Raw genomic sequence first — 72,089 nt, forward strand, 5'->3', positions numbered from 1 at the left:
AACCTATTTTTTAGTAGGTTGTGTTCAAAGTCTGATTTTTCAAAGGCAAAAACAGGAACACTTTCATCGGTCTATTTATATAATTAATTTCTGAATGACAAGTGAAAACTTTGAAAGCCTGTATTCTCTCCAGGGATACTTTCCTCCAATAGAATTACAATTTGACTAAAATATCATTACTGATAATCTTTCTCCAGAGGAAGGTCTCATTTCAACATGAATAGGTTACACTACCCTCAGCAACCCAAGCTTACTCATGCTTAAAATACAGAAGCGGAAAGCTAACCAACACCCAGGTGGCAATTCAGACTAATATCATCTTTGAGGAAACCTCGTCACAGGTAGCATTATGTTGTGATACCACTGTCACTTATCAAAAGAACACTCACTGCACCACACCCCCACCCCCGCCTCCTTGAACTAAGAGGGCTATCACTAAAACATTAAACACCTTCACGTGTACTGCTCACACATTTCAGAAAATTCTGCTCACTTCAGCCTATCATACATGTTTTCTTGAAACTTAGAATTGCATCCATGAATTATTTTCCACGTTCTCAGGCTTTCTAGACAAATTCAAAGTTAACCGGTAGCACGTGACTTATGAGCCAAGAACCAGGGGGGGAAAAAAATTCTCCCAACAAACCAGAGCTATTTTAAAGATAGAAACCTAAGAATCTGCAAGCATATCACAGGTAATATGAGAACAGGAAGACTTGTAAAATTGGTATGACTCAGCTCTATGTTCAACTCCTCTTTGGAAGTTTTCAATTTACCACCCCCATGAAATCTGATTTATAAATGCTAGAAAAACACTTCACACAAAAAATACATAATTTAAGATTATTGTATTTCCTTAGAAGAGGAACGTTTTAACAAATTTTACAGGTGTCAATCAACCCTTGTTCAAAATTGGGCACACATCAAATCTAGCATTATGGGAGTTTTATTTGGAAGTGAACTTTAACTATTAATACAAATGCCAAGAGATACTACACAAAACATCCACAGGAATTTTTTTCATCTTTTTTTTTGAATTGTTCACAAACATTTCCTACATAATCCAACATACAACAGAGAAATGGTACATCTTTTTCTTTCAATTTGCATACAATGGAAAAACAAGAATATATATATATTTTACAAAGTTTAACTAATAGACACTACCAAGCTGACAGTTTAAGTCTATATGTGAGAAATTATCTAATAAAAAATACTCAGAATTTATTTAGCATCAGTCACTTCCATAACCAAGTATTATTCTGATTGATAAAACTTGTCATTAAGCTTCTGGTATAAACTTATACCACTATTCCATCAGTTGTGTTGCTCCCCACCTTGGTTCTTCAGAATTACGAACAGAAAATCGTTGCAAAGTAGGGGCAAGCATTTGCAAAAACAAACAAAAATCCCCAGCTTATTATAAGCATGAATGTGTGGTGGAATTTCCTCCCAAGCAATGGACTTCGAATCATTAAGAATCACCAGAACTGAGTATTGTCAAGATATTTTGCCTAAGTCCAAGAAGAGATGCCATTTATTTATATCCAACAGAGGACTGAAAATTAAACTTAGTGTTCCGTTTGGGGGTAGGTTGGAGGGAATTCAGCCATTTGAAAAATGACCATCTTAAAAAAAATGACCACCAAAAATAGGTTCACTAAATTTATTTTAAAAATCATAAAACGTTTCTTACAAAAGAGCATTACATTCTGCACACTGCTCTGAATAGATGCCAGGGACATATGGACTACTGTTACTTTTCCTCCCTGTCCCACCACCCCAAATGTTACAGTGACCACAAAGCAAAGTGTTCACAATAATTACATGGGGGGACTTCTTTAAACCACCAACAATGAACAAAAATTAAAATTCACTCACTCTGCTGCTGTTTCAAAATTTCAATGTTAGTTTTTGCACACCCTCCCCCACCCCCACCCTGTTTGTAAGGAACTAAAACATTACATCTGGTGAACAGCAAAGATTTCACTACACCTCAAATGCAGAACACCTATGAAGCAGAGGAATGTTGGCTTTTTAAACAGAAGCAGATAAAAAAAAAAAGATGCAGGACTCCTTCAGTTCTTCACTAGTCTTAGAAAAACTTTCCAGAATACTGCTTCACACTATAAAAAAGAAAAAATATCTTGCATTAGAATCCTTCAACATCTGCATACTGCTTCACACTATAAAAGAAAAGAAAAAAAAGTACGAATTAGAATTTTTGTTCGTAACATCTTAATCAATCTTAATCAACATTAAGACAATTTCAATGCTAAATTAAAATGATAAACATGTCCATTACACAATTAGAGATAAGAACTAAAACATTAGTAATTACAAATTAGAGCAATGTAAAGTCCAAGAAAAAAGATTAATAGTAAATCAGACATTAGTAGAGCAGAATTGTTAATATATGGTAGAAAAGACAAAGAAATGCCAGTTAAGGTGTGAATTGCTGCATTTTACAGCACCAATCATTTGTCCTGTAGAGGCATGGCCTGTGCCATATGGCAGACTGTGATTTGTTGTCGATTCAGTTATCTAAAAACAACAAAATCACTAGTCTTCCACACAGAACTAGACCAACATCCACTGAATCTTCTACATTTTCTACAGGCTCTGTATAATTTGTAACAAGTGGTTTTGGCAGCAGTTTTCACCAGAAAAATGAGAAGTTTGCTTGGTTAAGGCTTCTTCCAGTAAGATTAGTATCGAATGTCTTCGTGTTTTAGCAAGAAGGCAGAAGAAAATTAAAGCAAAGCTATTAGAATGTTTAGAAGTTAGGTCCCCAAAAGCTTGAGACACCATGGCTTCTAAAAGAAAAATCAGCTGAGAAAGAGAAGCTTTTTAAGGTTTTAGTATGTGTAGGCTAATAACATAAAGCTAAACAAACTGACCTGTTCTGCAGCAAATACTGTGCATTCTGTATCTGGTCCTGTGTTCCCGTAATGGTAATGATCCGATCTTCGGATCCTTCTAAAGGCTCATCAATTTTGATCGAAGCTCCTGACTCATGACGGATTTGTTTAATCCGCTGACCACCTTTGCCAATAATAGATCCAGCCAACTGCAAAGATTTTTAAAAGCAAGTGTTTATGATATACTTAAAACAAAAACAAAAACCCTACCCTGTATGTTCAGTGACCATCAAGAACACTCTTGTACAACTTATTGACTATACTGTTAATTTAATGCCCTCCAACCAGTCAGTTTGAATTACAACCTATTTATACTACCAACTGACATTTGCTTTAATAAATGAACCAGGGGCTCAAACCCCTGATAATTGCTTTTAATAGCACTGAACACTGTTTGACAAGGCTTAAACTGGAGAACACTTCACTGAAGTCCTTGAAACACAATTTTAATCCTTAAAGGGAATACTTTTGTTAAAACCTTTGTTAAGTCAGAAAACTCATAAAAATGACTCAGAAAATGTCTTTTATAATATTAAAAATACTTACATCTTTGGGAATAGTTACTTGTGTAGTAATAATAGGTCCACCAAGATCACCATATGAGCCACGACCCCCTGCATAGGAATAATCTGATTTAAATAATGAGTATTAAGTTCATATACAAAGCATGAAATAATGTTTGATTTCAGAAAGAAGAAAACTTACCATATCCAGAGCCACCCTAAAAACAGAACAGACAAAAACAGAAAATTACTTTGCCTTCCAAACTTTAGGTAATTAAACACATTTCTAAAAAACCCCCAGTTATTATAAGTAACCAAAGCCCTCCCATATATTCCCTAGTAAGCCAATTTCAGAAAACAATCTTCAGGGGAAGAAACCATTCAGGTACACAGCGTTCCAAGAAACAAAAATGTTGATGGGGGAAATAAAATATTTAATTGGTGAGTAAATAAGCACTTTAAGATTATTAACATAAACACCCGTGATACTCAACCTGTGGTTCATAAGCCATCTGCCACTCTGATGGGCTCCATGTATCTATTGCAGAGTCCCAGGTTTCATCAGCACTGAAACCAACCTGTGTTGAGAGAGAGAAAACTATTAACATAAACTTGCATGGTATTTGTCAGAGCCACCATTTTTATACATCAATTTCTACTTCATGACTCTACATAAAAGTTTGCAGTAATCATGTATTTTAGGGGCAAACAAAGAGTGGAACAAGTCATAGTATCCCAGCAGACAAACAGAAACAATGATTTAAGTGACTAACAGAGTATATTTGTAAGACAAGTTCTTCAGTTAACACGTTCAATAAAATGTTAGCTAACTTTTAAACCCTTTAGCTCTCATAAATACATTAATGAAGTAGTATCAAAGTTCTTACCATGCCATCATAACGGTCTCCAGGTCTTCCTCTTCTGTCATAGGCCATTAGATCTCTGCAAGCATAGTAATTGTAATCTCAGCTGGTCACGTGTTTGAAGTATTTGAAATGAAAACCTACCCCCTTCTATCTGTGAAGTGCTGCTTCTTGTATGTTAATGTGTGGATGAAAGAAACTTACCCTCCTCTAGGTGGTGGTGGTGGTGGAAGAGGAAGATTCCGAGCTCTACTACCTCCCCGGCCACCTCGTCCGGGAGGGGGTGGAGGAGGTCCTCGACGAGGGCTCATATCATCATAATCTCTTCTGGAGGGAGGCATGGGACGCCCACCCCGACCAGGCGGCATTCTGTCAAAACCACCTCTTCCCCGCATGGGAAATCCCACAGGACGTCCACGGCGGTCATCAAACATCATTGTAAAACCACCATAATCATAGGTTTCATCATAAAAATTGGGATCATAAGGCTGAGCACGTCCTTTGATGGGAGACTGAAAGAAAAACACAGCAACTTTATAGATTGAGGAAAAAAACCTTAGTTCACAGTAGTAATTCTTTTAACAGAAAACTTCAGGCACTTTGTATTTCTCTTGGGAGATACTTGTGGTTAAGGATAGGGACAGGAGTTTGAAATTAAAAAAATTGGGAGTTTTACTGCTCGTGAGGCAACAGTTTAATTTTACCCTTGGCGTTAACAGACCACAAATTCCTTTCAATTTCACAATGGGGATTGGGGATCACCATCTAGTACTATAGAGGAACCATAAAAACTTCATTTGAATGATCAAAAGTTATTTAAAAAAACCTCACCAACAATCAAAGACAACAGTACAGATTCTCCCAAAGTATTTCTAAATTAAATTGATGGGAAAGCAGAGTGACAGAAATTGTTAGGGAAAGGTACTTTGTCTTTGCCTTCTGAAATTACTTTTGAATAAGAAATCTGTTTTGTGAAATTAAATGTAAATAAAAGTGTTCTGAAGGTACCTCTGATATAAGATCAAGGATGATCTTTATGCACTCTACAACCCTATCAGGTTTTCCTCCGATAAGAACGACTCTGTCAGTAGATTGAGGACAACATTCCTGGAAAAGCTTGATTGTTGTCTGAGTGTTCTGCAATAGGTTTACAAAATAAGCAGCATTAATCAATCAGAAAAAAAAGGAAATGCACTAAAGAAAAAAAAAGTTCTAGGCTTAGACAGATTTAATGTATATTTTAGTAAAATTTCCCCCCAATGTAAAACCTTGTTAGTAAGGGTTGGGCTTTGCAATACACTTTTGGCAAATAACTTGTCTAGTATGGCCAAGCCATTCTACTATATCTTAATTAGCAAACTACGTAATCTTAGGGGGAGGAAACTCAAAAGAGGGAATGAGAAAAGCCTACCAAATCCTTATAAACAACTATTTTCCAATAATTCAGCAGAAGAAAAAAAAACACTGGCTTTACCTCTCGAAGTTCTTTGATTTTAGCACCTTTGACTCCAATAATTCCTCCTGCCAGACTCTGATGAATCAACAGTCTCAACTCGCAGTCAAAGTCGCTTCCTTTATAGTGTTGGTACTGTGGAGGGAGTTACAGAATTTCAGTTCCAAATCATAGATTCCCGAATACACACTTATCTGCTATAAGCATACCAATATACTGTTGCAGTGAGCAACCTGAATTTATATTTCAATAACTTTACCAGTTATGTGCTATTATCCTCAATAGCCAGGCCCAAAAAGGACATTCTGCACCACCTTAAAAAACTATTTTATTTTCAGGTCCTGCAACACCATACCCACACTGCAGCCATTTAGCATGTCGCTGTTACCACAAAATTATTATTAACATTCAAATAACACCATAATAAAAATGACTGCAAAGCACTTTGCAAATGTAGTTAATTCCCACTGCAGCATGGAGCAGGGTCAACAGTGAGTTGTAAGACCATTCATTTATCATCTTTTTAAGCCTTTTTCTATAGAGACGGGAAAAGTACACTATGTTGAAAATAAAATCGATCCTATGGGCCAGGCTCCATACTTCAGTGGGGTTCAATGGCACTATGACATACATTTAAGCATTCCACAGCATCAGATTCGAGCGGGAGCTGGCTGGTTGCAGTGGGTGATGGCAACTGCAGGCCCTGAAAGTAGAAAAATAAGAGTAATAGGTTAAGTGTCTAGTGTGATCAGGCTATTGTCGCATATATTGGTAAAGCTACTACAACATATTTCACAACTATCATTAAATAACAAGAAATTGCTTATCTACACTAACAATCAACATACAATGCTTTTCTCTGTATATCTAGCAAACAAGATTACACAGAATTTAAAAATACTCAAACTAGATCAAACATAGTCCTTTCCAACATAGTCTCACAGTCAGTAGTCTAACTCAAAACCTCTTCTAAAAATTAAAGCCCATAATATACATGCTAAACTCCATGAATGTGCACAACCACAGGTACTTCCTATCTACTCCAGAATGGCTAGACTACATTTTTAAACAAGTAATGTGGGATGTAAAAGAATCCTGCACTTAAAGCAGCAGAGTGTAACACATTGCTGCTAAAAAACTATTATGTCCAGTGTCTTTCCACCTCCCCCATTTTGCCCCATTAAATATATTAAGCACCCCCTCCATTGCGAAATACATTTAAAAAATGAGCCTACCTCTTCCAAGGTAGGGATGATTTTCTTCAGAATTTCTCCAATCGTTTCAATATCAGCACTGATACTCAATATGCTGTCAAACACCACAAATACCAGATAGTACAAAAAAAGGTGGAAAAGAAAAATGAGTTTTGTGGTCATCACCAGTAGTCAAATTTTTACAGAGATGAACATACAATTATTTAATAGTCCCCATTTAAAGTAGCCTATTTATACATTTTTCACATGCATTTTGTTTTATGCCCAATACAAACATGGTAACAATATTAGGAGACTTGCAGAGAGACAGAGAGAATGGGCTCTTGGAAGGGCTCAGATTAAGTGGGCAATAAATTGACCAGAACTGAAGCAGAGTTGAATATTTATGTTCCCCGCCACCACTAAGTTAATTAAGGATACCCTCGCTGTTACATTGGAAAAACTGGCACACCTTCTCTCAGGCAAAGTAGGGGAATATGCAAGTGGTAAACACTGTATTTGGAGTAAGGTTATGGATACCAGTTAGAAATTAGATCACTAATGGGCTCTGCAAGAAAACAAATACAAATGCGAGACAAAAACAAAGACAACACAAATGAGAAGTGAAGGAAAGTGAACCAGAGTTAGCATTTCATCAGAAAAAATTATGAACAGGCAATGTTGGGAAGCAAGGTGGGCCACAAAGACAGAGCGAGAGACTGTTTCGGTAACAATTTGATTTACAATGCAGCAAATATGCAACACTTGAAGCTGTGCTCCTTCCATTGAAATAAAATTAGTGGATCGTTTGGGTGGGCAACTCACGGTAAAAGTTCAGTGACAAAAAGACTTAATGGGGAAAATAAGACAGAAACTTGAAAAACAATACACCGTCTAAAGGGGATACTATTTAATTATATAAAAGGCAGGTAATAAAATACATTTCTCTCTTTCTAATCAGGCAGTGAGGCATAAACTGTTGGGACATACCGCTCGGGGCCACTGCTGTCTGGGACTGAAACACTGGCATTGTACTGCATTGGTCATTGGCGTTCGTGGATGTTGGCATTGGGCATGGGCATTCAATCAGAAGTTGTCAAGTATGGTACCCGTTTGGCAACGAGCACATTTTTGGGCATAGCCAACCAGGGTTTTCACATGGGCGTTCAGGGGCGGATGGGCCAACGTCATGGTGGGCAACGCAGGGGTAAGTCGATCCAGTACATGGGCAACGGAGATATATGGCCAAAAAAACAAGGAGAGGGAAAAGGGGGAAAAGCAATAAATTTTAATTTAATACAAACTATACTCATACTCTCAATTAATGAAACAAGCTTAAGTTGTTCTGAAGACTAACACAATAATGGACTTCTCTATATCTGACTGTGGCTTAACATTTAAGGACCTTTAATGATGGTACTTTTAAAAAACAAACGATGTTTCAGTAGCAGGCTGGCTCATGAGGGTAGACACAAAACCTGTCATGACTTGAATTCTCGAGGAAATGGGGAAATTATTAACCCAGATAATTATATATAACATCTGGATTAAGAGGAAAGAGGTTTATAAAAGACAAAAATTCCCACACCACCAAAAATCCTAACTTCAATGACTGATTTGGTTTCCTGGAGGTTTAAAATGCATTCCTAGATCCTAACAGGCAAGTTTGTAAAATTTAAATTTTTAAGTTCAGTTTACAGTAATCAAGAGGAACATACAAAGATCTGCGACCAAGAGAGAAATGAAATACTATCAAATAAGTTTTCAACACAAAGTTCTTATTTGCCTCAACTTCAGCAAGGAAACATCAAAAGAGTGTGTAACATGAGAAAAAAAATTAAGAAATTTGGTGTAGCCAAGTCCTATAAATATGCTCACTTCTGGTGATACCAACATTTAATGTGTCTAATCACAAGAGTCAACCCACTATAAAATATGAAGACACAAATTATCAGCATTGACAGACGGTCACCCAGTTATAAAATTAAGTGCCTACTCTATTCTTTACCCATATCTAAATCATGCAACCTCAACTTCTTTGTGCTCCATGTGCAAACTATTCAAGAACAGATGGGCAAACTGGGGGGGGGGGGGGGGGGATAAAAATATGGAGTTTAATCAGCCACCTGCAACGGTTTTCAGTACTACTGTACTTGATTCACACATGGGAAATGGTGCAATTAAGGGGTTTTATACTGTTATTTCTAATTAAGATGTTATCTTGCTTGAAGTGAATAATTTGGTGTAAAGTTATTAGAAAGTGAGGAGGTTTAATATAGACCCCCCAACTCAATCTGGGCTTTGTTAGGAATGGCAAATCTTTAGAATTATCTATGTATTCAATTATTATAAAAGGCTTGTATCTAGGCTATTAAATGATTTCTATGATGCAAATCTTTAAATTTCTAAAAACACATAAAACTGAAGCTGCCTGTGTAGTAGGTTTAAACTCTTTAATACTTACGTCTGTACGGAGAGCCTTAATATTCTTGCCTCCTTTTCCAATCACTGCCCCAGCATTCTGGAGAAGATAAAAAGAAACTTAGTGTGTCTTCTTAACCTTTTAGTTAAAAGACAAACACCACACAAGTCTACCATATCTAACCTCTTGTTTGGTTATAGCGATGGAAATCTATTTGGGGATATTAAAACCACAAGGTTTAAACAAAAACCAAGAGTCTATGTGACATGTTCTGGGGACTAAATACCTAGACAGAGCTTTGAAATATTCAGAATGCCAGAAATATACTGAGTATAAATCTTAAGCACTGGCACCAAATTTACAATACCCTTTTGCAAGTCAATTAACTTGAATTCTAGTAGATACTTTCACATTTTTTAGCTATATTATCAGTTAAGTAAGCTGCCAATCAGGATGTTATCTAATGAACCCACAATGAAATAAAAAATACTATCTTTAAGGCATTAATGCTGTAAGGACCATCCATACCCATCTCCTAATTAGGCTTGTAGTAGTTCACCATGTTAAGGGCTTTCATTTTAATCATTAGCAAAATAATTACCATGGCCTAAAAAGTCTAAGTCTGTTTAGAAAGAGCCACACAATTATTTTACATTCTGCAGCCTTCTGAAGGCTTCCCAGAAGGCTCAAACATTTTCTTAATTTCTACTTTGAGTAAGAAACAATTTCAAGAATAAAATCTATACCTTGCTCTGAAGCAGAATGCGTAATTCAACCATCTCATCAGTGTTTCTAGATCTTTTAAAAGCTTGTTCCTCTTCCATATCTTCAGCAGGGCGTTTACCTAAAAATTAACAGTTTAGGTTTCAGAGAGCACCAGGATCTTCAAGAAAGGGTACCTTTAATCACATTTTAGTTTTAACCTACAGATTTAACATTTAACTCCACTCCCTTTGAAGGAATTGTTAAAGCTTGTTAAAAAAAAAAAAAAAGGCATTCAATCTTCAACTTTTAAGTCAAAATACACTCCCTTAATTTTCTAAACACGAGATTTATTGTGACAGCACATCAAAGGATTAGAAATTTCTAAATGCAAGAAAAAAACTTGTATTTACTGGCTTTCTTTTAATCGGTTTCCTCACCTACGCAAATGACAGTTACTTCTAGTTCAAAAAAGTAACTAACAAGGATCTCAGAGAAAATAATGAAATTAACAAAGCAAAAAAATTGTTAAAATGTTTTCTCACCAAATTCGCCATTGGTTTCAGTGTTGGGAAAGGTTTCCTCTGGCTGTTCAGTTTCCATTTTCTTGTATTCAAGGGACACACGAATCTGTTAAAAAATAAAGAGGCTAGTACACTTGGTTTCTTGCAAAGTAGGCTGTGCAGCGTACTAAATATTAAAGACAAGGGAAAGAAATGACTATTTCCAGAACGTACCAGTTATTAAATATATCCTTCCAGGGCAGAACTGAAGTGTTCTGGGCGGGACCAACTGACACCCTAGTGCTGTAGTAGCCTACGAAAACCAACACAAATCAGTTTTGCTTTTTTGGTTATTACCGAATACTAATGACTACAGATTTGAACACAACAAAAAGAGCCATTTCTAAAACTTGTTTTAGGATCTTAAATTTCCAAAGGACCGCCCTGTAACACAATCCAAAAGACCTATCTAATCTTTCTGTAAAAGCAAAAGTACCGTAATTTTGGATCAAGTTCCACCACAACAACGTTTTACATAAATACATAGAAACCAGACGCATAAGGCATTTAAGCCCCCGAGTAATGAGTCTCGAGTAATGCTCCCGAAAGTACACATTTATAAATAGACGCAGAAATTATTTTTACATCTGGATTCTAAACTTCTGGGTTTCTTTCCACCGGTGACTTGAAAAGTCTACTTGAAATATAAAGGCAAATTCAAGCCATACCCAACCGCCTGGCCAATCTACTGGAGCGATAAACAGGCAAACCTGAAACAGGAGTACACCCAAACTGCCTGTAGTACTCGACTAACAACCCTTGAACACCAATAACATCACTAGCGGGATATTTCAAATTACGTTAAAAGCGGTATAACCTGACAATTTCAGCACTACCAGACTGGCAATAGGACTGTGAACAGCCTTTTAGCTCCCCTCTCCTGACTGGCAGGAGGCGACAAGCGGCTCCCGTTATGAGAGAAATAGCTAAACAGCTCACAGTCATGGCAGTATTTACGCCTTCCACTCTTCCCAGGAACTGAAACGCCAACCTGGCCCCAAACTCAAATACTGAGGTGCTACGGAAGATTTAGATAAAGGGGTTTGACGACAAATAGCAGGCTGTTTGTAACGATAAACCCAATATCCTCCAAGTGCTTTAGTCGCCAGACCCAAAAAATCGCTAAGTATATGCGCGACCAGCCAAGGGCAAACATGCCCTCCTCCCCGCAACGCCCGAAACCGGGATCGGCAACCGCCAAGCAACAGGAGTTGAGAAAGCTCCCGAGGCGAGAGCACCAGCGCCGCACCTCTCCTCGGCCCGATCCGACAGGAAATGGCGGCCCGCGTAATGGCGACTACGTGCTACTAGGCGGAGCCGAGCGCGGACCCCCTCCCCCACCCACCACGCGGTCCCGAGACCTCGTCCCCCGCGCCCTCCCCCCACCGCGGGAGACAAAGCAACCAAGGCAGCCCCGACCCTTCCAGCTCGCCCGTTCCAGACCCAGGCCCGCAGCGCCCAAGTGCGGCGGGCCCCGCACAAAGAGAGCGGCGGCATTCTCTACCGCCCTCCGGCTCCCTCTCCTTCCCACACAAGGCCTAGTTCCCAACAGAACAAAACTCATCCCACCGGCACAAGCCTCGCGACTCTCCGAAGCCTCTAGTACCACAACGCAGACTGCAGATATACGCTCAGGGAAATGGCGGAGGTGGGGGGAGGGGAAACCCGGCAACGTTCCCTCCCAGAACCCGCCAACCACCACCAAGCCCCCAAACGCCTTCCCTCAAATGGAGAAAGTACTCTCCTGCCCTCACCCCCACGCGCCGTTCGCCCAGCCCCATTCCTCACCCGGCAAGGGTACCGTCCCTATGCCGCCGCGCCTCCTCAGCCGGTCACAGCTAGACAGAGAACAAGCGTAGGCCCCCACTGCCCTCCCCCGCCTCCACGCACTCTCCTACCCCGCCGCCGGGCCCGATTGGCTGCACCGGCTACAGCGGTGGCGCGAGAGCGAAGCGATTGGCCCAAGGCCGCGTCAATCAAGGCGCCGGAGGAGGCGACAACCCCGCCCCCCGCCGGCGCCTCCCTTCAGACTGTAAGGCCGCTAAGGGCCTGAGAAAAATCAGACTTCGAAAAAGTCAACGCAGCCTTTAGGGAGGCCAAACCCCTGCCCGAACCCGCAGTGCCCAAGCCCCAATAACTCTAAATTACCTATAGGCCGCAAATAGGCGGGAAGTAGACAAGACGTCGAGGTTGGTGCAGCAGAGAAACAGAGGATAATGGCGTCTGCAGTGCTTTCGCCTGAAGCGCCCTCCTCCTTTCTCGTTCGCGCACTCACTGGCTGGGGGGGGAGGGGGGAGGCTCTCGCGAGAACTAAAGGCTGTCCCGTTCTCGCGCTCAGGGAGGGGCGGGTGTAGGGGGTGCTTCTGGACCTGAAGGAGGCTTTCAGGGGTGGGAGGAGGGGCGTGAGCGCGCGGCAAATCGGGCGGGAAGCAGCGAAAAAGGGTTAGGGCGCGCGCTGTGGCGGTTCCTAGTCTCACGGTCGCGGGCCCGGGAACTGCTGTTGCGCGAGGGGAAGGCGGGACGCCCAGGTCGGTGTAGGGCCAGATGAATGCCCCCGTTTCCACAGCCCACATTCGCGTCTTCTTCCCTCCCCGGTACTCCCCTCCGGCCCATGCTGCAGGGCGAGCTGCGCGTTGGTAAGTGCAGCCAGCTTGCCGGCCCGGCCCTCGCCGCGCTAACCCGCTGTCTGTAACGGGCCGCAGCGCCCTTCAGGCGTGGCCCGGGCAGGGGGCGCAGCCGGCAGGTTGCGGTCCGCGGTCGGCTGGAGGATCGGGCGGGATTCCGAGAAACGGTGGCAGTCTCGCCGGGCTGTGGCGGTCGAGCCTTGGAGTCCTGTACTGTTCGCCCCCTTTGCTTCCGGCCGGGAGCCTGCGCTCCCAGGGTCTTTACCGGGCTCTGCGTTCTGATGAAACTTTTTTTGCCCTTTTCTTTTCTTTATTAATGGGGCCTGTGATACGAGTATTTTATAGTGTCGTTGCTGTAGTTACGTGTGAAAAATTTCTGAAAGTACTGCTTTCATATCCTACAATGAATGCAAATAGCAAAATGAGCTGTAGACATCCGCTTTCCGTTCACTCGCCTTAAATCACCCACGGTGTGTCGGCAGTGACTTAGACTAAACCTCTCGCCCTCATATAGATATGTTATCGTCCTAGAGTGTTCGGGTTATACTTAGTGTTCGGCTACTTCTAAGGCCTTTGTGTCAGGCTTTGATGGGTTTTTTTTTGTTAAGGCCCTTAGGTCCAGAATCGGTGACAAACCTCGGAAATTACCAGTAGTAGTACCCAGTCTCCGCATCCCGACTCAACCCTCCAGCTCTCAACCACAACCCCAAACTTGTGTTGAAAAGTGAAAATGTTATACGTTACACATGAAGCTAAATCTACCGTTAGAATACACATTTTTTTGGGTAATGATGAATTTGTGCTGATTCATTCCATTGTAATTTGATTTCCCTCTTGAATACTTTGCAAATTAGATGTACCAGCATCTTAAAAAGTGTGTGATTTTGACCATCTATTTTACTTGCTTAATATGGAAGGAAACTCTTTTTAGGGGAAACTGAGGACTTCATGAAGCACCAAATATTTACTGGCGGGAATGGTAGTTAAGTACTGTTGGAGCATAATGTCTGGGATTGTGGGGTTTATAAAAGGCTCTCTGAGTTGTTTTTTAATGGCCCCCATCGTAAAGAATATTATAGTCTTGTTGGGAAGTAAAACTCAATGTGCGTTTGGTTTTATGATACATAGTTCAAATTCTTATTTAATGTTCAAGAAAAGTTGATTGAATGTATGAAGGGGCTGGGGATATTTGGATTATAGAGATTTAATCTGCCAGTCAGGATTTGCAACATTTAATTGAATCTGTCTTTCAAAACCAGGGACACTTCACTAACACAAATAGGCACATATAGGATAATGTACTAAGGGTGGTTTCTTTCAAACTAGTATTTCTGTTGAAACCATCATTTTCTGCCTTGGTAAACAGTGATGACTGGTGAGCAGGAACGCAAAGTAAAAAGCTCTTAAGAACTTCCCAGTTTCACTGTCTTCTGATTGGACCCTCAAACCTGAAAACTCTTATTCCCCTTTTCTAGATTTTTTTTTTAATCTAATTGTTTTCTTCCTTTACCTTTTAAAATTTGCTGTTTAGGTTTACTTTTTAAATAACAAGAAAGTCTGTTTTTTACAAACAATTTTATACCTGCTTCATTCAGAGACTTGCCAGTTTGAGGAAGGTCTGTCTTTTCGCCAACCTTTCTTTCATCCTCTGTTATTTTCAGCCAAGCTGTGTTATATCTGCTTATTCAAGGACTTAGCAACTTGATTGACATATTGTGCTCTTGTGTAATTAATTGTGTGATTATTTGGACTCCTGATGAATTTAAGTCTGGTATTACTTAGCTGTGGAATTTACATAAGGTAAACTAATATAATTGAGATTGTACTCTAGTCAGCTGGATGATTATTTAGAATTTTGTAACTATTATTTTTTGAGTTTGTGCCAGACTTTGTGCTGGCCGTTTAATGCTTATTACAGTCCTGTGAGTAAATTGTGGATAAGACAAAGAGAAGTTAAGGAACAAGTCTAAGGTCACAAAGCGTAGATGGGAATCAGACTCCTATACGTGTTTTCCGTCTTTCTCTTGTATTAGGTTATGGAGGATCCACAAGCAGCTCCACTAATTACTTCTTTCTGATTTCAGCCATTAAATATAAAATTTTCCCCATAATTTTCAGAAAGTGTCTTCTCAAAATTCTTGGGTTACCTTAATGTTATCCCCAAGAGTTAAAAACAGACTTACGTGTATTTTTTAAAGTAAAGGCAGTGGAAACATGAAACGGTTATAACTTAAATATTTGTTAGTGCTTTTAAGTCTTAACTATTGATTGAATGCCACATACCATGTCTAAAAGGATGGTACTTGTGCCTCTTCTTCTATTTGTTAAAAAATTGGAATATGTGAGGCTGACTGAAAATTAACTTATAGATGAAATTTGTATAAATCTTAGTATTGATGACTGATATTATAGAATTTTCCTACTCTGTTCTCTTCTGCTCAGTTCCTGCAGTCAATATCTAGAATGTAGATTGCTGTGTCAGCCAAGTTAAGCAGGAGCAAGATGTAACTCAGTTTTTAAAAAAATAATGTTTTCATGATTATAAAATTAATGGAGATTAATGTAATTTTACATATGGTCTTTTTTCCTAACAAAATAAAATAACATATTTTCATGTCATTAAATAGTCCTTAAAATATTTCTTTAAAAAACTATTTCCTGGATCCAGTGTGATTATGTATGTATTTATTTTACTGTTGTTGAACATTTAGTTTTTTTTTTCCACACTGTAAAAGCTTCGTGATAAGCACTCTGGCACATAAATCTTTGTCCTTATTTCTGAGTGTTTTCGTAAGATTAAGTTTTGAAAATAAAAGAAGTAGATCATATGGTGTGAACATTTCTTACTGTACAATTTCAACAACATATACTTTTTTTATATTCTTTTCATGGACAGTGATGTTTTTGAGGATCAAGGGCTGGGAAATTGTGGTGCTCTAGCTGACACCTGGAGAAGGCAATGGCAACCCACTCCAGTACTCTTGCCTGGAAAATCCCATGGATGGAGGAGCCTGGTGGGCTGTAGTCCATGGGGTGGCGAAGAGTCCGACATGACTGAGCGACTTCACTTTCACTTTTCACTTTCATACATTGGAGAAGGAAATGGCAATCTACTCCAGTGTTCTTGCCTGGAGAATCCCAGGGACGGAGGAGCCTGGTGGGCTGCTGCCTATGGAGTCGCACAGTCAGACACGACTGAAGTGACTTAGCAGCAGCAGCTGACACTTCCCTTGTGAGTTGCTTACCTGCAGTGACCATGGTTACTCAATTTCTCAAGAAAAGGAGGAACAAAAACCTTAGAAGTTCTCTTGAAGGAATAGATGCAAGTAATACAATTTACTAATTAAATACAATTAGTAAATAAACTCCTTAATAATTTAATTAACACAATTAAATTATTAAGGAGCTCAGTTATTGAAACCCAGTCTAAACTTTATAATTTCACATGATAATACTTTTTCCATTTAGCAATTTAATAAGCTTTTCTTTTAATAATTAATAAGCTTTTTTTTTTTACCTGTAGGAAAAAAATTTATATGTTAGAAACATCTTTTTATAAAATTGTTTTAACATGCATTTGTAGGCACTAAATTATGTTTTATATCAATATGCCCTCTACCTGTCTTTGCTGTTAAATGAAGAATTCTATGCATATTCTATGCAAATGTGCATTTAGTTATGGTAACGTTGTTATAAAATTATAGTACATCTCTGGAAGTGGAGATCCAAATCCTGAGGGTAGTATTTTAAGAAAATTATTTATTAGGAATTTGTCCAGACTACTGTCTGAAAGGATTTTTGTCACTTTCTGTGTTCAACAACACAAACAAGGAAATGCATGTTTGAAATAAGTACAAAATTTAAAAATGAATACATAAGTCTTAAAATATCAGTTTGTGATATTTAAAAAAATTTAAAACTGCTTTATATGGTACTTTAGTAGAGTTATAGCAAAAGGAAAAGTAATAGTGATAACACTGCTTTGAAGCTATTACAAAGATAGATGCAGTAGGTGATGTGTTTCTTTCATTTGACTTTGTAAATGAAATAATTTAGAATGTACTAGGTGAGCTTGTCATTTATATGAGATCAGAGCAAAGTCTGTTGATTGTTAATACTGTAGTGCTATTACAAACTAGCCATTTATGAATATGTTTTGTATGCAAGTGGGTATATGTAAATGAGAGACTGACTTTACTTTCTCTTTTCACTTAAGTCAAACAGCATCTAGAAAATGGTATACGAATGGAGATTAGCAGAATCTAGTTCAGAGCCTGATACTATGTATGATCTTTATGTCTTTAATCTTCATGCCTGTTTCATTCTCACCCAAATAGAAGACAGTACCTACCCTTTCTATCATAAATGACTATTTTGAGGTTTAGGTAATATTACAGATGTAAAATAATATATTTTGAAAAAGTTTAAAATCTTAAGAGGTTTTAATTTTTACTCACCCTTTTCTTCACTTCTCTGTTTATACAGCTATACTGCTGCTATATAGAATTGACACCACTGAAATTCATTTCTTTAATTTCATTTTCTATCCAGCCTTGACCTTTTCAATTCACAATCAGTCTTCCTTTTTTTTTGGTTTCTTCCTCCTCCTAGAAGTATTAACAGTATTAACTCCTACTATTTAACAGGTTCATGTAGAAAATGGCATTTGTGTTAAGTGTCTGCATGTAATAACTTAGGGGTGTATATGGTTATATACTATACTGTACATCCTGAATGATTCATAGTACAAAACATTCTGCAAACAATTTAATTGATGCGGCATTTATACTTGCTAATTCATTTAAATAATTCTAACTACCAAAAGTATACTTTCTTGATTTCAGTTTACTTAATGACTATCATCTCATTACAACACCCCTGCCAATTATACCAGGCCCATTTGCCAGTGTTGTGGTGGTTAAATTTTAGTGAAGAAAATAAAGTAACTTACTGAATGAGTACACCTGAGAGCCTTGGATATAGCTTAATTTTTGATGTTAATAATGTCAACAGATAAAAATAGATCTATAAAGTACAGATCTGTGTCTTGAAGATAAGATATCTCTCAACTATGGCATCATAAAATCATGCTTGGAGATTTTAACATGCCTTATTTTAATTAATTTCATGTGTTGATGGTATTTTGTTCTAGGTCCATCTTTTAAGCATACAGCTGAATTTGGTTTATTCAATTTGAGAGTATCTTTTAAGAGGTGAGTTAATCTATATTCATTATGATTGCTGATATATTTAGACTAATTTTTACCATCTTGTTAATTTCTGTTTATCAGTTCAGTTCAGTCGCTCAGTTGTATCCAGCTCTTTCCGACTCCATGGACTGCAGCGCGTCAGGCCTCCGTGCTCATCACCAGCTCCCAGAGCTTACTCAAACTCGTGTCCATTGAGTTGATTATGCCATCCAACCATCTCATCCTCTGTCATTCCCTTCTCCTGCCATCAGTCTTTCCAGCATCAGAGTATTTTCAGATGAGTCAGTTCTTTGTATCAGGTGTCCAAAGTATTGGAGTTTCAGCTTCAGCATCAGTCCTTCCAATGAATATTCAAGACTGATTTCCTTTAGGATGGACTGGTTGAATCTCCTTACAGTCCAAGGGACTCTCAAGAGTCTTCTCCAACACCACAGTTCAAAAGCATCAATTCTTTGGTGCTCAGCTTTCTTTATCGTTCAGCTCTCACATCCATACATGACTACTGGAAAAATCATAGCTTTGACTAGACAGACCTTTGTTGACAAAGTAAAGTCTCTGCTTTTTAATATGCTGTCTAGGTTGGTGATAGCTTTTCTTCCAAGGAGCAAGCGTCTTTTAACTTCATGGCTGCAGTCACCATCTGCAGCGGTTTTGGAGGCCCCAAAATAAAGTCTGTCACTGTTTTCACTGTTTCCCCATCTATTTGCCATGATGTGATGGGATGAGAGTCCATGATCTTAGTTTTCTTAATGTTGAGTTTTAAGCCTGCTCTTCCACTGTCCTCTTTCACTTTCATCAAGAGGTTCTTTAATTCCTCTTCGCTTTTTGCCATAAGGGTGGTATCATCTGCATATCTGAGGTTATTGATATTTCTCCCGGCAATCTTGATTCCAGCTTGTGCTTCATCCAGTCCAGCATTTCTCGTGATGTACTCTGTATATAAGTTAAACAAACAGGGTGACAATATATAGCCTTGGCATACTCCTTTCCCAATTTGTAACCAGTCTGTTTTTCCATGTCCAGTTCTAACTGTTGCTTCCTGACCTGCATACAGGTTTCTCAAGAGGCAGGTCAGGTGGTCTGGTGTTCGGATCTCCTTCAGAATTTTCCACAGTTTATTGTGGTTCACACAGTCAAAGGCTTTGGCATAGTCAATAAAGCAGAAATAGATGTTTTTCTGGAACTCTCTTGCTGTTTTGATGATCCAACGGATGTTGGCAATTTGATCTCTGGTTCCTCTGCCTTTTCTAAATCCAGCTTGAACATCCGGAAGTTCACGGTTCACGTACTGTTGAAGCCTGGCTTGGAGAATTTTGAGCATTTCTTTGCTAGCATTGAGATGAGTGCAATTGTGTGGTAGTTTGAGTATTCTTTGGCATTGCCTTTCTTTGGGATTGGAATGAAAACTGATCTTTTCCAGTCCTGTGGCCACTACTGAGTTTTCCAAATTTGCTGGCATATTGAGTGCAGCACTTTCACGGCCCCGTTCCCTTTGTGCCTTCTTTTGGATTGTTTTCTTTATTCTGTGTTTTTCTCAGCAAATTTGAAAATCAGTTGTTATATTTCTATCATTTTGGTGTTTGTCTTCAGTATTTTTATTAAGTATATAATTTACATTCAGTAAAATTTATGTTCTTTTTGATGTATAGTTCTGTGAGCTTTGACAAACATTAGTCGCATGACCATTGCTGTCACCTGTTACTATGGTGCTGCCTTTTCCATTGTTGTTATTCAGTTGCTAAGTTGTGTCTGATTCTTTGCAACCCCATGGACTGCAGCATGCAAGGCCTTCCTGTCCTCCACTCTCTCCTGGAGTTTGCTCAAGTTCATGTCCGTGAAGTTGGTGATACCTTTCCATAATGCCCTGTAACTGGAATTATACAGTCTTTGTCTAACTTTTACCTAGCATGCTGCATTTGCTATTTGTTTCAGTCTATTCGGGCTACTATGACAAAATAGCATAAACTGAGTGGTTCATAAATGACAGAAATTTATTTGAAAACTGAAAAGTCCATGGTCAAGGTGATGGCAGATTTTGTGGGTGTCTGATAAGGACATGCTTCCTGGTTCTTGGATGACAGCCTTTTTATAGCAACCTCTTGTGGCAGACGGAGAAGGCGATGGCACCCCACTCCAGTACTCTTGCCTAGAAAATCCCATGGATGGAGGAGCCTGGTAGGCTACAGTCCATGGGGTTGTGAAGAGTCGGACACGACTGAGGGACTTCATTTTCACTTTAATGCATTGGAGAAGGAAATGGCAACCCACTCCAATGTTCTTGCCTGGAGAATCCCAGAGACCGGGGAGCCTGGTGGGCTGCCGTCTATGGGGTCTCACAGAGTCGAACACGACTGAAGTGACTTAGCAGCAGCAGTGGAAGTGGGGAGTCTGAGCCACTGGGCCACCAGGGAATTTCTATGAGGGCTTCATTCTCATAATCTAAGCACTTCACAGAGGCCCCACCTCCCGATACCATCACATTGGGTATTAGGATTTCAACATACGAATTTTCTGAAGGAGAATATCTGTAGCAGTATTCATCTTTGTTATTGCATTTATTAGAAGTGTATTCTTTTTTAACACTGAATGATATTTCATTGTAATGATGTACTATTATTTGTCCATGAAGGACATGTGGGTTGTTTCTGATTTTTGGTGAAACAAGCTGCTGTAATTGTTCACATACAGATTTTTAATGAATGTAAGTTTTCATTTCTCTTGAGTAAATACCTAGTAATGCTGGGTTGCATGATGAGTGTATATTTAACTTTGTAAGAAAATACTGAACTGTTTTTCTTCCTAATAAACTGCTAAACTGTTTTTCTTCCTAAAAATCTGCTAAACTGTTTTTTAAAGTGATTGTGCTATTTTGCTTTCCAACCAGCAGTGTATGAGAATTCCAGTACTTGGAATTATCAGTTGTCTTTTTTATTTTAGCTATATTTTAATTTTAGATTTCCGTAATGTCTTGTCATTTTGCATATCTTTTGGTGAAATGTCTATTCAGCTCTTTTGCTCCTTTTAAAATTAGTTTGTTTTCCTATTGAATTTTTTAAAAGATTTTTTTCTTTTTTTTGGTGTGGACAATTTTTAGTTCATTTTTATTGAATATGTTGCATATTGCTTTTTGTTTTATGTTTTGTTTTTTCGGCTGTGAGTCATGTGAGATTTTAGCTCCCCCACCAGGGGTTGAAGCCACACCCTCTGCATTGGAAGGTGATGTATTAACCACTGGACTGCCAGGGAAGTCCTCCTATTGAATTTTAAAATTATTTTTGTAATCTAAATATGTCTTTTGTCAGTTACCTATTTCTCCCAGTCTGTGGCTTGTCTTTTTTGTTTGTTTGGCTTGTTTTTATACTTTAAGCAGTGTCTTTCATAGAGCAGAATTTTAAAATTTTGGTGAAGCTCAATTCATTAGTTTCTTTCTTTTATGAATTATGTATGCTTCTAGTGTTGTATCTGAGGAAACTTTTAAGAAACTAAGATCACAAAGATTATTCTCCTAACTTTCCTTCCCCTTAAAAAAATATAATTGACATATAACATTTTAGGTTCAGTTGTACAACATCATAATTTGTATTATTGCAGAAAGTGAAGTCGCTCAGTCATGTCTGACTCTTTGCAACCCCATGGACTGTAGCCCACCAGGCTCCTCCATCCATGGGATTTTTCCAGGCAAGAGTACTGGAGTGAGTTGCCATTTCCTTCTCCAGGGGATCTTCCCGACCCAGGAATCAAACCTGTGTCTGCTGCATTGCGGGCAGACTCTTTACCAACTGAGCCACCAGGGGATCCCTATTATTGCAGAACTCACCACAGTTAAGCCCAGATGACATCCATCACCACACTTAGTTACAGAATTTTATATTTCTTGTGATGAGAACTTTTAAGATCTACTCTCTTAACTTTTAAATATGCAATATAGTATTTTAACTACAGTGACCATACTGTACATTACATTTCTATGACTTAACTGATTTTATAACTGGAAGTTTGTACCTTGTGACCCCTTTCGTCTGTTTCGCCCACCCCTGATCTCTGGCAGCTGTCAATCTGTTTTCTGTTATATGTGAGCTTTTTTTTTTCTCCTAGCTTTTTTAGTTTTCACATTTATATCTGTGCTTCATTTAGAGTTAATTTTTGTATGTGGTATGAGGTACTGGTTGCGGTTTAAGTTTTTGTGTGTGGAGATATCCCTACCTCTTTGAGAATATTAATAATAGTTTTTTTTGAAGTTTTTTGTATTCTTTCATAGTCACTTTATTCTTATTTTTTAAACATTTAAGATTCTGCATTTAAAAACAAACTTCTCCAGGTATAAATTCTTCTCTTGGTTGTGTGTCCTGATGTGGCTCATCATGGTAATTTTCCTCAAATATAGTTTTGGCTTGAGAGCTCATGTTGGATAGAGGTTTTTCCCTTTGGTGTGTTTTTGGAGTTGCTTCAACCTGCCCTCTGACTGGCATAGGTCTAGATCAGCTGTGTCCTTAGAGATTTGGGTATTTAGTGAATAGCCTGGTTCTGGACCATGTTGTATTCTATACAAGTGGTATACTCTATGTATCTATTCTTAGATTATCTCTGTTCTCTCCATAGGCCATAGGTAGGTGCTGAATAGAACATTTTTGGGCACAATTCTAGCAAGTAGTCTGTTGTGCCCTATAGTTGGCATACTGGGCCCTTAGAGCCTTGTAGCTTTCGCCTGCAAGTCCCCTTTTCCTGGTGTCTTTAGTGCCCACTTAAAACTCTAAAGTAAAAGTTTCTCAGTCGTGTCCAACTCTTTGTAACCCCATGGACTGTACCGTCCATTGAATTCTCCAGGCTAGAATGCTGGAGTGGGTAGCTCTTCCCTTCTCCAGGGGATCTTCTTAACCCAGGGATCGAACCCAGGTTTCCCGCATTGCAGGTGGATTCTTTACCAGCTGAGCCACCAGAGAAGCCCAAGAATACTGGAGTGGGTAGCCTATCCCTTCTTCAGGGCATCTTCCTGAGTTCCTGGCCCAGAAGTTTTTACTCTTTGTTATTGAGTGTAGCTATGTATTTAAAGTTTTATCTTGTTTCTTGTATATCCTTCTAGATAGAGGTCCTGTATGTACAAAATCAAGAAGAATATGCTTATTGTCCTTTCTTTTGTACACAAAAGTTAGCATGCTGTGTTTTGTTTTTCTTAGCAACAAGTTAGAGAATATTTCCATTTGATAAACCAGAGGGCTCGTGTAGAGATTGTTGGTTTCTTTGTTAAAGAGACATGCTGATTTGACTCTACATGGTTTATTTTTATCAGAATGGGCATGGACCTCTCCTACCTCTCCTATCTGTTTTCACATTGTTTTTCATACATGATTTAAAATGTATCTGTACTCTTAATTATTTTCTTCAAAGTAAAGATTCATCAGTTTGGTAGTTATGACCTTCTTAATTCTTCCTCCTAAAATGTTATTCTTGTATTTCTCATAATAACTGTAACTCTTCCTTTAAATTTTAACCATTTGTTGAATTAGTAATGTGACTACTTATTTAGGGTCACAGAGCTTGTAAGTAAAAGAAATTTGGCACCAGACTTGTACACTGAACCTCTGGATTATATGTTAGTCTCCTTTTTTATTTCATTTTTTTAACACAATAAAGGGTTTTTACTTTTAAATGACTATCAGTATATCAAATAATAACATGTTAACAAATTCTTGAATTCTGTTATCTAGTAATTTTGATTAAAAAATGCTAAAAGTAGCCCAAACAATTTTACTAGCATTCATTGTTTTTTTAGCCAGAAAGGACTGTTTTAAGGCTAGATGCTGCTTAGTACAGGTTACAAATAACTACTTACTATTTTTTTCATAGATAAAGCCCCTGACCTTCAGAAAGCTTTAGGGGAAAAAAAATTAATCCCCCTTTTTAAGTTAAAAATTAAAAAAAAAACTATACCTACAAAAAAAGTCAGTGTGTGTGTATATGTATATGTATAGACACATATTTGTCGCTTGAGCTAAAAGATGTAGGAAACCAGACAATATATGCCTATTAAATTTCTAAGAAATGCAAGGTTAAAAAAAGAAATATTTGTATAAACTCTAAGTTTTTACAAGGATGCTAGATTTACTATTTTCTAAAAATGAGAGGACCTACTATATAATATACAGAAATAATTTAATGCCTTTTCACAAGAATATGTCTTGAACTAGTCCATGGGACAGGACTTCTTCCCTGGTCCATTTATGCAGTAGTTTTTATGGATCTGCCAGATGGTGCAGACAAAGGCTGAGAGGTTATCTAGGACTTCATCCCTGTTTTGCCAGAAGTAAACCTGAAGGATAGTCATCCCTGGGTCTCCTTTTCCACATCACTGCTGCAGCTGCCATGGCATCCAGAGCTCTGGCTTCTTTAACTTTGAGCCCTTCTCCCTCTGTAGGCGGTCAGTTTCAATTTCAGCTGCTTTGGCCTCCTTTCACCTTAGGTTGCTTGTGAACCTCCGACATCTTCTCCTATCCTTTAATTTTCACGGTAGCCCTCTGCAGTAAGGAAGGCAAGGAAGCAACCTAAGATAGAGTGTCTAAGTTTCTTGTGGTCCCTTGCTTTTGTTTATTTCATTCCAAACCTCATGTTTTTAGTGTGTACTACCTCCACTCTACCCTGATTGATAATAGGAACCTTCAAAACCATACCATCAAACTCTTGCACTTACAAAAATAGGCCAGTGATTGTTTCTGCAGCTTCCTCTTATAACCCTTACTGTTTTTTGTCTTAGCTCTCAGGCCATTGCTGAGCAATAGAGGTTACAAGTACTCCACTGAACAACCAGTTCTAAATCCTGTCATCAAATCCTGTGCTCCTGTTCCAAATGGTAAGTTTTCTTATGGGCATATTAAAACTTTATAAATTTAGAGTCTTCCTCTGTTGAAGGAAAAAATTTAATTTGTGAGAAAAGCTTAGTCTTTTTAGTGTTTTGCTACTTTTTTTAATCATACTGAGAAAATCAGAAGTATATTTACGTGATACGACTGTTGAGAATCATTTAGATAAATAAGATGCTTTACATCAGCTAAGAATCTGTTACTTGTTATAATTTTACCTGATTATTATATTAATATAATAACTACTAACATTGTATGTATTGCGTAGGTCTGACATTGTGCTTTACAAATGTTAATCATGTAATCCTCACAACAGCCCCATTAGGTAGGAGGTGGTATTGACATTTTATAGATGAAAAAACTAGGTTAGAAGAAGTTAAGAAATTTATGCTAGGCTGTAGAGCTTATAATTTGACAGAGCTAGCCTTCAAACCTTTATATATCTGTCTCACATTTTTTGCTTTTCTCATTGTACCATCTGATTACTTGTGGCATTTGAATTTTTGCTATGTAGAAAGTCAAAGAATTACATGCTAGAGAGAAAGTCTAAAGGTTTGGCTACTCCTGTTTGTGCATTGTAGAGAATTATAGAAACTCTATTTAGATATACTGAATTACAATAATTTTTTTGTTTGTTTTCAGGTAATAGATGCCTAATATTTCCTTTATGTGAAAGAAATGAGTGTAACTAGTATTGCATTAAGAGTTGAAACCTGGCTTTCAGCTACATGGCATGTTAAAGTGCCTGTAACGTGGCTAGAAGCTTGTATTAACTGGATCCAAGAAGAAAATGATCATGTTAATTTGAGTCAGGCACAAATGAATAAACAAGTGTTTGAGCAGTGGCTCCTTACCGACCTGAGAGATTTGGAGCATCGTCTTTTACCTAGCGGCATTTTAGAAACTCCGAAAGGAGAACTGAATGGATTTTTTGCTCTGCAGATTAATTCATTGGTTGATGTAAGTCAGCCTGCATATGCCCAGATACAAAAGTTGAGAGGAAAGAATACAACCAATGACCTAATTACAGCTGAAACACAAGTAACCCCCAAACCTTGGGAAGCAAAGCCTTCACGAATGTTGATGCTACAGCTAACTGATGGAATTGTACAAATACAAGGAATGGAATATCAGTCTATTCCAGCTCTGCATAGTGATCTTCCTCCAGGTACAAAAATTTTGATTTATGGAAATATTTCTTTCCGTCTTGGTGTTCTCTTATTGAAACCAGAAAATGTGAAAATGTTGGGAGGAGAAGTCGATGCTCTTTTAGAGGAATATGCCCAAGAAAAAGTTCTTGCAAGATTAATTGGGGAACCTGATCCTATAGTTTCAGTCATACCAAATAATTCTAACCAAATCATCCCCAGAATTACGGATGTTCTAGATCCTGCGTTGGGACCTTCTGATGAAGAACTCTTGGCAAGTCTTGATGAAAATGATGAGCTTGCAGCAAATAATAATACCTCTTTGGAAAGAAGTTGTTTCATAGGTAATTCCTCAAATACTGTTCCCATCAGACAGTCAGATTTTGAAACAGAACTTGTTATTTCTCCAAGGCCAAGGGAGAAACCACGAAACCAATCTATGCTTTTTACTGATGAGGAATTAGATGACTTTTCATTGGAGGAGGCCTTACTTTTAGAAGAAGCTGTCCAGAAAGAACAGATGGAGACCAAAGAATTACAGCTATTGACTTTGAACAGAACTACAGATGAAAGTATAGAGAAGTTTTCACATAGATCTAATACTCTAAATAATTTTTCTTTTATTTGCAAAAATGGAAACAATAATTGGAGTGAAAAAAATTTATCTGAGCAAATGACTAGTGAAGACAAATCTCTTAGTTGTCCATCTACTAGAGACCAAAACAGTAGTAGTCTTTCAGTTAATCATAATGTACCTCTACCCCATGATTTTACAAATAAAGGTAAGAGCTCAGAGACATATAAAATAAAACAAATTAGCAGTTCAGATGGACATTCCTTAAATAATAAAATGTTCAATGGAGAGCTAGTCAGTAATGTACCAAAAAGGAGTTCAGATGTTCCTAATGAAAATGAGCACCATTTACAGACTTGTTCTTTACAATTGTCAGAGAATAGCACTGGACTTCCTATCACCATGGATTTGTATTCTCCACCCTTTATCTATTTGTCTGTTCTAATGGCCAGCAAACCAAAGGAGGTTACAACAGTGAAAGTCAAAGCATTTATTGTAACTTTAACCGGAAATCTCTCAAGTTCTGGTGGCATTTGGAGTGTAAGAGCAAAAATTTCTGATGGTACTGCATATCTAGATGTAGACTTTGTAGATGAAATACTTACTAGTCTGATAGGGTTTTCAGTATCAGAAATGAAACGGTTGAAAAAGGATCCTTGTAAATACCAAAAGTTCCTGGAAGGTTTGCAGAAATGTCAGAGAGAGCTAATAGATTTGTGCTGTCTGATGACTATTTCATTTAATCCCTCCTTGTCTAAGGCAATGGTACTGGCATTACAAGATGTTAATACGGACCACCTTGAGAACCTAAAGAGGAGATTAAAGAAATAATTTATTGAAATAGTATTAGAAAACAATTCAAATAAGCAAGGAAATATTTAGAATTAAATTTGTCCTTTTACTTTCACAACTTTTTGAAAAGGAAGTTTCATAACTGATTTCAGTTTAATTTTAAAATGCTTGATCATGATTGTGTGTTTAAGTTTTTTTAATAAAGTTTTTTGTAGTAAGTTTGCTGAATGAATTTAATGACCCATTGTTGTTGAGAAATTTTGTTTTCCACTTGTTATTTCACATAAGGTGACTGGTAAAGTATTGGTGTTTACCAATGAGTCATACTGTTGAAAGAAGGTTAACAATTATAAGTAGGTAGTTGAGTACTTCTAATTTGTACCCCAAAAGATTTGTTTATAATGTTTTTCTTAGGAAAAAATGTAAATCCAGTGGAATAGAATGTTAGACTTTCAGATGTTAATTGTTTTGCTGGTTTTTATTTTGCTGATTGTAAATATTTTGTCTGGTATATTTAAGGCAATTATTATCTTAACTAGATACCATTTCAAAGATTATATTGAATAGTTAAAAACTTGATTTTCAAGGATAATCTATTAAGAAGATCCAGTTAACTTTTGGGGGGATTAAAATAAGATGTATATCTATGTCTTTAGTTGTTATCTCCTTTCTGAATTAGTTTTACATGTAAGTCTTCCTTTAGTTTTGTTGGAAGTGCTGATTTCTTTTTCAAGGGAGGCTGTTTCCCACTTTCCCATTTTGCTGTTAAAAAATCACATTTGAAAGGTTAAGTTATTTTTATTATTCTTTTTTTAAAATGTAAATTAAAGTATCTTTAAAACATTAAATAATAAACACATGGCATTTTTAAAGAAATGTAATAGGAAATATCTGGAAGTAAGATAAATACATATATAAAAATATGATATGGATATAGCAGAAAAATATTCTAAAAATCTTTTGTTATTATTGGTTGAAGGATAATTATCAGAGTTCAAGGCACAATCCAGATTTTGCTGCTGTATCCTTTGATAATAACCACTTCTATGTCCTTGCATAGCTTATTTACTACAAGAGGCCTAAATGGATGGTATTATCTTTCATTATCTTTATTCTAAGTGTTCTCCTGTACTCTGTCTCTGTGAGTAGTGCTTGAAAGCTGTTATTAAATTTTATTTTCTCTTCATATTCAGTTACTGAAGACTGGGTATAATACTTAACAGTCTTCCCAGGTGATGCTAGTGGTTAAAGAGCCCACCTGCCAATGCAGGAGACATAAAAGGTGTGGGTTTGATCTGTGGGTCAGGAAGATCTCCTGGAGGAGGGTATGGCAACCCACTCCAGTATTCTTGCTGGAGAATCCCATGAACAGAGGAGCCTGGTGGGCTACAGTCCATATGGTTGCTAAGAGTCAAAGTTGCAAAGACACTACTGAAGCTTCTTAACAGGCACACACACAGTACTTTACCACATCAATCCTTTCTTCTGTATTGGACCTTTGTTTCTGACTCTAGTCTTCACTGGCCTGGAGTATTCCAGTAGGATTACTAATTGGCCTGTGCTTTGTTTTGTCCTTAAGCCTTTAACCATAATTCTGCCTGAATGATCTTTCTGACCATTCTTGTTTATTAATAAACTTCTTATTTACTACTCTTTGTTGCCCTCTGATACCAACCTTTTCCAAACTCTTCATCTAGTATGTATGACCTTTTGCAGTCTGGTCCTTGCCTTCCTTTTCAGCCTTGCCTTGCCTCCTTATTCTTCACCTACTTCGTCTGCCGGTAAATTTTAGTCGAACTTGTTCCACAAATGTGGGGAATATACTTCATACTTATATTCTAGCTCACAGTAATAACCCTACCTCCCAGATTTCCACTCAACTTAAGCTTTAGATGCCCATTGAAGTGTTTCATAAATTTCCCTATCCACTTTCATGCCCTTTGTATATTGTATAGACTATTATTTATGTTTTATTATACTTTTTTGCTTCCTGTATTCTACTGCTACATTTTGGGCAGAATAATTCTTTTGTAGAGAGCTGTCATGGGGACTCTTTAGCAACATCCTGGCCTCTACATGTGATGTAGAATCCTTCCAGTTATAGATGAATGGATAAAGAAGTTGTGGTACATAAATACAATGAAATATTACTTAGCCATAAAAAGGAATGAATTTGAGTCAGCTGAACTGAGATGGATCAACCTAGAGCCTGTTATACAGAGTAAAGTAAGTCAGAAAGAAAAATATCATAAATTAAAACATACATAGAAAAGACAGAGAGACCAGAGACCAAATTGCCAACATCTGCTAGATCACTGAAAAAGCAAGAGAATTCAGGAAAACATCTACTTTTCCTTTATTGACTATGCCAAAGCCTTTGACTATGTGGATTGCAACAAACTGTGGAAAATTCTTAAAGAGATGGGAATACCAGACCACCTGACCTGCCTCTTGAGAAATCTGTATGTAGGACAAGAAGCAACAATTGGAACTGCACATGGAACAACAGACTGGTTCCAAAATTGGGAAAGGAGTACGTCAAGGCTTTATATTGTCACCCTGTTTGTTTAACTTACATGCAGAGTACATCATGCAGAATGCTGGGCTGGATGAAGTACAAGCTGGAATCAAGATTGCCGGGAGAAATATCAATAACCTCAGATATGCAGATGACACTACCTTTATGGCAGAAAGCGAGGAACTAAAGACCCTCTTGAAAGTGGAGAGTGAAAAAGTTGGCTTAAAACTCAACATTCAGAAAACTAAGATCATAGCATCTGGTCCTATCACTTCATGGCAATTAGATGGGGAAACAATGGAAACAGAGACTATTTTTTTGGGTTCCAAAGTCACTGCAAATGGTGACTGCAGCCATGAAGTTAAAAGATGCTTGCCCCTTGGAAGAAAATCTATGACCAACCTAGACAGCATATTAAAAGGCAGAGATATTACTTTACCAACAAAGATCCATCTAGGCAGAACTGTTTTTTCCAGTAGTCATGTATAGATGTGAGGGTTGGACTATAAAGGAAGCTGAGCACCAAAGAATTGATGCTTTTGAACTGTGGTGTTGGAGAAGACTCTTGAGAGTCCCTTGGACAGCAAGGAGATCCAACCAGGCAGGCCTAAAGGAAATCAGTCCTGAATATTTATTGGAAGGACTGATGCTGAAGCTGAAACTCCAATACTTTGGCCACCTGATACAAAGAACTGACTCATTGGAAAAGACCCTTTAGCTGGGAAAGATTGAAGGCGAGAGGAGAAGGGGGGGTGGCAGCAGGATGAGGTGGTTGGATGGCATCACCGATGTGATGGACATAAGTTTGAGTAGGCTCCAGGCGTTGGTGATGGACAGAGAAGCCTGGTGTGCTGCAGTCCATGGGGTCGCAAAGTCAGACACGAGTGAGTGACTGAGCTGAACTGAAAACATACACATGGAATTTAGAAAAATGGTATTGATGAACCTATTTGCAGGGCAGGAATAGAAACACAGACAGAGAACAGACTTGTAGACACAGTGGGGGAAAGAGAGGGTGGGATGAATTGAGAGAGTAGCATTGAAACATCCCTTATCTTATGTAAAATATTAATCCCACCAGGCTCCCCGGTCCCTGGGATTGTCCAGGCAAGAACACTGGAGTGGGGTGCCATTTCCTTCTGCAATGCATGGAAGTGAAAGTGAAGTCGCTCAGTCGTGTCCGACTCTTAGTGACCCATGGACTGCAGCCTACCAGGCTCCTCCGTCCATGGGATTTTCCAGGCAAGAGTACTGGAGTGGGGGTGCCATCGCCTTCTCCTGGCACTTAAATTACCTGTGTGATAATCTCCAATTGGGAATTTAACATAAAAAAGAATGACCCTGTGGGAACCTGGCAGAAGCAAATGTAAAGTGGAAAAATGGGTATAAGCAGATCATCTTTAACTTCTTAGGAGTGAATCTGCTTTCAGAGATTATATGTTCTTTGCTCCTGCATTCTGTATATCTTATATGTATTGATCGCTACTCTAAGCCACCACTGCTTGCGACTGGTGGGTATATCTGCTCAATTCTGGAGTTAGCAGGCAATAAAAGAAATGCTCAGAGAGCCATGGACTTAATATGTGCAAGAGGGAAACAAAAGAGAAAAGATGAAAATATCAACAGGGGATTGGGTATTTTAAAAAACTAAAAGACTGTAACAGCTGAAATTTTGAAAAGTCAATGAATGAGCTTAACACCAGATGAAACACAGCTGAAGACAGTGAAATTTGGTCAGAAGAAAAAATTCAGAGTATATAGAGACAAGAGGATGGAAAAGAACCAAAAAGTGATAAAACACCAAGAAGGGCTAACACTACTGTAACTGTAGTCCCCCCAAAAGAGAGGAAATAGAGGATACTTAGAGTTAATGCTTAAGAAATTTTACAATTTAGGGAAATTAAGCTGCAAATTCTGGAAGTCACACAAAACCTGAGCAAAATATATTCAGAGTAATCATACCTGTGCAAATATCAATACCATTGAAAGCTAAAAAAAAAAAAAAAAATCCAGAATCCAGAGCAGTGAAAGAAGGCATATTTCAAAGCACCAGAATATACCCAGTGTGAATCATGATGTTGTGCACCTGTAACATAATGCCAATTTTACTTCAGTTAAAAAATTTGGGAATCAAAAGATGGGATGTCATTTTCAAAGTGACAAAAAATAAGTACCAACTTAAAGAGTTCTATACAAAGCAAAAATGCCCTCAATAGTAAGGGTGCAACTGGTAAAATTAAGAAAATTTCATACACAAAAATAATTTTTTCCCTAACTACACAAAAATGTCTTTAAGCAGAAGGAAAATGATAACCAAATGGAAGCTTAGAGATGCAAGAAGGAATGAACAGCTGAAAGAGTAAATATACGGGTTAAATGAATAGTGATTTTGAAATGGAAATAATGTTTTGAGGGTTTTAACTACATGAAAACAACAGCATTTAAATTGGGTGAGGAATAAAGAAAAGTATTTTAAGGTCCTATGTCTGAGAAAAGGTTAAAGTTGTAGTTTTATATTAGACTTGAATATTCAGAGTTTTATGTTATAATAATGAGTATCTACACTGAAAGATTTATAAGAGTTTATCACTATATATTAATGGAATAAAAATAACAATAACAAAAAGTATACTCAATACAAAAAGCAAGAAAGAGAAAAGAACAAAATGGTGTATAGGAAAAACATTTGGTGAGGTGGTAAATTTAAATCCAAATGGATCAGAAATTACATTAAATGTAAATAAGCTAAGTCTTCCTATAAAAGACAAAAATTGTCAGTAACATAATCCAATTACAGTCAAACTTTGTTTTATTGTGCTTTGCTTTATTGCAGCTTTTATAAATTGAAGGTTTGTGGCAACCCTGTGTCAAGCAAGTCTTTGGTACCATTTTTCTGACTTATTTTAAAGTATATACATCTTTTTAGACATAATGCTACACACAGTCTACAGTACAGTGTAAACACGGGCTTCCTAGATGGCTCAGTGGTAAGGAATCTTCCTGCCAGTGGAGGAAATGTGAGTTCAATCCCTGGGTCAGGAAGATCCCTTGGAGAAGGAAGTGGCAAACCCACTCCAGTGTTACTGGCTGGGAAGCTGCATGGACAGAGGAGCCTGGTGGGCTACAGTCCATGGGGGTTGCAAAAGAGTCAAACATGACTTAGCAGCTAAACAACAGTGTAAACAAAACCTTTATGTGCACTGGGAAAACAAATTTGTGTGATTGACTGTTGTGATAATTGCTTTATTGTGGAGGTGTAGGACTGAACCCACAATATCTCCGAGGTATGCTTGTATATACAAGAGACACACATAAAATGTAAGGATGCAAAAGAATGAAAGGATATAAAAATATATATAAACACTGGAAAAAAGCTGCTATGGCTATATTAATATCAAACAAGTTTGGGCCAAAGACTTACTAGTAGTAAAGAGAGTTGATAAGACTAATTCAACAGGGAGATTTGGCAATTCTAAATATATAGAATTCAATATATTGTGTCTCAGTTTATCAGAGAACTACAAGGAGAAATGAGAAACCTGCAATCATAGAGGAAGATCACATAGTAACCAAAATTGGTAGAGTTACAGAAAATACTATTGACCTAATAACCGTGTATAGGCTACTGTACTCAACAAATAATACAGTTTTTCATGGACACATGGAGCATTTACAAAAATGACAATTCTCTATACTGGAAAGCAAATCTAAACAAGATTAAAAAATTTGTAACCAGAGCATAATTCTTTGATTGTAATTAAAAAACAAAAACAACAACAAAGGGGGAAGGGTAGAAAATGTCATGTTTAGAAAATACAAAACATACTCCAAAGTAACCTTGGTTTAAGGAAGAATCCACAATGAAAGAAAATATTTAAAAAATAAAGTATCAATGTATGAGGTGTGGACAAAACTGCTTAGAGAAGCACTTTATATTTTTATTAGAATAAAGGCTAAAAGTCAGTGAAAAAGAAAGTGAAGTCGCTCAGTTGTGTCTGACTCTTAGTGACCCCATGGACTGTAGTCTACCAGGATTCTCCATGGGGTTTTCCAGGCAAGAGTACTGGAGTGGATTGCCATTTCCTTTTCCAGGGGATCTTCCCAACCCAGGGATCGAACCCGGGTTTCCCACGTTGTAGGCAGACTTACTGTCTAAGCCAGCAGGGAAGTCCTAAGTGAGTTGAACATTTATCCCAGTATGTTATAAACTGCAAATGAAGCACAAAGAGGGAAGAAATAAGAGCTTAATTTACTGAAATAGGAATCAGATGTCATAAAATTAACAAAGTTAAGAGTTGCTTCTTTGAGAAGATTAAAATGAAGGAAAAAGTATGAAGACACAAATATCGGAAATGAAGTGGAGATAATCACTGCTTAATCTACATACATTAAAAATCTAAGAGGATATGAATAACAATGCTGAGGCATTGAACAGTTTAGATGAAATGATCAAATACCTGAAAAACTACAGATAGAAGAAAGACAAATCTGAACCATTCCATATTTGCTAAAGTAGTTATTTCTGACAAGGAAATAATAGTCTTCAATTAATGATATTGGGACAACTCCATAGCCACATGCAAAACAATGAAGTTGAACCTATACCTCACATTATATACCAAAATTAACTCCAAGTTTACTGAGTACTCATATGTAAGAACTGTAACTTAAAACTCTGGAAGAAAACATAGTTGTAAGTTTTTGTGACCTTGAATGGGACAATGGCTTTTTAACACATGGTAACCAAAGTAGAAGCAGATAAATTGGACTTCATAAAATTTTTTTAAAAATTGTGCTTCAAAAGGCTATCAAGAAAATAAAAACTCTCAAGAGTGAGGAAATATATTTGTAAATTATATATCTGATAAAAGACTACTATCTAAAATTCCTCAACAATGAAAAGACAACCCAATTTAAAAATGGGCAAAGTGTTTGAATAAATATTTCATCAAAGAATATCTGTGAATGTCCAGTAAGTACATAAAATGCTCAACATCATTAGTCATTAGGGAAATGCAAGTGAAAAACACAGTTAAGATACTATATTTCACTGCTGCTGCTAAGTTGCTTCAGTCGTGTCCAACTCTGTGCGACCCCATAGACGGCAGCCCACCAGGCTCCCCTGTCCCTGGGATTCTCCAGGCAAGAACACTGGAGTGGGCTGCCATTTCCTTCTCCAATGCATGAAAGTGAAAAGTGAAAGTGAAGTCACTCAGTCATGTCCGACTCTTAGCGACCTCATGGACTGCAGCCTACCAGGCTCCTTTGTCCATGGGATTTTCCAGGCAAGAGTACTGGAGTGGGTTGCCATTGCCTTCTCCAATATACTCACTAGGATAGCTATAACAAGACGATGATAATTTTGGCAAGAATGTGGAGAAATTGGAACCTTCACATGTTGATGGGACTATAACATGGTACAGCCTTTTTGTAAAACAGCCTGTCATTCCCTAAACATTTATGATATGACTTAACAATTACATTCTTGCCTGAGAAAATTGAAAGTGCTCACACAAAAACTTGTATATGAATATCCATAGCCGCATTATTCATAATAATGAAAAAGTAGAAGCAACCCAAATGTTCATCAACTGATGAATGGGTAAACAAAATGTAGTACATACAATGGAAAACTGTTCATCCATAAAAAGGAATGAAGTATTCATAAATGGAACAACATAGATGAGTCTTGAAAAGCATTATTCAAAGTGGGAAAAGCGACACAAAAGACTATGATCCCACTTACATGAAGTATCCATAATAGTTAAATCCATAGAGACAAAGTAATTCATGGTGGCTCAGAGCAGGAGGGAAGATGATCAGTGAATGACTGCTGATGGATACAGAGTTTCTTTGGGCAATGATTTACATGCTCTGAAATTGGTGATGGTTGCACAACTTTATTAGTATACTAATACAGTCAATCGTACACTTTGTAAAGGAGATCTACTGTTAAAGAGCTCACAAATCCAAGCTTAGATGGCATCCCCACAGATTCTTTCAAATATTAAAGTAATACCACCCTACATAAATTCTTTCACAAGCTGGATAACAAGAGAATATTCCCCAATTCTTTTTACTAGGCTGACGTAACTTGGAATCTGCATAGGAGATTGAAAAAAAAAATTGCAGACTAATCTCATGAATATAATTTCAAAATATAACTTCTTCCTAAATACTAGCAATTAAACCTGAAAATATAAAAAGAATACATCATGACAAAGTGAGGTTATTTCAGGAATGCAAAGATGGTTTAACCAGTCAATGTAATTCACATTAAGAGATAAAAACTAAAGCCATAAAAAAAAAAAAAAAACTAAAGACATTCTTGGATGTGGAAGAAACATTTCATAAAGTTTATGTATTCATAATAAAAACTTAAACTAATAAGAAGTAGGTTTCTTATCCTAATAAAAGGTATACATAAAACCTATAGTGGACATCATACTTGGGATTAAGACCAGAATATCTCCTGTTTACTACTTCAACTCTGTGCTGGAGGTCATAGCCAGAATAATAAGGCTAGAAAAAACAGAATGAAACAGGTGTTGGAGAGAAAGAAATAAGCCTCTTTATTTATTTGCCAGTGACGTGTATGTAGAAAGTCCAAAATCTATAAACTACTAGTAGGACATGGTACTTGTCAAGGTTACTGTATATAGGACAATTAAAATACTTGATTATGTTCTTATATATCAACAACAAGTAAGAGAAACTGCTATTTACTTGCATAAACATTAGCTACTTTGGAATGAAAGTAATGAAAGATGTATAAGACTTCTACACTAAAATTGACAAAATATTGAAGATATAAGTACATTAAGTTCATAGATTAGAATATTCAGTATTTTAAAGATGTCAGTGCTTCCCAAATTGATTTATGGATTCAATGCAATATCCAATTTTCAGAAGAACATGTAAGTGTAAATCGAGCTGATTCTAAAATTTATATGGAACTTCAAAAACTTAAGCTGTGTCACCCCAAATACTTCAGCAAGTATTTCCTATAAACAGTTACAATATATGTAATTAGAATAGGAAAAAAAATTTATGTGGAGTAAAGGATGTTGAGAAACGCTGGGCTGGAAGAAGCACAAGCTGGAATCAAGATTGCCGGGAGAAATATCAATAACCTCAGATATGCAGATGACACCACCCTTATGGCAGAAAGTGAAGAGGAACTAAAAAGCCTCTTGATGAAGGTGAAAGTGGAGAGTGAAAAAGTTGGCTTAAAGCTCAACATTCAGAAAACAAAGATCATGGCATCCGGTCCCATCACTTCATGGGAAATAGATGGGGAAACAGTGTCAGATTTTATTTTTCTGGGCTCCAAAATCACTGCAGATGGTGACTGCAGCCATGAAATTAAAAGATGCTTACTCCTTGGAAGGAAAGTTATGACCAACCTAGATAGCATATTCAAAAGCAGAGACATTACTTTGCCAACACAGGTTCGTTTAGTCAAGGCTATGGTTTTTCCTGTGGTCATGTATGGCTCTGAGAGTTGGACTGTGAAGAAGACTGAGCGCCGAAGAATTGATGCTTTTGAACTGTGGTGTTGGAAAAGACTCTTGAGAGTCCCTTGGACTGCAAGGAGATCCAACCAGTCCATTCTAAAGGAGATCAGCCCTGGGATTTCTTTGGAAGGAATGATGCTAAAGCTGAAACTCCAGTACTTTGGCCACCTGATGCGAACAGTTGACTCATTGGAAAAGACTCTGATGCTGGGAGGGATTGGGGGCAAGAGGAGAAGGGGACGACAGAGGATGAGATGGCTGGATGGCATCACTGACTCCATGGACATGAGTCTGAGTGAACTCTGGGAGTTGGTGATGGACAGGGAGGCCTGGCGTGCTGCGATTCATGGGGTCTCAAAGAGTCGGACATGACTGAGTGACTGATCTGATCTGATCTGATCTGAAAGGATGTTGAAATTAATGTACAATTAGAGGCAAAATTGTTCTTTTCACAGAGAGGACAGGAACTCAGCTGGTCAATTATTCTGCATTGCAATCTGGTATCTACAATTTGAAAAGTGAAAGTGTTAGTCCCTCAGTTGTGTCTGACTTTGCAACCCCATGGACTGTCGCTCTACAACTTACTGAGCTGTAAAATAACTCCCTTAGGATCAGAATTATTTGCCTTGGAGGAGAGTTCTCTACACAAGACATAGTTTTCTCTTGTAGCAGACATTTCCCCCTACAGAAAATATCTTCTCCCATTCATTAGGCTGTGGTTTTTTTTTTCTTTTGTTGATGGTTTCTTTTGCAATACAATATTTTAATTCAGTCTTCCTTGGGTTAGTGGAAAACTCAACCACAGAAAATAGTTGCGTTCCCATTACTCAATGTAAAGTTTCCTGAGGACTTTAGAAAAAACAATACTAGATGAGGCCCCTCTGCTCCCTAGTCCATGCTGTTTACTGCTGGTATTTATGGTGTAAGCCCAAATGATTCCTTTTGTGCCATGTGGGGTATATTCAAGTTTACCAAAAACAGAACCTCCAGATAGCCTAGGGAATGTAAATATAGGTGCAGGAAGGTAAGGATAATGTAAGGTTTTTTGGTCTCATTAGAATTTGCAAAGATTAGCTTCTTTTCAGCTTCCCCATATATTGACCATAACGCTGTTTAACTTTCTTTAGGTTGTTGAGCCTTGGTGCTAAGTCCAACTTTCCTAGGTGCATCAATAGCCATTCCCCTTTGAGGCCTGTCACCTATTAGGGCAGAGACAAATGGGGGGATTTGGGGGAGAATGGATTTTATTATTGAAGGTGCCACACTCCACCAGGTACTTTCCAATTTTGAGGAATTCTCCCTTTCCAAATTTTTCATTTTTCTCTTCTTTACCTTCCTCTAACCTAATTCCCTGAGTGCCTAATTCCAGGCACTTAAAAAAAATTGAAGTAGTTTTTTATATATATATATAACATGTATAAATAATAGGTATATAATATATGTGTATTATGTGTATCTCATATAGATATGGTCCACTGGCCATCTGTATGTCTTCTTTGGAAAAATGTCTATTCAGATCCTCTGCCCATTTTAATTTTTTTGTATTTTCTTTGCTCATTTTAAAATTGAATTTTTTTGTTTTTATTGAGCTATATGAGTTCTATATTTATTTGGATATGCTTATTGGATATATGATTTGCAAATAACTTCTCCCATTCATTAAGTTGTCTTTTTGTTTTGTTGATAATTTCCTTTGCAATACAAAAACTTTTTAGTTTGATGTCAGCCCATTTGTTTATTTTTGCTTTGGTTGCCATTGCCTTTGGAGTGAGATCCAAAAAAAAAAGAAAATTCCAAGAGTGATGTCATGGAGATTACTATCAATATTTTCTTCTAGGAGTTTTAAGGTTTCTGGTCTTAACATTCAAGTTTTTAATCCATTTTGCGTTAATTTTTTTGTATGATGTAAAATAGTGGTCTAGTTCCTTTGCCTGTTACTTTCCAGGTTTCCTAAGACTTATTTATTGAAGAGGCTGTTCTTTATCATGTATTCTTGGCTCCTATGTTGTAAATTAATTGACTATATATGTGGGTTTATTTCTGAGCTCTCTGTTCTATTCCATTTATCAATGTGTCTGTTTTTAATGCCAATACTGTTTTGATTATCGTAACTTTGTAATATAGTTTGAAATCAGGGAACATGATGCCTCCATCTTTGTTCTTACTTAAGAATGCTTTGGCTATATGGGAACTTCTGTGATTCCATATAAATTTTAGGATCATTCTGTTTCTGTGAAAAATGCCATTTAATTTTGCTAAAAATTGCATTGAATCTATAAATTGCTTTGGGTAAAATAGGCATTTTAAAAATATTAATTCTTCCAAACCATGTGTGTGGAATATCTTTCCATTAATTTGTGTCTTCGATTTTTTTTTAATCGGTGTCTTATAGTGTGCATTCTGCAGGTCTTTCACCTCCTTTTTTTGTGAAAGTTAACCAAAACAAAATAAAAACACATTCAGTATTCATGGTTAAGAGCATGCTTTCTACTGTCTACCACTTCCCTCATTATTATTATTTTTTGTCCAAAAGATAATCACCAGTCTGACGGCTATTTTGCTCCCTGGTTTTTAGGAGGAGATTCCATGCTTTCCATATACAGGCTTTAAATAATTTCCCTGCTTTCAGGCCCAGTTCCTGTTGTCCATCCTAATTAGAATGTCCTGGTTCTAAGCATTTTGGGTTTCTTTAGTAAGATTGGTGCACTACATTCTTTTCCACTCATATTCTAAGTAGTGTTTCCTCTGGTCTTACTTAATTAGTCATCAGTCTTTCATCTTCTTTCTGTTTCTAAAACTTTGTTAAAATAGCATTTTCTGAGACTTTCTTGGTGGTCTAGTGGCTAAGACTCCACATTCCTAACACAGGGGGCCTTGGTTTGATCCCTGGTCAGGGAACTAGTTCCCGCGTGCTGCAACTAAAAATTCTGCGTACCACAACTAAGACCTGGCATAGCCAAATAAATAAATATTTTTTTTAATAAGTAAAATAGCATGTTTTCTAATGACTTTCCTTACTTCCTCTTAAATGTTGTAGACTTATACCCTGAAAATAACTTTCAATGTTACTTATTTATTTATTTTTTCACAAAAAGCTTTTTTGAGTTTTATTTTTTCCCTTGGGTTAGAGATTCATTTTCAATGTTATTTAAACAAGGTTTTCAGAGAGATTAACAAAAAGCATTTGGATCTTCATCATCTTGAAGAGGAACACATTATTTAATTCTTAGAACAACCCTATACCATTCTATTTTACAGATTTGGAAATATTGGCACAAGGAGGTTAAGTAGATTTCTCTAAGACAAATAAGTTATTTGGTGATGGAGTGGGAATAAAATCCCAGAAGTTCCACTCCAGAGCTTCATATTCTTATTTTCTTACTAGATTCACTACTATGAAATCCTAAGGCATTTAGAAATATCCTAGGAGATAGCAGAAATATTATATCTTGGACTATTTAATTTTCAAAAACCCAGAAGACACCAGGTTAAGTATATGACTTAAAATTGACTATGTTTGGCAGTTGATTCTAAAATGTATCAAAGTATGTTTGCTCTGGATTATTCTACCTTGCATCCCCTTATTAGTTGTTAGTTGTTTCATATTATTTGATTTATTTGGAGCTATTTAACCTGTTGAAAAAATTTTTTTAATCAGAGAAGGGCAATGGAAAAAAGTAGGTATCATTTGGAGACATGAACAATAACAAAGGTGGAAGTGGGGTGGCTTAAAGTGGCATACATTAAGCATAAGTTTGTTTGTACATCCTTTTCCCTAAAGCCTTATTCTTAAGGGACTTCTGTAAAACAGAAACCAATTGGGTTGGCCAAAAAATTTTTCGAAGTTTTCTGTAACATCTTACAAATGAACTTTTCGGCCAACCCAATACCAGCTAGCCATGCTGAGACCTGGTTAACACCAGCAAATACTGCCTTATAAACGCTAGATGAGATCTGTATATTTGAACATAGTAACCTGTATACTGGAGAAGGCAATGGCAACCCACTCCAGCACTCTTGCCTGGAAAATCCCATGGACAGAGGAGCCTGGTAGGCTTCAGTCCATGGAGTCGCTAGGAGTAGGACACTACTGAGCGACTTCACTTTCACTTTTTACTTTCATGCATTGGAGAAGGAAATGGCAACCCACTCCAGTGTTCTTGCCTGGAGAATCCCAGGGACAGGGGAGCCTGGTGGGCTGCCCTCTCTGGGGTCGTGCAGAGTTGGACACGACTGAAGCGACTTAGCAGCAGCAGCAACCTTTATACTGAATGCCAGGAACTTAGTTTTGAATATTCAGTGTATATCCTTGCACTGACCATTGAGTTGACTCCTTGATTTTCCATCCTGTTTTGCCATTGAGAATGAGCAAATCATGTTTCTCAGAATCCCAGTTTCCTTACATATACAGTGAAGAGGCTGGACCAGATGATCTCAAAGATCTTTACCTCTCACAGAATTCTGTTATTCAGCTCTTCTTATTTTATTTTTGGTGGTTTTTAATATATTAATACCTTTTGGGCTTCCCCAGTGGCTTAGCGGCAAAAAATCTGCCTACAATTCAGAAGCAGCGGGAGACGCCAGTTCGATCCCTGGGTTGGAAAGATCTCCTGGAGGAGGGCATGGCAACCCACTCTAGTATTCTCACCTGGAAAATCCCATGGACAGAGGAGCCTGGCTGTAGTCCATGGGGTTGCAAAGAGTTGGACATGACTGAAGTGACTGAGCACAAGCAATATACCTTTTGATCAACACTTTATTATAGTTTACATGTGGTTTAACACACAAATTTAAAAGATTGCTTGATAATAAAAACCCAGCTTTATTGAGATATAATTAACATACTACGAAATTCAACTGTTTAATATGTACAACTCAATGGTTTCTAGTCTATTAACAGATTTTTCAACCATTACCGTTATTAAATTTTAGAAAAATTTCAATATCCCCCTGAAAAACCTCATACACATTAGCAGTCACTGCCAATTCCCCTTTTCTCTCTTCCCCTCAGCCCTTGGCACTTGCTAATCTACTTTCTATCTTAATATATTTGTCTGTTTTGGACCTTTAAGTGGAATCTTAAAATATGTGGTCTTTGTGATTGGCTTCTCTCATTTAGCATAATGTTTTTGAGGTTTATTTGTATTGTAGCAAGTATCAGTATTTCATTCCTTTTTGTTGCTAAAAAGTTCCATTTTATGTATGTACCATATTTTGTTTATCCATTCATTAGACGGTGGCCATTTAGGCTTTTTCCACTTTTTGCTTACAGTGAATTATGCTACTGTGAACATTTATCTAAGCATGTATTTATATTTCTCTTGGGTAGAGACCTGGAAGAATTGCTGAGTCATATGGTAACACTATGTTCAGCATTTTGAGGCACTGCCAAACTATTTTCCAAAGTGTTTGTAATATTTTACATTTTTACCAGAAATGTATGAGGAGTACCACTTTATTATAGCTTTACTAACATTTATTATTGTTCTTTTTATTATAGCCATTTCTATTATGAGGGAAGTGGTATCTCATTTTTCACTGACTTTTTATACATCTACACTTTCATGATCCTCACCAGATAAAGATATGTAACATTTTCATTGTCCTGAAAGTTTTTTTTTGTGCCTTTTCTCAGTCAACATCAGTTCCTTGCCCCTAGGTTACCACTTTTCTAACTTAAAAACACCATAAATTAGTTTTACCTGTTCTTGAACATCATATAAATGGAATCAGACATTATGTTTGATTTATAATCAAAGTACATGAATGTTCATAGCAGTGTTATTCATAATAGCCAATAGTAAAAGCCACTCAAATCTCCATTAACCGATGAATGGATTGGCAATATACAGTATATCTGTAAAATGGATACTATTTGTTAATAAAAAGGAAAGAAGTACTGATATACTCGTTAGTGTGGGGCTTCTTTTAGTCAATGTAATGATTTTGAGATTTTCCCCATGTTATTGTGTGTATCAGTAATTCATTCCTTATTATCACTGAGTAGTATTCCAAATAATGTAAAACCTCAGACCTATCACGGTTTTTGACAAAATGACATTCAATAAACATATATACTTATTTATAAAATCTCTTAGCCAACTTAGGAAAATGGGGAATTTACTCAAGGTGGTAATAAAGATGTATCAAAGGAAATTTAGCATGTGTCATACTTAATAGTAATACTTGAAAAGCACTCTCAGTTATATCAGGAATGGACCTTAGTTTGGAGTGTATTAATTGCTGTAAGAAACCAACTCCAAAATTTCAGTAGCTTAACAAGATAGAAGTACATTTCTTGCTAATATAACAGTACAATGTGGATGTTCCTCATCAGCAGATGACTATTCTAGAGCTCATTCAGAGACCCAGGCTTCTTCTATATCCTTCAAGAGTTCACAGTTCTCTGCTTGTAGCCAGCAGAGTAAGAAAGGGTGGTGAAGACATGCCTGTTTCTTAGTTAACTTTGTCTAGAAGTGACAGATACCATTTTTGCTCATAACTGCAACTGTACCCCAGGGGGTTTTAAATCTAAATTATAAACTAAATTTAAATTGTAAACTAAAATCTGAGTGCTTTTAATACCATCTCAATCAGTGGCTCCTTTCTGAGGTTACATCTTACAGAATAGAAATCTGAAATCAAGCACATTTTGAAGAAGAAAGTAGAGTAATTTATGACTTAGAGGGCAAAGCCAAAGACTGAGCAACACAGTTTAATATTATAGTGAGAAGATTTCCCATATTATGGTAGTACTATTAAAACTGTAACTACACGTTTTTAAAAAACTTCACAGTTTTCAGACAAGTCTAAAACCTTGAATGTAATTTAGTTGGAGTTGTTGTATTTAACCTCACTTTTACATTTCTTTCCTACTCTTAGTGATTATTTATATCCGTGGTTCCCAAACTATTTGCTGAGGTGCTCTAGGCATTCCAGTGAACTTACAGAAACCTACATTTTTAAGAGACCCGGTGTCATGTGTTGGATACCATGCAGATTATTGCTACTAGGTTCTGAATGTAGCTAATAATAAGTGGAAATGGTTGACTATTTCTTTTGACCTATGGTGCTTCGTGATGTTGAACATGTTTTCATGTGCGTATTAGCCATTTGCATAGCTTATTTGGAGAAATGTCTATTCGGGTCCTTTGTCCATTTTTTAGTTTGGCTTTGTTGTTGTTGAATTGTCAGAGTTCTTTTTTAAACAAATATTTTAATATTTATTTCATCTCAGTTGCAGCACGAAAGCTCTTCCTTGTGTCATCCAGTCTGTTTAGATGTGGCAGATGAGATCTGGTTCCCTGACCAGGTATCGAACCCAGCCCCCTGAATTGGGAGCATGAAGTCTTAGCCACTGGTCCACCAGGAAAGTCCCTGGAGTTCTTTACATATTCTGGACATTAATCTCATAAAATACATATACATTCTTTCATTATGTGGGTTGACTTTTCGCTTTGTTTATTGTGTCCCTTGATGCACAGAAGTTTTACACTTTGATGTAGTCTAATTTATTTTTTCTTTTATTGCATGTGCTTTTGGTGTCATATCCAAGAAATCATTCTTGAACTCCAAATCAATATCATTAAGCTTTTCACCTATGTTTTCTTCTAAGAGTTTCATGTTATATTTAGTTTTTGACCTATTTTGAATTAATTTTTACGTATGATATGTATAGTGTATAAGGGTTCAACTTCATTCTTCCTCATGTGGATATTCAGTTTTCCCAACACCATTTGTTGGAATGATATTGAATGATCTTGCACTCCTCTCAAAAAACATTTGGCATTCCTGTCAAAACCCCATATATACAGGATTTTTTGGTGGGGGTTGGGGGGGCGTCTCTATTTTATTTCATTGTTCTACATGTGTATATTTATGCCGGTACTTCTCTATTTAGGTTACTGAACTTGGCAATAAGTTTTGAAATCAGGAAATGTGAAACCTCTGACTTTGCTATTCTTTTTCAAGGTTGTTTTGGCTATTTGGGGGTCCCTTGAAATTCCATGTGGGTTTTAGGATAGATTTCTTTCTTTTTGTGAAAATGCAATTAGGATTTTGGTAGGATAGTTTCTGAAATACTATGAATGTTAGCTATAACTATTGTTGTTATTATTAAGTTTAAAATCAATTTGGTGACCTGAAATTCCTGTATACAGAGTATAGGAAAAAAAATTGTATATATATATTTTGAAGAATTAAGCTTCTATAAGCTTTTTAAAAACTTAACTTTATTGAAGTATAATGTATGTACAATAAGCTGCATGCTTTTAAAGGGTACACAGTTTGATGAATTTTATATATACCTTTAAAAAAACTACCATAATCAAAATATAGAACATTTTCATCATCATCCTCCCTTCCTCTTGTGTCTGTGAGGTCTATCCCTCCTGCTCCTGGCCTCAGGCAATCACTGATCTGTTTTTTTCGTTTTTTTTTGTTTTGTTTTGTTTTGTTACTGTAAACTAGTTTGCATTCCTGTGCTTTTTATGTAAATATCATCATATAATGTGTGCTCTTTTGTGTCTGGCTTCTTTTACTCAGCATAATGAATTTGAGGTTTATCCATGGTGGGTATATAGGCATATCAGTATTTCATTCCTTTTTTGTTGCTCAGTGGCTCATCTGGTAAAGAATCTGCCTGCAATGCTGGAGACGTGGGTTTGATCCCTGGGTTGAGAAGATCCCCTGGAGAAGGGAAAGGCTACCCACTCCAGTATTCTGGCCTAGAGAATTCCATGGACTGTATAGTCCATGGGGTCGCAAAGAGTTGGACACAACTGAGCGACTTTCACTCACTCAGTATTCCATTTTGTGAATATACTATGTTTTGTTTATTCATTCACCTGTTGATGCATATGTGAATTGCTTTCAGTTTTGGGCTATTGTTAATAAAGCTATTTTGAACATTTGTTGCAAGTCTTTGTGTAAACATGCACTTTCATTTCTCTTGGATACACACCTAGGGGTAGAATTCAGGATCATATTGCAGATGTATGATTAATTTTGTAAGAAACTCTTGAGCAGTTTTCCACAGTGGTAGTATTATTGTACATTCCCATGAGCAGTGTATTAGACTTCTCTTATGGCTTTTAAACAAATGTTTATATAGATGGTCCATTTTTTTTTTTTTTATGCTGAATTTATTTTCTTTTAATTTTATTTTATTTTTAAACTTTACATAATTGTATTAGTTTTGCCAAATATCAAAATGAATCCACCACAGGTATACATGTGCTCCCCATCCTGAACCCTCCTCCCTCCTCCCTCCCCATACCATCCCTCTGGGTCGTCCCAGTGCACTAGCCCCAAGCATCCAGTATCGTACATTGAACCTGGACTGGCATCTCTTTTCATACATGATATTTTACATGTTTCAATGCCATTCTCCCAAATCTTCCCACCCTCTCCCTCTCCCACAGAGTCCATAAGACTGTTCCATACATCAGCGTCACTTTTGCTGTCTCATACACAGGGTTATTGTTATCATCTTTCTAAATTCCATATATATGCGTTAGTATACTGTATTGGTGTTTTTCCTTCTGGCTTACTTCACTCTGTATAATAGGCTCCAGTTTCATCCACCTCATTAGAACTGATTCAAATGTATTCTTTTTAATGGCTGAGTAATACTCCATTGTGTATATGTACCACAGCTTTCTTATCCATTCATCTGCTGATGGACATCTAGGTTGCTTCCATGTCCTGGCTATTATAAACAGTGCTGCGATGAACATTGGGGTACACGTGTCTCTTTCCCTTCTGGTTTCCTCAGTGTGTATGCCCAGCAGTGGGATTGCTGGATCATAAGGCAGTTCTATTTCCAGTTTTTTAAGGAATCTCCACACTGTTCTCCATAGTGGCTGTACTAGTTTGCATTCCCACCAACAGTGTAAGAGGGTTCCCTTTCCTCCACACCCTCTCCAGCATTTATTATTTGTAGACTTTTGGATCGCAGCCATTCTGACTGGTGTGAAATGGTACCTCATAGTGGTCTTGATTTGCATTTCTCTGATAATGAATGATGTTGAGCATCTTTTCATGTGTTTGTTAGCCATCTGTATGTCTTCTTTGGAGAAATGTCCTACAGCTCAACTCCAGAAAAATAAATGACCCAATCAAAAAATGGGCCATAGATGGTCCATTTTTATTGTAGAAATATTTAAAAATATGTGAGTAAACAAAATAAATCACTCAAAATCCTACTACAAGACATCATAAGTTAACATTTTGGAATATGTTCTTCTAGTTTTTTAAAAACTTGTGCTAATTTTTTTATGGTTTAATAGGCTTTTTTAAAAAAGTGAGATATAATTGATACATGACATTAGTTTCAGATATATAACACAATGGTTTGATATTTGATACACTACAAAATGGTCACTACAGTAAGTCTTTTCACCATCCACACTTACACTATTTTTAATAAAAGTTGTACTATATATACTACTTTGTATTTCACTTTTCCCACTAAACATGGACTAGATTTCTATTTCAATAAGTATAGAGTTGTACCATCATTTATAATAGGCATACAATATTCCATTGCATCAATGCATAATACACTGAAACTAGCCATTTGGCTATTATTGGACCTTTAGTTTGTTGCCTCTTCCCCTTCTTATAAATAATGGTATAATGGACATCATTATATTAATATAGTGTTTATTTCACTGCTTATTTCTTTATGATAAACTCCAAGGAGAACTGCTCTCTCTAAAATATAGAAATTTAAAAGATATTTAATATTCATTGCCAAATTGCCTTCTAGCTCTGTTGTGTTTTTCACTATCTTTGTTTTCTTGGGTATGTTACTTAACCTTTTCTGAAGATCATTATCTCCTCATTCATAAAACAGAGATAATGTAAAAATGTTATTTTAAAGCAGTTAGCACAGTACCTACCGCATGGTAAATACTCAGTGATAGCTATTCTTTTCTTTTCAGTTTTTCTGCTTCATGTTCCTACCTGGAGTGTTTAAGAGTTTGTGGTTTCTCAGCGTCTCAGATACTTAGAAGTTAATTATTATGAAAAAAATTCACTGCCGATCTGATCATTGTATTTCTTCTTTTGTGAACTGTCTTCCTTGATTATGAGTGAAGCCGCTCAGTCGTGTCTGACTCTTTGTGACCCCGTGGACAGTAGCCCACCAGGATCCTCTGTCCATGGGATTCTCCAGGCAAGAATACTGGAGTGGGTTGCCATTTCCTTCTCCAGGGGATCTTCCTGACCCAGGGATTGAACCCAGGTTTCCCGCATTGTAGGCAGACGCTTTAACCTCTAAGCTACCAGGGAAGCAATAATTCTCAAGCACTAAGATGAGCAATAGGCAGGCAGATTCTTTACTGTATAAGCTATGGTAGAGTCACAATAGAACACCGAGGTTTTATTAATAGAAAGGTCTCTAACAATTAGGAGTGAAAGGTGATTTATCCCATTAGTAAATTCAGTAAATTTGGTATTTTTATTGTATTTTTGAATTTATGCTATTGGTATTCAAAGTGGCTTTGAGATTCAGGGCACCAAACTCAGAGTGCATTTTAAAGATTCTATACAAATCAACTTTAAATATGTATTTGACATTATTACTTTTACATGTTGGCCTGGTTTTTATGCCAATTTTTATGTTACCTCAGTGCTAATGAAATGAAACAGAGCTGCATAAGCTCAAATTTATTTAATCTGATTTTTTTCTTCTTTTTTGTTTTCTGAAACAGAACCAGAGAGCTGAGATGTTTTTGTTAGGTTACATTTCTGGAGAATCCATAGTGACAGATTGTACTTGGTAATTTTATATTATGAATATCACTATATGTAATCAAGCTATTTACTTAAGAGCTTTTAAAATTTTTCATGTTTAACTCTGAGTGGTGGTAGGGGAAGTAAGAGTAGACGGCGGAAGGAGAATGGAAGAGAAGCACATCAAGTGTTTCTGTTTTGGCTTTGTCCTTGGAGTTCACAAATGTTTAGAAGGGAGAACAAGTTCCTGAAGAACAAGAACAAGACTCCTGAAGACAGGAGTCTTCTATGATGGAGTGGAAATGTAGCTAATGGGCAATGAGAAGGTACCTCCTGACCAGCTTCTCCCTCCCAAATTATCATATATATGTCCCAAACAAAACAAGACAAAATCTTTCCCTTTCCTCCAACCTTCTAGAGATTTAAGGAATTAATCCATTAAAATGCTTTTACTTAATGTCAATTACAATGGTTAGACATTCAATTTTCAACTCTTTTATGGTTGTTCACTGACTGATAACTCACTAATAATAATGAAACTCTTGACTGAAAAACAAAGCACAACCTAAAGGTTGATAGTTGTATTTTGTTTGGTGGGCATTCTTAGGAGTTCAAGCCCAGGTAGCAGCATCTCAAATAACTCTAAGAGACTGCACAGAAGGGGCAGGGGCCAGGGGGCAGAGGGGTAGCCAGGATATAAGTTTTTGCAAGAAAAGACCAGGTAGTGGACTATCAAAAGATTATTGTTACTAAAAGAAAACCAGATATCTCAAGAAATTTAGTGCTTTTCTATGTATGGGAAGATGCAGGAATCTGGGCTTACTGAAATCATTCTTTTGATACGTATCTAGACTATCTGGGGCTTCCCTTGTGGCTCAGCTGGTAAAGAATCTGCCTGCAATGCAGGAAACCTGGGTTTGATCCCTGGGTTGGGAAGATACCCTGGAGAAGGAAAGGCTACCCACTCCAGTATTCTGGAGGAATTCTTGAGAATTCCAAAAGGGGGTCGCACCAATTTTGTGTGTTCACCCATAGAAGTAATAGAAATAATAAATCTGAATTAGGATTGCAGGCCACTTGCATGTCTCTTACAATTTTTCTATGTTTGGCTATCTCATCTTGCTAGTAAGCACAAGTTTGTGTGCCTGACATACAGTGAGGCCAAACTAACTGAAACATTGAAGTTTGGAGCAGGGAAAGGTTTATTGAAGAGCCATGCAAGGAGATGGTTTGCTTATCTACCTAACCCCCAACCCTGTACTCTCTGAAAGTTTTCAGCAAGCATTTTTGAAGGCCAGGTGAGAGAGGGGTTTTGCAGGGTTTGTGGTCAGCTACTGCCCATTTCTCTGATTAGTGGATGGTGAGGTAATAGGATGGTGTCACGGGGGTTAACATTATCAGTCCTTAGGCTCTGGGAAGCCTGGGGTTATGTGCTCATGGTCATCAGATAGTTAACATCTTCTATTTGGTAGGGGTTTTTCACATCTATGAAACAACTTAGGAAATGTGCATTAGTTCAGTTCAGTTCAGTTGCTCAGTAGTGTCTGACTCTTTGCGACCCCATGGACTGCATGCAGCATGCCAGGCCTCCCTGTCCATCGCCAACACCTGGAGTTTACTCAAACTCATGTCCATTGTGCGGAAAAGGCAATGGCAACCCACTTCAGTACTCTTGCCTGGAAAATCCCATGGACAGAGGAGCCTGGTAGGCTGCAGTCCATGGGGTTGCGAAGAGTCGGACACAACTGAAGCGACTTAGCAGCAGCAGCAGCAGCAGCAGCAGCAGCAGCATGTCCATAGAGTTGGTTATGCCATCCAGCCATCTCATCCTCTGTCATTCCCTTCTCCTCCTGCCTTCGATATTTCCAGCATCAGTGTCTTTTCAAATGAGTCAGTTCTTCATATCAAGTGACCTAAGTATTTGAGTTTCAGCTTCAACATCAGTCCTTCCATTGAATATTCAGGACTGATTTCCTTTAGGATTGACTGGCTGGATCTCCTTGCAGTCCAAGGGACTCCAAGAATCTTCTCCAACACCACACTTCAAAAGCATCAATTCTTCGGTGCTCAGCTTTCTTTTATAGTCCAACTCTCACATCAATACATGACTACTGGAAAAAACATAGCTTTGCCTAGACAGACCGTTATTGGCAAAGTAATGTCTCTGCTTTTTAATATGCTGTCTAGGTTGATCATAACTTTCTTTCAAGGAGCAAGCGTCTTTTAATTTCATAGCTGCAGTCACCATCTGCAGTGATTTTGGAGCCCCCAAAAATAAAGTCTGCCACTGTTTCCACTGTTTCCCCATATTTGCCACAAACTGATGGGACCGGATACCATGATCTTAGTTTTCTGAATGTTGAGTTTTAAGCCAACTTTTTCACTCTTCTCTTTCACTTTGATCAAGAGGCTCTTTAGTTCTTCACTTTCTGCCATAAGTGTGGTGTCTGTTGCATATCTGAGGTTATTGATCTTTCTCCTGCAATCTTGATTCCAGCTTGCACTTCATCCAGCCCAGTTTTTCTCATGATGTACTCTGCATATAAGTTAAATAAGCAGGGTGACAATATACAGCCTTGACGTACTCCTTTCCCTACTTAGAAACAGTCTCTTGTTCCATGTCCAATTCTAACTGTTGCTTCCTGACCTGCATACAGATTTCTCAGGAGGCAGGTCAGGTGGTATGATATTCCCATCTCTTTAGGAATTTTCCAGTTTTTGCTGTGGTCCACACAGTCAAGGCTTTGGCATAGTCAATAAAACAGAAGTAGACGTTTTTCTGGAACTCTCTTGCTGTTTTGATGATCCAGTGGATGTTGGCCATTTGATCTCTGGTTCCTCTGCCTTTTCTCAATCCAGCTTGAACATCTGGAAGTTCATGGTTCACATACTGTTGAAGCCTGGCTTGGAGAATTTTGAGCACCACTTTGCTAGCATGTGAGATGAGTGCAATTGTGTGGTAATTTGAGCATTCTTTGACATTGCCTTTCTTTGGGATTGGAATGAATACTGACATTTTGCAGTCCTGTGGGCACTGCTGAGTTTTCCAAATTTGTTGGCATATTGAGTGCAGCACTTTCACAGTATCATCTTTTAGGATTTGAAATAGCTCAATTGGAATTCCATCACCTTTGCTAGCTTTGTTCGTAGTGATGCTTCCTAAGGCTCACTTGACTTCACATTCCAGGATGTCTGGCTCTAGGTGAGTGATCACACCATCGTGATTATCTGGGTCATGAAGATCTTTTTTGTACAGTTCTTCTGTGTATTCTTGCCACCTCTTCTTAATATCTTCTGCTTCTGTTAGGTCCATACCATTTCTGTCCTTTATTGTACCCATCTTTGCATGAAATATTTCCTTGGTACCTCTAATTTTCTTGAAGAGATCCCTAGACTTTCCCATTCTATTGTTTTCCTCTATTTCTTTGCACTGATCACTGATGAAGGCTTTCTTATCGTTCCTTGCTATTCTTTGGAACTCTGCATTCTAATGGGTATAACTTTCCTTTTCTCCTTTGCCTTTCGTTTCTCTTGTTTTCACAGCTATTTGTAAGGCCTCCTCAGACAACCATTTTGCCTTTTGGCATTTCTTTTCTTTGGGGATGGTCTTGATCCCTGCCTCCTGTACAATGTCATGAACCTCTGTCCATAGTTCTTCAGGTACTCTGTCTATTAGATCTAATCCTTTGAATTGATTTGTCAGTTCCACTGTATAATTGTAAGGGATTTCATTTAGGTCGTACCTGAGTGCTCTAGTGGTTTTCCCTACTTTCTTCAATTTAAGTCTGAATTTGGCAATAAGGAATTCATGGTCTGTGCCACAGTCAGCTCCCAATCTTCTTTTTGCTGACTGTATAAAGCTTCTCCATCTTTGGCTACAAAGAATATAATCAATCTGATTTTGGTATTGACCATCTGGTGATGTCCTTGTGTAGAGTCTTCTTTTGTGTTTTTGGAAGAGGGTGTTTGCTAAGACCAGTGCATTCTCTTGGCAAAACTCTATTAGCCTTTGCCCTGCTTCATTTTGTACTCCAAGGCCAAATTTACCTGTTACTCCAGGTATTTCTTGACTTCCCCTATAATAAAAAGAATATCTTTTTTGGGTGTTAGTTCTAGAAGGTTGTGTAGGTCTTCAAAGAACCATTTAACTTCAGCTTCTTCAGCATTACTGGTCGGGGCATAGACTTGGATTACCGTGATATTGAATGGTTTGCCTTGGAAATGAACAGAGATAATTCTGTCGGTTTTCAGATTGCATCCAAGTACTGCATTTTGGACTCTTTTGTTGGACTATAATGGCTACTCCATTTCTTCTAAGGGATTCCTGCCCAAAGTAGTAGTTATTATGGTCATCTGAGTTAAATTCACCCATTCCAGTCCATTTTAGTTCTCTGATTTCTAAAATGTCGATGTTCACTCTTGCCATCTCCTGTTTGACTACTTTCAATTTGCCTTGATTCATGGACCTGTTAGGTAGGTAGAATACGGAAAAGGAGTCCAAAATGGCGGTGGCTAAAAGACAAGGAAGGTCAAAGGAAGGTCCGAGGACGAGAGTGAAGACTTCAGGCAGAACAAACAGCACTCCTGGCTAAGCCCAATTTGCATAGGGCAGGCCTAGGTGGAGGAAAAAAAAATATAAAAGGAGGAGCCAAAGTGCTTTCTCACAGACTCTCTCTCTCCCGCCTGCATGTGCTCTCTCTCTCTCTCTCTCTCTCTCTCTCTCTCACTCTCTCTCTCTCTCCCCCTCCCTGCGCACTCCTCCACTCTCTTCTCTTCAAGTCTTTGGGTTGGCATGCCCTCACACTTTAAGGATGGATTCTCCTGCTATCTTCTAAATAAAATAGAGCTGTAACATTGATTTGCTTAAGAGCTATAACACGGTTTGTCCAAGACCAGAGAGCTGTGATGCGCCGAGGGCTTTAATGTCCGTCGCTCCAACTCTTTGCTGTGATGAGACAAAGAACCGAGGAACATACACTCGCATGACAATACTGTTCATGGGGTTCTCAAGGCAAGAATACTGAAGTGGTTTGCCATTCCCTTCTCCAGTGGACCACGTTCTGTCAGAACTCTCCACCATGACCTGTCCATCTTGGGTGGCCCTACATGGCATGGCTCATAGTTTCATTTTTAGACAAGGCTGTGGTCCATGTGATCAGATTGGTTAGTTTCCTGTGACTGTGTTTTCATTCTGTCTGCCCTCTGATGGAGAAGGGTAAGAGGTTTAGGGAAGCTTCCTGATGGGAGGGACTGACTGAGGGGGAAATTGGTCTTGTTCTGATGGGTGGGGCTATGCTCAGTAAATCTTTAATCCAATTTTCTGTTGATGGGTGGGGCTGTGTTCCCTCCCTGTTATTTACCTGGGGTGAAACTATGGTGGAAGTAATGAAGATAATGGCAACCTCCTTCAAAAGGTCCCATGCACAGCACTGCTGCGCTCAGTGATCCAAGCCCTGCAGCAGGCCACTGCCGACCCACGGCTCCACCCGAGACGCCTGGACACTTACAGGAAGTCAGGGTCAGTCTCTTGTGGGATCACTGCTCCTTTCTCCTGGGTCCTGGTATGCACAAGGTTCTGTTTGTGCCAGCCAAGAGTTTGTTTCCCATTCCTGTGTAAGTTCTGGCTGCTCTATGGTGGGGTTAATGGTGACGTCCTCCAAGAGGGCTTATGCCATATCCAGGTGTTCTGCACCCAGAGCCCCTGCTACTGTTATTTAGGTACTTCAGAGAGGAGCTAAAGGAGAGGATATGGGAGAGGACCTGACCCTGGGAAGGCCCCATAGGGTCCTCCTTGGTTACAATCTTCTTAGAGGGTAGAAGATTAATTTTAAAGTATGTATGTTATTAAGTTATATTTCTTTTTCTATGAGTTCTATGTCCCCAAACTTGAGCCACTCAAAACAGAATATTCATGAGACCAGGTTCAAATTGAATCTGTAATTTCTCTAATCAAAGCCTCAAACTTTGTCATTAGACTCCCCGCTGTCTAGGGATGTCCTAAAAAATGTTTAACGACTGGGTTTTATATGTTTGTTAGAATTTTACTGAAGGATGTGTAGCACACAATTTACAAATTATAATAAAGGTATAAAATGATTTCATTGTAAATTCCATATAGCCAATTAACTCTCGAAGAATGCTGACTTTTGACAAATTCTTGTATCTGTAGCCAACCCATGATTGCAAGTCAATCATGAGTTGACAATTTTTGTGCTATTTATAATGTAATAGTTATAGATATGCACACTTTAAAGTTAAGTCTATTATTAACATTTTATCTAACACTTTCCAAAGTCTAGATAGACAAGAAAACAATAAATAAAGGCCTGATTTGTAACATTTGATGATTTTCATGTTGTAAATATACTCACTATGGCCAATTTTAATTGACCAACACGATGGAACTAAATGGGAAGGGATATATGGTAGCCCATATTGTTTTATTTATTACCTATTATTTTCACCAAGCTGATAAAATAGATATAAATAATTTCAAAAGGATCAGTTCAGTTCAGTTCAGTCGCTCAGTCGTGTCCGACTCTTTGAGACCCTATGAATTGCAGCATGCCAGGCCTCCCTGTCCATCACCAACTCCCGGAGTTTACCCAAACTCATGTCCATCGAGTAGGTGATGCCATCCAGCCATCTCATTCTCTGTTGGCCCCTTCTCCTCCTGCCCCCATCCCTCTCTGCATCAGGGTCTTTCCAATGAGTCAACTCTTCACATGAGGTAGCCAAAGTATTGGAGTTTCAGCTTCAGCATCAGTCCTTCCAATGAACACCCACGACTGATCTCATTTAGAATGGACTGGTTGGATCTCCTTGCAGTCCAAGGGACTCTCAAGAGTCTTCTCCAAAACCACAGTTCAAAAGCATCAATTCTTCGGCACTCAGCTTTCTTCACAGTCCAACTCTCACATCCATACATGACCACTGGAAAAACCATAGCCTTGACTAGATGAAACTTTGTTGGCAAAGTAATGTCTCTGCTTTTGAATATACTATCTAGGTTGGTCATAACTTTCGTTCCAAGGAGTAAGCGTTTTTTAATTTCATGGCTGAAGTCACCATCGGGAGAAGGCAATGGTGATGCACTCCAGTGTTCTTGCCTGGAGAATCCCAGGGACGGCGGAGCCTGGTGGGCTGCTGTCTATGGGGTTGCAGAGAGTCAGACACTACTGAAGAGACTTAACAGCAGCAGCAGCAGCAATCACCATCAGCAGTGATTTTGGAGCCCCCCAAAATAAAGTCTGGCACTGTTTCCACTGTTTCCCAATCTACTTCCCATTAAGTGATGGGACCAGATGCCGTGATCTTAGTTTTCTGAATGTTGAGCTTTAAGCCAAACTTTTCACTCTCCCCTTTCGCTTTCAAGAGACTTTTTAGTTCCTCTTCACTTTCTGCCATAAGGTTGGTGTCATCTGCATATCTGAGGTTATTGATATTTCTCCTGGCAATCTTGATTCCAGCTTGTGCTTCCTCCAGCCCAGCGTTTCTCATGATGTACTCTGAATAGAAGTTAAATAAGCAGGGTGACAGTATACAGCCTTGACATACTCCTTTTCCTATTTGGAACCAGTCTGTTGTTCCATGTCCAGTTTTAACTGTTGCTCCTGGCCTGCATACAGATTTCTAAGGAGGCAAGTCAGGTGGTCTGGTATTCCCATCTCTTTCAGAATTTCCCAGTTTATTGTGATCCACACAGTCAAAGGCTTTGGCATAGTCAATAAAGCAGAAATAGATGTTTTTCTGGGACTCTCTTGCTTTTTCAATGATCCACCAGGTGTTGGCAATTTGATCTCTGGTTCCTCTGCCTTTTCTAAAACCACCTTGAACATCTGGAAGTTCACGGTTCACATATTGCTGAAGCCTGGCTTGGAGAATTTTGAGCGTTACTTTACTAGTGTGTGAGATGAGTGCAATTGTGTGGTAGTTTGAGCATTCTTTGGCATTGCCTTTCTTTGGGATTGGAATGAAAACAGACCTTTTCCAGTCCTGTGGCCACTGCTGAGTTTTCCAAATTTGCTGCCATATTGAGTGCAGCACTTTCACAGCATCATCTTTCAGGATTTGAAACAGCTCAACTGGAATTCCATCACTTCCACTAGCTTTGTTCATAGTGATCCTTCCTAAGGCCCACTTGACTTCACATTCTAGGATGTCTGGCTCTAGGTGAGAGATCACACCATCGTGATTATCTGGGTCATGAAGATCTTTTTTGTACAGTTCTTCTGTGTATTCTTGCCACCTCTTCTTAATATCTTCTGCTTCTGTTAGGTCCATACCATTTCTGTCCTTTATTGTACCCATCTTTGCATGAAATGTTCCCTTGGTATCTCTAATTTTCTTGAAGAGATCTCTAGTCTTTCCCATTCTGTTGTTTTCCTCTATTTCTTTGAACTGATGGCTAAGGAGGGCTTTCTTATCTCTCCTTGCTATTCTTTGGAACTCTGCATTCAGATGTTTATATTGTTCCTTTTCTCCTTTGCCTTTCGCTTCTCTTCCTTTCACAGCTATTTTTAAGGCCTCCTCAGACAGCCATATTGCTTTTTTGCATTTCTTTTCCATGGGGATGGTCTTGATCCCTGTCTCCTGAACAATGTCACAAACCTCCGTCTATAGTTCATCAGACACTCTATCAGATCTAGTCCCTTAAATCTGTTTCTCACTTCCACTGTATAATCATAAGGGATTTGATTAAGGTTAAACCTAGATGGTCTAATGGTTTTCCCTACTTTCTTTAATTTAAGGCTGAATTTGGCGATAAGGAGTTCATTATTATCTGAGCCACAGTCAGCTCCCAGTCTTGTTTTTGCTGACTGTATAGAGCTTCTCGATCTTTGGCTGCAAAGAATATAATCAATCTGATTTCGATGTTGGCCATCTGGTGATGTCCATGTGTAGAGTTTTCTCTTATGTTGTTGGAACAGGGTGTTTGCTATGACCAGTGTGTACTCTTGGTAAAACTCTATTGGCCTTTGCCCTGCTTCAATTTGGCCCAAGGCCAAATTTGCCTGTTACCCCAAGTGTTTCTTGACTTCGTACTTTTGCATACCAGTCCCCTATAATAAAAAGGACATCTTTTTTGAGTGTTAGGTCTTTAAGGTCTTGTAGGTCTTCGTAGAACCATTCAACTTCAGCTTCTTCAGTGTTACTGGTTGGGGCATAGCCTTGGATTACCGTGATATGGAATGGTTTGCCTTGGAAACGAACAGAGATAATTCTGTTGTTTTTGAGATTGTATCCAAGTATTTGCATTTCAGACTCTTTTGTTGACCATGATGGCTACTCCATTTCTTCTAAGGGATTCCTGCCCACAATAGTAGATATAATGCTTTCAAAAACATAGATAATAGCAAAAATAATTAGGAATTGAAGAGTTTTGCATGTTTATTTTATTCATTTTTTATATAAGTAATTTAATTATAAATTTACAGAAGTTACTTTTTAATAACAGATGTTAAAATGTTTTAAATAGCTGACTTGTAGTATTCCTGAAAATTAACAGTGGGCTTTTGTGAGCTGGTAGGAGAGGGCCCTAATAAACCACTGATTCCCAGAGGCCTCTATATTCTTGCTCCAGTCTAGATTGATCGATGTCTACAGTTACTGTAGGGTTATTATTTTAAGTTTTTTTTTTTTAATTTTCTTCTTTTATTTCTCTTTGCTTATTATACTCCCTCATCTTGCTGGAGTACCTCCTCAAATAATTTGCAAAGAACGTACCTTTCATATGTGAAGTAAAAAGAATAACAAAATTTGAGTTCTTGTATGCTTGATGATATCCTTATTTTCTTATACTGACTGAAAGTTTGGGTATAGTACTTTAAGTTGAAAATTAATTTGAAATTTAAAGGGTTTGTACCATTGATTTCTAGAAACCTGGGCTGCTGATAAGCAGGTTGGTGCATATGTTTCCCCCTTCTGGGCGGTTTTAAGAGCTTTCCTTCATTTTGGAGTTTTGAAATTTCATAGAGATGTGTCTAAGTTTGTTTTCACTCATTGTGTAAGATACTTGGTGCAATTTTTTTCAAAATAATGTCCTTCTTTTGGCAAAACCTATGGTACAGGGTCTTTGATAATCCCACATTTTCCCTCTTCTCTTTGCTAGCACCTTATCAGTCAAATGTGAGGGGTCTCAGATTGACTCTGAGTCTTACTGCTGTCATATTTTTTTCTATTTTGCCTTTTGTTTTTCAGTCTGGGAGATTTCTTCAACCGTATCTTCTATCTCCTTAATAAATTTTAGTTTAGACAATTGTATTTTTTAATTTCCAAAAACTGTTTCCTTTTCACAAGTTGTTTTCCTCTCACAGCATCCTTATTTTTATGGACTCATACTTTCTTAAATCTCTCTGAGAATTACAAATATAACTTTAAAAATCTCTTTTATTCTTCTTTGATTGTCTTTGTTTCTTCCAGGGCTATTTTTTCTTCTTTATTTTGATTTTTTTCATGTTTCCAAACTTCTGAACACTCAGTAGTATATCCATTTCCAGTAATAGAAAACTCTCAAACAACCTTAAAATAACACTTTTATATCATGTGCTTATATTTTGAAACAGCAACTTCACCTTGTGGAATTAATTTTTAAAAATGAGAAGATATATTAATATATTCAAGGATATTCACAAAGCTTTATCTTCAGTAATAAAAATAGCCAGCATATATTGAAACTTATTATGTGCCAGTCACATTTAAGGGCTCTACATTTTCAAACCCCCTTAATTCTAACAACCATTTGAATTCAATATTATTATCTCCATTTTATAGATGAGGAACAAAGCAAGAGGTTAATCAGCTTGCCCATGATTGCACAATTAGTAAGTGCAGGATTCTAACTCAGACTGAGGGTCCAAACTGAGGACTCTTAACCAATGCGTACTAATACTGATACACTAGAGAAAGATTAGAAATAATTAGACCAAAATATTAATAGTGATTATATTTGGATAATGGGATTATGAGTACTGTTTTTATGAATTTCCTTTTGTTTAAATTAAACAATTGAAATTGTGGGTACATATAATTTTCAAAATTTCTATCTTTAAATTGAAATGGACATCACATATCATAAAATTTCCTGACTTAAAGTGAACAATTCAGTGGTTTTTATGTATTCAAAAGTTATATAACTATCATGTTAATTCCAGACAATTTTCATTATTCCCAAAATAAATTCTTTAACCATTAAGCTGTCAATTCTAATTCCCTCTTCTTCCCAACCCTTAAGAATTAGTAATCTACTTTCTATCTCTTTGAATTTACCTATTATGGACATTTCATATAAATGGAAAAATATGTCACCTTTTATGTCTGGTTTCTTTCACTTTAATGTAACTTATCTATGGCCTCAGGCAGCTACAATGTTAAAAAATTGCCTTTGGTTTTTTTAAAAAAGTATTTATTGAAATATATTTGACTTACAATATTATATTATTTTCAGGTATCAGGTCAGTTCAGTTCAGTTGCTCAGTCATGTCCGACTCTTTGCAGCCCCGTGGACTACAGCACACCAGGCCTCCCTGTCCATCACCAACTCTCAGAGTTTACCCAAACCCACGTCCATTGAGTCGGTGATGCCATCCAACCATCTCATCCTCTATTGTCCCCTTCTCCTCCTGCCCTCAATCTTACCCAGCATCAGGGTCTTTTCAAATGAGTCAGCTCTTCGCATCAGGTGGCCAAAGTACTGGAGTTTCAGCTTCAGCATCAGTCCTTCCAATGAATGTTCAGGACTGATCTCCTTTAGAATGGACTGGTTGGATCTCCTTGCAGTCCAAGGGACTCTCAAGAGTCTTCTCCAACACCACAGTTCAAAAGCATCAATTCTTCGGTGCTCAGCTTTCTTTACAGTTCAGCTCTCACATCCATACATGACCACTGGAAAAACCATAGCCTTGACTAGACAGACCTTTGTTGACAAAGTAATGTCTCTGCTTTTTAATATGCTGTCTAGGTTGGTCATAGCTTTTCTTCCAAGGAGTAAGCGTCTTTTAATTTCATAGCTGCAGTCACCATCTGCAGTGATTTTGGAGCCCCCAGAAATAAAGTTAGCCACTGTTTCTACTGTTTCCCCATCTATTTGCCATGAAGTGATGGGACTGGATGCCACATTGTTATTTGATATTTTCATAGATTACACACCATACAAAGTAACTATAAAATATTGACTAAATTCCCTTTGCTGTGACTTATTTTATGACTGCTAGTTTGTACTCTTAATCCCCTTTACCTATTTTGTCCCTTCCCCTCCTCCTGTCCCCTGTGGTAACCAGTACCTTTTACTCTGGCTCTGTTTCTGTTTCCCTTGTTTGTTTTGTCTCTGATTTTTTTTTTTTTACAAACATCCATAAGAAAAATGTTGTCAGCATGAATGACCTCTGGGTAAGGTTTTATGTTGTTGTTGTTTAGGCGCAACTGTGTCCCACCCTTTTGTGATCCCAAGGACTGTAGTCTGCCAAGCTCCTCTGTCCATGAGATGCATGCAATAAAATCAACATTTTTTTTTTTAAGAAAAATATGCATTAATTTTGAAAAATAATTTTTAAACAAAAGAAAAATCCTATTTGAAGATTAGACTTCCTATGGTTAATATTTGGCTTCTGTAGCATTAGACATCTATAGCCTTAGCTTGTGAATATTTTTTCTACAGTGATTGAGAGGATAGTATTTAAAGTATAATTAATAAATATGTACAAGAAGAAAGATCACTATGTTTTGAGCATACTGAGTTTGGGTTATCAGGAGGATAGGCAGATGTCCAACATGCAGTTTAAAATGTGGACTTGAGCATTAGTCAAAACGTAAGATTGGTAGAAAAGATTGAGTAAAATTCCCAAAGGAGAAACATAAAGAGAAGAGAAATGAACCATGGGCATAACCAAAGGGAGTACTTACTTTTGGGGTCAGAAGGAGAAAGAAGAATCGGAGAATGAGAACTAGATCTGAGGGTGAACACATTATGAACAATCACGGGAGAAGATGCTATGAAGAATTAGGAGTTGATAGTGACTGGCTGCAGAGAATCTGAGGAGGATGAAAACAAAAAGCTATTGGATTTGATCCTTCAGTGGTTATCAAGAGAGAATTGTTTGTATTTGGTGAGGTTACACATTGTTAGATGGTGAGGAATGGAAACCCTGACAAAGAAACTTGGTGGTAAAGGAAAGGAAGTGGGAACAGGAATGTAATTCAAGGAGTAGCCTGGTGAGTGGAGGTGATGTGTATGGGGGTGTGTGTGTGTATTAAGATGGGGAGCACTTCAAAACATTTATACATTGGCAGGAAGAAGTCACAGAAGAAGGAATGAGATGTAGTTAAATGTGGTCAAGTTGTGGGGATTCCTGATGAAGTAAGGCCCCAGAGAATGGATGAGAATGAGGGACACAGAATGAGCTTTCACTTTGAGATAAAGGAAGATCATTTATTTTTTCTTTCCTTTTTCTTCATAGCAATCACATCTGTTTATTTCAGGATATAATATGCTATTTAGACCCATGCATGGTACTAAAGTATAATCCTGTTTAGATATTTTATTTTGCCAAGATAAGTTCTAAAAATCATAAGGCTGAATAGATTAATGATATAATATGTATCAAACTTAGATTTAAAATGTAGATCAGGATTCTCATTGACTCTGTCCTACTGCTAAAGATGTTGCAAAGATACACATTTAGAAGACCAGCCTGCTATTCTCTCTTGAGGAGACTATATTCAAATTGATAAGAAGTACACCGACATTTATAGACATAGCTATAATCAAAAGGGTATTTCTGTGATGTTGCAAGAATAAATAGTCCAAATTTTATTCTTTATGACTACTGACATGATTTAATATATACATTATATTTCAGACCATCAAATTAAAATGTTATTCTCTTATATGTGTGTACTACATTGTTAAATTTGCACATATCTTTTCCAATTTCAGACTATGCAAAGGCATACATTTGGAGCTGTATTAATGTATCAAAGTAAAAGACAACCCAACTTAGTACCAAGAAATATCGTGACCATAGTGTAGTGTTTGATAGAGAAAACACTGATTTTTGACACATCACTTTATTCAGATGGCAGTCTGGTCACACATGGTTCAATGACACTCAAATAATAAACCAAATATAATCAGATGTTAAAGACTGGTTTTCAAACATAACCAATTATGCTGCACTTGCCTATGATCTCACCAACATAAAACCACACTAACAATTTAGTGGCCATGAGACCATTCAGTGGAGCTTCCTTAATTTAACTGTGAAGCCACTAGTCTGAGCACTAATGACTATTTTTTTAAACCTCTGAATAGCAATAGGAATGTCAGCAGGGTTGGAGGAACTAACTCAACTTTAACCTAGTGCAAACTATGGCTAGTCGAGGCTTCACAGCAGGGAAGTCACAGCAGCATTGGCTAGGGCTTAAGCCTTCTCTGTGAGGTTATGGACAAAGTGGGCCATGGTTCTAGAGTAGAAAAATCTCACCCAGAACTGGAGGGTCACCACTTTCTCTGAGACAGTAGTGAAGGAAAGGAGGATGGGAGAAAAGACAAAGAAGTGGTGTTAATGTGGAAGCCTGTCCACATTTTGAATGAAGTAATAAAAGAGGTCATCTGCAGGGAATAAGGAGACCTGGATAGAAGGGGATTTTACATATATAGGATAGTCTTATAAAAGTTAGAAAAGATGCCAAGTTCTTTTCTTAACATAGCAAAGCAGATGGTTTGCAGCATCATGACACAAGAGAAAGAACTTTAGCTTTGGGACCACAAAGACTTGAGTTTGAGTCCTGACTTTATTCCTTTTAAAGTGAAAAAGAAGTCGCTCAGTTGTGTCCGACTCTTTGCGACCCCATAGACTGTAGCCTACCAGGATCCTCTGTCCAAGGGATTTTCCAGGCAATAGTACTGGAGTGGGTTACCATTTCCTTCTCCTATTCCTTTTAAACAAGTTACCAAACTTGTCTTTCTCAGTTTCTTCACAGTAAAATGGGGACAACAGTACCTATTTTGTCATAGAGTTATGACATATAGAATCAACAATAGGACATGTCAGTTAACTTCCAACAAACATTTATTAATCTCCTACTCCACATGTAGTACTTCACTAGATGTGTATCTCGGAGGATTTTGAAATCTAAGAGGGAATTTACTTCTTCATTCTTTTTGGGGACATAAAATAATTGACTTTAAAAAAGTTATTTGTATTTCTTTTTGGCTGCACTGGGTGTTTGTTGCTGTAAGTGAACTTCCTCTTGTGGAACACCGGCTCTAGAGTGTGGACTCGGTGGTTGTGGCACATGGGCACAGTTGCCCTGCAGCATGTGGAATCTTTCCAGACCAGTGATCAAACTGGTGTCCCCTGAACTGGCAGGCAGATTCTTAACCAATGGACCACAGGGAAGTCCCCCAAATAATCAACTTTTGCAGAATTGTGGAAGGACTTGCTAATTACTGCCCTGTATGTTTTTATGTAAATACTAGATTAGGTCCCGCCTATAGGTGCTTTTCCAGTCTGCCTGGTTTTATCCACTAATGCTGGGTGAGCCACTTCTCCAAGTCAGCATCTGTGCTATTCTGACCTCTTGCCCTCTGGACAGCAGGCTTGGCAGAGGGAACCCTTTGCAGCTGCCAATCATGAGGCATGAGTGGCCTTGGGCTACTGACCTCTTCAGTGGTGATTCAGCATGTTTCATTCTTATCTCTGAAGTAAATGTGATGTGTATTTTTTTTTCCCATCTCCCTTTTGTTGTTGTTGTTATTAGCAGCTAACTCTATGATTGTTTAGATTCCAAAGAGCATCCCGGAGGGAAATGGTGCCAGACCAAGGACCTGAGAACAACTGACCACAATCATGAACAGTAATGAAATCCATCCATTTATAATCTCTATTACTTTTAAGGAGAATAAGTAAAGACATGCATCCTTGATTAAGGAGATTGGAATTAATTGTAATGATTAGACTTGGAGTGTGAATCTAGAGAAATAGTAAATTAAGTTCTAACAGAAGTGCTTTGGCAAAAGGATTATGAATTAAAGGTTTAATATGTGTACTCTAGTTACTTAAGTGATTGTCACATCATTTAAGCATTTAATAATAATAAAATTGTTCCAGTGTCATCTGTGGTTTGTGATGATCAGAACATCTAGATCAGAAATGAAGCTCATCACCAAGGAAAGGACAAAACATTCTGGCCAATACCTGGACTGTGTAATTTACATCTTTCCCTTCTTTAGTTCTTTTCCAACGCAGCAGAGTATTTATAACCTTATGTTGTATCAGTAAGGAATAGGTTGGCTCCATTTCTAGGACCGTGTAAATACCAACCTTTCAAAGTTGGCAGCGGGGAGTTCCTAGGTGTATCTTTTTCATATAGGTGACCTCTCAGATCTCTCAGGCAGGCCAATTTGTTTTCCACAGGACTGATCTATTTTCCTAGTTATCAGCCTTGTATGAGAATTATCACCGTGTCATGGGCATTAGTCGTGGTTTACTTTTATTAGGCCTTTGAGGAATGATGGAAAACAACAACGAAAAACAACTGGCAAGTGCCAAGGTACTATCAGTGATTAACAACAATTTTCTCTGGACATTTTGTGATTCCATTAAAATAGAAGCAGAAGAGAAATTACCTTGCTTTGGGTGAGATAAGGTACAAAAGTCACTCCCTCATCACAGAGCCAGTGCTCAGTAAGTGAAGCTCTTAGTACCATTATTTGGAAGGAATGTCGCCTATTTCCCCCTCCTTCTCCCACTCTGGTTCTCACAAACATCTTTTATTCTGAACCTCAGTGGTATGAAGGTAAACAACATTCATTCTATTTTCTGAGAACAGGCTGCCCTGATGTTGAAGATGGTAGGACAATCAGCGGCCCTGGAAGCCCTATTCCAGATTCCAGGTAATTTGGCTAGGTCAGCCCAGCCTTGCAAACTGGCAGCTGTCTGGAAGATTGAGGTCATGTTCTGCCTTGGCCTGCACCGCCAACAATCTTCTCTGGCAATACGAAGTGAAGAGTAACACTTAATAGCATTCCTTTAAACCATGCACTCCTAAGCTGAAACATAAATGCTGCACTAACAAGGGAGCCAACTTTTGAATAGTCAAAGGCATTTTGTCAACAAAGCATCATTATTCAGGCAACCAAGATAGGTTTGCCATATATTCTATTCAGCTCAGCTCACCTTGTAGATAGACAATTTGGAACTTTTGTAGCTTCTAAATCAACTCTTATTTCAATGGAGTTTGCTCCTTGTTCTAAATAATGTCCTCAATGTTCTTGTGCTGAAGGCTTGGCATTTCTAACTGCCTGATGGACATTTCCACTTGGATTTCCAACTATTAACACTTTTCCCAACATCCTTATTTCTATCTATACTCTCACCAATATTGAGAAACTAGATATGTAGTGGTAAAGGATGAAGTCTTGGGAGGCTGACTGTCTAGTTTTAATTCCCTGCCCTGCTACTTATGAGATGGGTGGCCTTGGCCAAATTATTTGACTTTTTTGACGCCTTAATTACCTCATCTGTATAACTGGGGTAATAATAACACATTCCTCATCAAATTGTTGTAAAACATCGAGTTAAATTTCTTAGATCAGTACCTGGCACATAGTCGGTGTTTATATCAGTCTGGTTGTATTGCGTTGCAAGTAACAGAATGCCAATTAACAGTACTGTAGGTAAAAAAACATGTTTAATTATCTTTTATAACTAGAATTTCAGAGGTAGGTAGTTCCAGGTTTGGTGCATCAGTTCACTGATGCCACCAAAGACCCCATTTCTTTCTACCTTCTCCTCTGCCATCTTTAGTGTGCTGACTTATCGTCTTCACAGTTGTCACATTGTGGTCATCAGGCGTTGCAGGTCCAGATGTCATATCTGCACTCAAGGCAAGAAAGCAGAAGGGCAGGCCCAGCACCCACTGTCTCTTTCATCAAGAAAACAAAAGCTTTCCTGGAAGTCTCTCAAAGGACTTCTCCCTACATCTGATTGCCAAGGATAAGTCACATGTCCACTCTTGTCTATAAGAGAGGCTGTGAAAGAAACTGTTTAGTTTTGGGCCTCTGTAATGGGAGATGAGTGCAAAAGAAGAGAGTTGGGCATGGTTGTTGAGGTAGCCCAGCCGCAGTGACTGCCTATAGTGATTATTACATGCTAGTTGTTATTGCTATTATCATTCCAGTTCCTTAAGTTAAAAACATAGAAGTTATTTTTCTTTTCATTTTTCAGTTTTTCTTTTTAAAAATTTTTATTGGAGTATAGTTGATTTATAATGTTGTGTTAGTTTCAGCTGTACAGCAGAGTGAATCAGTTATACATATACATATGTCCACTCATTTTTAAAAAATATTCTTTTCCCATAGAGGCCAGAATATTGAGTAGAGTTCCCTGTGCCATGCATCAGGTTCTTATTAGTTATCTACTTTATACATAGTAGTATATATATGTCAATCCCAGTCTTCCAATTTATCCATTCCTCTCCTTATTCCCTGGTAATCATGTTTGTTTTCTACATCCGTGACTCTACTTCTATTTTGTAAATAAGTTTATTTGTACACCTCCCCATTTTTTTTTAGATTCCACATATAAGTGATATCATATGATACTGCCTTTCTCTGACTGCATTCAGTGTGACAATCTCTAGGTCCATCCCTGTTGCTGCGAATGGCATTATTCTTTTTAATGGCTGAGTAGTATTTCATTGTATATGTGTACCGCATCTTTTTTATCCATTCCTCTCTTGATGGACATTTAGATTGCTTCCATGTCCTGGCTATTGTAAATTGTGCTGCAGTGCACTATTGGGGTACATGCATCTTTTTGAATTACAGTTTTCTCTGGGTATATGCCCAGGAGTGGGATTGCTGGATTATATGGTAGCTCTATTTTTAGTTTTTAAAGGAATTTCCATACTCCTTTCTCCATAGTGGCTATACCAATTTATATTCCCACCAACAGCATAAGAAGGTTCCCTTTTCTCCACACTGTCTCCAGCTTTATTATTTGTAGATTTTAAAAAATATTTATTTATTTATTTGGCTGTGCCAGGTCTTCATTTTGGCATGCGGGATCTTTAGTTGCAGCATGTGGAATCTTTAGTTGCTACAAGCAAAGTCTTAGTTGAGACATGTGGAGATCTAGTTTCTTAACCAGGGATTGAACCCAGGCTCCATGCATTGGGAGTGTAGAGTCTTAGCCACTGAATCACCAACGAAATCCCTGTTTGTAGATTATTTTGATGATGGCCGTTCTGACTGGTGTAAGGTAATACCTCATTGTAGTTTTGATTTACATTTCTCTAATAAATGCTTCCACGGTGGCTCGGCAGTAAAGAATCCACCTGCCAATGCAGGAGACTCAGTTTTGATCCCTAGCTTGGGAAAATCCCCTGGAGAAGGAAATGTCAACCCACTCTAGTCTTCTTGCCCAGGACATCCTATGGACAGAGGAACCTGGCAGGCTACAGTCCATGGGGTTGCAAAAGAGTAGGACATGACTCAGCAACTCAACAACAACAATTGGTGATGTTGAGCATCTTTTCATGTGCTTTTTGGCCATTGGCATATTTTCTTTGGAGAAATATCTGTTAGATCTTCTGCCAATTTTTTGATTGGTGGAAAGATATAAAAAAAGATACTAAGCTGCTTGAGCTGTTTGTATATTTTGGAGATTATTCTCTTGTCAGTTGCTTCATTTGCAAATATTTCTCCCATTCTGAGGGTTGTTCTTTTGTTTATGGTTTCCTTTGCTGTGCAAGAGATTTTAAGTTTAATTAGATTCCTTTAAAATTTTTTTGTTTTTATTTTCATTATTCTAGGATATGGACCAAAAAAGATCTTGCTGCGACTTATGTCAAAGAGTGTTCTGCATATGTTTTCATCTAAGAATTTTATAGTGTCTGGCTTTACATTTAGATCTTTAATCTATTTTGAATTTATTTTTGTTTACGGTGTTAGGGAGTGTTCTTATTTCATTCTTTTACATGTAGCTGTCCAGTTTTCTGAGTGCTACTTATGGAAAAGACTATCTTTTCTCCATTGTATATTCTTGTCTCCTTTATCATAGATTAGATGCCCATAGATGTATGGATTTATCTCTGAGCTTTCTACCCTGTAGGTACCTGTACCATTGACCTATATTTCTGTTTTTCTGCCAGTACCATACTGTCTTGATCACTGTAGTATAGTCTGAATTCAGGGAGCCTGATTCCTCCAGCTTTGTTTTTCTTGACATTGCTTTGACTATTCAGGATCTAGTGTTTCCATACAACTGTATAATTTTTTGTTTTAATTATGTGAAAACTGCCATTGGTAATTTGATAGGGATTTTACTCAATTTCTAGATTGCTTTGGGTAGTACAGTCATTTTTACAATATTGATTCTTCCAATCCAAGAACATGGTATATCTCTCCATCTGTTTCTGTTGTCTTTGATTTCTTTCATCAGTATCTTATACTTTTCTGAGTACAGGTCTTTTGCCTCCATAGGTAGGTTTATTCCTAGGTATTTTATTCTTTTTGTTGTGATGGTAAGTGGGATTGTTTCCTTAATTTCTCTTTCTGATCTTTTGTTGTTAGTGCATTGGGATACAGGAGATTTCTGTATATTAATTTTGCATCCTGCAGCTTTACCAAATTCACTGATGAGCTCTGAAGTTATTTTTCATTCTCCTTCTCTAGCAAACGTTCAGTCACTAAATTTGGTGATTCCTTCTGCTCAGGGCTTTCCATGCCTAATGCTTTCTTTCCCTTTATGCTCTTCCTAGTGTTTCTAGTCTTTATTATCTCATGAGTGGAGAAATACAGCAGCTTTCATTCTGTATCTTTGATCTCCATTTTCTCTGTACTCTGTTTCATCTTGCATTCTGCTAGATGAATCTTCACCTTGCTTCAAATACGTCAGTCCCTCCCTATTATCTACAGTACTGATTCTTAACCTTTATTGTATTTTAGATCACCTGGAAAGCTAGTTAAAAATAAAATGTCTCAAAAAAAAAATCTCTCAAAAAGTAGATGCTGAGGTTACAAATTATATACCCTCAAAGCATTCACAGTATAATGAGAAAGACAGGTAAAATAATGATAACCAAGGGTATTGTCATTTATTTTCTATACTGCTCATTTGACACATTAAATGAACTACTTTACCTAATATTCATTATTGCTTATCTTTTCATGTGTATATAAGTCTCAGCTCTTCCAGTAGACCAGAAATGCCTTGAAGGCAGAGATTCAGTTCAGTTCAGTCGCTCAGTCATGTCCAATTCTATGCAACCCCATGAACTGCAGCATGCCAGGCCTCCCTGTCCATCACCATCTCCTGGAGTTCACCCAAACCCATGTTCATTGAATCTGTGATGCCATCCAGCCATCTCATCCTCTGTCATCCCCTTCTCATCCTGCCCTCAATCTTTCCCAGCATCAGGGTCTTTTCAAATGAGTCAGCTCTTCGCATCAGGTGGCCCAAAGTATTGGAGTTCCAGCTTCAACATCAGTCCTACCAATGAACACCTAGGACTGATCTCCTTTAGAATGGACTGGTTGGATCTCCTTGCAGTCCAAGGGACTCTCAAGAGTCTTCTCCAACACCACAGTTCAAAAGCATCAATTCTTTGGTGCTCAGCTTTCTTCACAGTCCAACTCTCACATCCATACATGACCACTGGAAAACCCACAGCCTTGACTAGACGGACCTTTGTTGACAAGGTCATGTCTCTACTGTTCAATATGCTGTTTAGGTTGGTCATAACTTTCCTTCCAAGGAGTAAACATCTTTTAATTTCATGGGGCAATCACTATCTGCAGTGACTTTGGAGCCCCCAAAAATAAAGTCAGCCACTGTTTCCACTCTTTCCCCATCTATTTGCCATGAAGTGATGGGACTGGATGCCATGATCTTTGTTTTTTGAATGTTGAGTTTGAAGCCAACTTTTTCACTCTCCTCTTTCATTTTCATCAAGAAGCTCTTTAGTTCTTCTTCACTTTCTGCCATAAGGGTGGTGTCATCTGCATATCTGAGGTTATTGATATTTCTCCCTGTAATCTTGATTCCAGCTTGTGCTTCCTCCAGCCCAGCATTTCTCATGATGTACTCTGCATATAAGTTAAATAAGCAGGGTGACAATACACAGCCTTGACATACTCCTTTTCCTATTTGGAACCAGTCTGTTCCATGTCCAGTTCTAACTGTTGCTTCCTGACCTGCATACAGGTTTCTCAAGAGGCAGGTCAGGTGGTCTGGTGTTCGGATCTCCTTCAGAATTTTCCACAGTTTCTTGTGATCCACACAGTCAAAGGCTTTGGCATAGTCAATAAAGCAGAAATAGATGTTTTTCTGGAACTCTTGCTTTTTTGATGATCCAGCAGGTGTTGGCAACTTGATCTCTGGTTCCTCTGCCTTTTATAAAACCACCTTGAACATCTGGAATTTCATGGTTCCAATATTGCTGAAGCCTGGCTTGGAGAATTTTGAGCATTACTTTACTAGCGTGTGAGA

General features: G+C 37.9%; 2 protein-coding genes and 1 non-coding gene across 17 annotated transcripts; 1 reads left to right on the forward strand and 2 right to left on the reverse strand.

Annotated features, from left to right (window-relative positions):
• Positions 1-1,652: 1,652 nt before the first annotated feature.
• On the reverse strand, positions 1,653-12,896 carry HNRNPK (heterogeneous nuclear ribonucleoprotein K). Of its 10 annotated transcripts, none has more exons than XM_010808097.4 (17): positions 12,769-12,896; positions 10,795-10,873; positions 10,603-10,687; positions 10,102-10,199; positions 9,398-9,454; positions 7,924-7,967; positions 6,976-7,048; positions 6,372-6,443; positions 5,762-5,875; positions 5,296-5,424; positions 4,492-4,799; positions 4,312-4,366; positions 3,919-4,002; positions 3,627-3,642; positions 3,468-3,550; positions 2,901-3,070; positions 1,653-2,126 (listed from the first exon to the last, which is right to left on the reverse strand). In XM_010808097.4, the coding sequence occupies exons 3-17, from the start codon at positions 10,658-10,660 to the stop codon at positions 2,096-2,098; spliced, it is 1,392 nt and encodes a 463-aa protein (XP_010806399.1). In that variant the 5' UTR covers positions 10,661-10,687; positions 10,795-10,873; positions 12,769-12,896; the 3' UTR covers positions 1,653-2,095.
• MIR7-2 (microRNA mir-7-2) lies at positions 2,487-2,595 on the reverse strand. Its single transcript, NR_031017.1, has one exon. It is a non-coding gene; the product is annotated as a microRNA mir-7-2 (primary transcript).
• A 121-nt stretch (positions 12,897-13,017) lies between the features above and the next one.
• On the forward strand, positions 13,018-32,761 carry RMI1 (RecQ mediated genome instability 1). Of its 6 annotated transcripts, none has more exons than XM_024995935.2 (5): positions 13,018-13,256; positions 13,853-14,029; positions 18,397-18,457; positions 25,203-25,298; positions 25,951-32,761. In XM_024995935.2, the coding sequence occupies exon 5, from the start codon at positions 25,987-25,989 to the stop codon at positions 27,859-27,861; it is 1,875 nt and encodes a 624-aa protein (XP_024851703.1). In that variant the 5' UTR covers positions 13,018-13,256; positions 13,853-14,029; positions 18,397-18,457; positions 25,203-25,298; positions 25,951-25,986; the 3' UTR covers positions 27,862-32,761.
• Positions 32,762-72,089: the final 39,328 nt, after the last annotated feature.

Source organism: Bos taurus, chromosome 8, assembly GCF_002263795.3.
Source record: "Bos taurus isolate L1 Dominette 01449 registration number 42190680 breed Hereford chromosome 8, ARS-UCD2.0, whole genome shotgun sequence".
In the NCBI taxonomy this organism is placed as follows: Eukaryota; Metazoa; Chordata; class Mammalia; order Artiodactyla; family Bovidae; genus Bos; species Bos taurus.

What these genes read in the sequence shown, in the direction of transcription:
- HNRNPK (XM_005210330.4), bottom strand. Translation starts at nt 10,660, where the DNA reads ATGGAAACTGAACAGCCAGAGGAAACCTTTCCCAACACTGAAACCAAT. An exon ending in GACAGCAGTGGCCCCGAGCG is followed by an intron (nt 7,049 to 7,923) that starts GTATGTCCCAAC and finishes GGTGTTTGACAG; the next exon opens with CATATTGAGTATCAGTGCTG. An exon ending in TCATCCCTACCTTGGAAGAG is followed by an intron (nt 6,444 to 6,975) that starts GTAGGCTCATTT and finishes TTCTACTTTCAG; the next exon opens with GGCCTGCAGTTGCCATCACC.
- RMI1 (XM_024995935.2), top strand. Translation starts at nt 25,987, where the DNA reads ATGAGTGTAACTAGTATTGCATTAAGAGTTGAAACCTGGCTTTCAGCT.